This window comes from Pinus tabuliformis, chromosome 1_2 (assembly GCF_031772625.1).
Source record: "Pinus tabuliformis cultivar Carrire ecotype Pingquan chromosome 1_2, CPIR1, whole genome shotgun sequence".
NCBI classification, from domain to species: Eukaryota; Viridiplantae; Streptophyta; class Pinopsida; order Pinales; family Pinaceae; genus Pinus; species Pinus tabuliformis.
The window spans coordinates 11374859-11446947 of NC_142298.1; positions in this window are offsets into that span (position 1 = coordinate 11374859).

Here is a 72089-nt window from a genome sequence, read left to right on the forward strand (position 1 = left end):
TCCAACTTTAAATTCCTTGTGGGTTCTCTTTTGATCAACAAAACTTTTCTTTCTATCTTGTGTAGTTTTTATATTCTGTGTAATTTTTCACACCATTTGTTCTAATTCTTGTAATACATCTAATCCCAATATTAGCCTAATCTCCACTAGTACAGAATGACTAATTAGTTACTAAAAAACAACTAAAATTTACATATAAATGACCATTTTTCAGTCGTTGGCCAATATTAGCTAAGTTACAGTATCTTATACCGCGACCAACTTTTAGTCATTTTTAGCTTAATCATTAATTGGTTTCCTCAATTTTACCATCTAATAGTATATTTAGTCATGAATTTTTCATTGTTTTAGTCATTAATTGTCACAATTAACGACCAAATATACAGCAAAATATATTACTATATGAATCCTCGAGAAAACCAATTAATGACCAAAGAAATATGACCAAAATGTTGGTGGTTTTATAAGATACTATAAATTAGCTACTAATAGTCATATATATGCCAAATTTAAGTCATCATTTGAAACCAATTAATGACCAAAGAAATATGACTAAATTTTAGTCGTGTTATAAGATATTGTAAATTAGCTACTAATAGTCGTATATATGCAAAATTAACTCATCATTTTAATAAAAAAATTATCATTTGCGGTACTCATTTATCTTTTTTCGGTATTTTCGTATTCATTATATAAACGATTGATTTAGTAGTTTCTATTCATTTCATTTAATTACATTCATAATCGTTATAAATGACTAGTCATATATTCATTTTATTTGTGTTCATCATTAATTAATATAAACTACTAATTTAGTAGTTTTAGATTGATTTTATGTGTTCATTATTAATCAACATAAATTAATTAGTATGATTTTGCGACTAAATTTAAAAAAAAATCCATACAATGTGCATGTTTATCTAATATGATAATTCAAAGTTACATATGTTAATTACAAGACTAAATAATATCAAGTGCAAATAAAAATAATTTGAACCATATAAATATTAATATAAAAAGTATCAAGTATTACAATATGAGTTTCCAACTTAATATCGGTTGGACTACAATTTATGCATGATATATTGTTTCATCATTTCAAAACATTATCACCGTGTTGCCAAAGCATTTCAAGTGAATTCACTAAATCTAGAGGCTTAACCATCAGTCTCTATGAGTGTGTCTTATGCAAGATATTGGCTCTAAGGGTATCTCTAGACATATTCTCTTCTCTCTCTCATTTTGCATTTGTCGCTCCAGTGTTATTGTTCTCATCTTTCTTCAATCGCTGCTTCTTACCATCAATATTGAGTTCCTCTCCTAAAAATGAAAGAAGATACAATGCATATTATAAGACATGAAAGACAATGAATACTTGAATATAAAATAAAGTAGACTATAAAAGATTTATACGACATATACCTCAACATTCGATAGTGGCCACTATGTGGCTAGATGACCTATATAAACAAGGAAAATAAAATGTCACCATAGAAAATAACAGCTTAGGAACTTAGTATTCAACCTTCAACAAAACTTTAGGCACAATCATACCAACTAAGTTACATGTTAAAAATACCAGGCAATAGATAACTTGTGAAAACAAAAGGAAAAAAAAGATCAGTGTAAAAAATATCCTTATTGCTTGTTCTAAAAGAGTCATGTTCCTTAAATTTGGATATTATTTTGTCCACGGTAAAAGTTCCTCTCTATTATGATCTATGCTTTTAGGATCATGAGATTGATCCAACATCATATTGGATTGTGGAGACAAAATTATTCAACTTTCCAGGATGAGTACCTCACTTGGTTGAATGAAGATTCTAGCTGTGAGTAGTGTCAAAACCTTAGGGAAGTAGAACACTAAGGCCTAAGAAAATATATCACCACTTTTCCAATTGAAAGAAAAAATTTCAATCCCACAATGGTCTCTGGGAGTACATTTCATTGGATGGATATCACACTCCAAGAGATGATTGTCTAATACAATGAGAAGTGTACGTATATTATCACAATGCCTCTCATAGTTAGAACCTATAGTTCTTTCCTATAATATTAATCATATTATAATATTTAATTAAAAATTATGACTATCAGATAATTATTAGTTTGAATAATTAATCTGAAATTGCGTTTTTAGTATTTCTGTATACATGAAAATATTCGAAAAACAAAAAGGTACCTTTTATGACTAGTTAATTTCGAATGAATCTAAATAAACAAGAAATTATGATGCCTCGGTGTTTCTCTAGCGGTTATCTACTCATTGTACCAATTGCCCCCATTTCCCTACTTCTTGTGGTGAATTCCTCTTTGATGATGTCCAATGCGAATGCATTTGACATTTATCCTTGATGTTTTTCTGAGCCAAAGGGAAGCTCCACTAGTAACAACCAAAAAGTAGTCTCAAATATATTATTGGGGGCCAAAATGTAGTAAGTATATGACAAGCCATGAAACACTGCACGTTAATCATCTTCCCTTTAATATTGATTAATAATTTCTTTGCATGATCATGTAATACTAAAGCATCAAGTAGGGACATTTAAAGTTTGTCATCCATCAATATCAGCTTTGAGAGTGCTTAGTAGTTAATACTTAGTATTATACACACAATAGATCACCAAATTCAAGGATAGCAATATAAGCAAAACAAAAATGAAATTAAAAGAAATGCTAGGAAGTCAAATGTGACTAATTTTGAGTCAAGAAAATACCAAGCCTTTCACATTAGCAAGGCATTCTGCATTCTTAGGCACTAAAATAGAAAATCCTCTCATTGCATCATTTTCACCTTTTCTTTAATTTCTTTAATTGAGAACATAATTTTCAGAAGAAGAAAAAAATTCATTGAAAAAGGTCTCAAAATCCTAACAAATGCTAGAGTGACCATCGTATCAACTAAACAAAAAGGCAATCGTTTGATATGCTTTTAACTTACGGAATATATTGAAGAATATGAATCTTTCTCATCCCTTGCTCCTAATCAAATTGTAATCCGTGGGTTCCAATCAAGTAATACATTTCCCTCCAAGATAGTTAAGAGATTAATTTGGAGAAGGACTTCTAGAAGCATTGGGATAATAGAAATGGAATTAACTAGGAGGAAAATGAAGCACGTTAGTGGGTGCTCCAAAATATTTGAATGCATCTAAAAATGATTTTATACTCCCTCCACACATTTTAAAATAGAAACCATTCAACTGCATCTCATTTATTTTATACATTTCTATAATATGTAATTCTTTGAGCAAGAATAGAGCATTCATAAATATTGTCATGAAAGATAAATCTTCATAATCATAATAAGTTGGGCTCTACAAAATAAACAATTTCATGTACTGAATAAATCTTACATGGTATATTTCAGTGATTAAAATGACAACTTTATTCTTAATCTCATTACAACAAAAATAAATTCAACCCTAACTAGTTGGGATCTAACAAATCAAGAATTTCATGTAGTAAAGTAAACTTACATGGTAGATCCCAATTATTTGCGATGACAACTTTATTCTTGATCTTATTACAACATAGATAAATTCAAGAGTACATACATATTTCCTTATTTGAGACCAACTTTGAACACGTTATGAGATTTCATAGAAATATAATTATATGATTTACCTGTAGGACATGAGAAAGCTAGCTACATCTAACACCCATCACTAGACAATAGTGTTATTGAGACACCGTCTCGTGGCATTAGAATCATGTAGATAAATAGTGTTATAGAGATACCTTACAACACCTACTCAACACTACCTTCAAGCTTCAAATTCATCAATTGATTTACTTTAGTAGCAAATTCTAGTGGGATTTCATTAAATACAATCTGGCAAATGCCATTTATGATAGCAGTCATTGCCTTCTCTAGATCTATCCCCCTCTAGAAATAAAATAACTGATATTCCCCAATTTTCGAGGTACTTGTTTCATGTTCAACATGGGCTATTGGGTTTTTCACATGGAAAAGGTTGCAAATATTAGATGTATAATGGAAACAAGCATGCAATTCAAGGTTTCTCCTAAAGTCTCTTGGGTGAATTATAAAACATCATCTACTTAAAACATGATATATGGCAGTAACAAAAACCTACCCAAGATCCCACGTAAGAATTCAAAATATTGCAAATAGGAGATGTCTTAAATAATATCAAATATTTAATTGCATAATCACACTAAAATAGACAAATATTTAAAATGTTGAAAATTGTCAAAAAAAATGGAGATGGAATATTATAGTTATGTGAGGGTAGATATAGTTATGTAAAATGTAACTTCTATCTAAAACACATAAATGTAACTTCTATTTAAAAAAATGGAGTTGGAATATTATAGTTACGTCAGGGTAGATATAGCTACATGAAATGTAACTTCTATATAACATTCTAAATATCCATTTCCAGTCATTTAAGAGACTAACATTTTTAATCTTTGGTTAATAACTTAATACTCCACCAAAAATAGCATTGAATTGGTTCTTCACCAACCAAGGGGAAATTTTAAACCAGTGTGAAAATGCTTACTCATTCCCCTGCCATATTTGTAATATTTCATTTGTGTGCATATTTAATCTAGTGTAATGTAACTTCTACATATTTGACAATTTAAATGTAAAAAATTACCCAGATTGAAGTTATACAAATAACATATGCACAATAAGATACAATATGCATGCGTTATAAGTAATATGACATTTACATGTTATATCAAGGCACACTTTTTCTCATCTCATTAACTCTTATCTTATAGTTGGTGATGGATATAGCCTTTAAAATCATAAGCCATCCTTGTCATATCTTATATTTAATGATGGATATAGCTTTTAAAAGCATCAACCTTGTTTGTTATTTTATGTATAGTCAATTTAAATGGAAGTGCTCATAATTTTATTCAATATTATCTTGTACAACTGGAAATAAAATGGTATGGGAGTGGCATTTCTAGTGATTTTCAAACTTGTTTTAATTACCTAAATTTTGCCTATTTAAAATAAACAGGGGTGGCATTTCTAGTTATTTTCAAACTTGTTTTAATTACCTAAATTTAGCCTATTTAAAGTAAATAGTTTCATTAACCATCTTATCTTGAAGTCAGTAAATTTGCTTGAGGGCATCTTCATGACATCAACATCTCTGAAAATTATGAAATATTAGTAGTATCTTGCACTAAATAGACAATGTTGGCATAGAATCTTTTATTGTGTTTTTTTACTCCATGTCACAAATTTATTGATATTTTATGATTCTTGGTTTCGATTTCCATGCTAAGACTGGATTCATCATGCCTACTAGGATTTTTAGTTGTGAACACAACATATTTTTCACTTCTAATTGTATAAAAAAGAAAGAATATGCACAATTACATGTAGTGACATGTGGTTCTCTATTTTACTCAATGATATGCTTGATTTTTTAAGCCATTCCAATTCTACCACAATGAAATTAAGAGAGACAAGGACACAAGAAGGACTATCAATAAATGAAATTAGAGACTTTACAATGCAACTCAAATTGTACCTAAATGTAACGATAAGTATTTGCAGCTACCTGATCACCGATGAGCATTGATTCACACTATGAAAAATTCCTTGCATTATAAGAATTTGATTGCAAATCCCCTGTAGTAGTTCCTTGACTTTCCTATAGATATAATTTTAGAAACAATCCTACTCCTGCAATTCTTCCCTATATGTATCATCTTTGTCCCCCCCTATTGATAGTTTATTTTCAAGGAAACATAATAGAACTGTCCAATCACATCATCGACTTTCAAAACAATTCTTGAGTATTTCCAGGTGATTGTCGAACTAGTCTCTACTCAAGTCCATGAAATCCTTGATTTGTATCCAACACACAAACCTTGTTTTGTAATAAAATTATAAATCCCATGTCTGTATTCCTCATCCCCAACATACCAATTCTTTACAGTGGAATAATTTATCTTTTCTCCCTCTATGCAATAGAGATCCACTTCTATGGCATGGAGATGATTGGTGTCATAAAATGGTGCAGTGCATCCTTCAATATATGTCACATAACTCCTCTCACCTCACAAAACTCCTCTCATCTACAACAATAAGAGTCCTCTCAAACTGCCTAGTCTCCATCTCATCCATCCTAAAATAAGTGGATATTTCCATGGGTGATAAAGTGTGCTTGGGGATTTAATAGAAGGAGCTATCACTAAAAAAAATACAATGCAACATAATAGTTATCAGCAGGAGGAACAACCTTGCCAAGCTACTTCCTAACTAGATCAAGATACTCTTGAATTACCTCTTATAACGAAGAAAAGATAACCTCAATTGCCTATAGAGTCTACGTATGCATGGTAGCAATGAAAACACTAGTCAAGGGCACGCCCAGATTTTGAAAAGTATTAAGTAGGTGAGGGTACACCTCATCTAGGCTCCTCTTCTTCTTCTACTCTCTCTGTTTAGGTTCAGAATAATAGAAAAGGTCTTGGAAATTGGTGGATGGGTAAAAGTTAACATACCATTTGGTTTCTTCCATTTTTTATCATTGTCCGTAAGCATTGAGTCTAAATTGCAGAATCCATTTAGGTTCCTTCTTTTTAGCTGAAATTAACCTAATATTTGGAGAGTTATAAGGTTTAATGGATCTAAGTATATTCTAATTAAAATATAGTAACATGGTTTAAAACTGTAGGCATTAAGATCATAATCTAAGGATGAAACAAAAAATATTTTATGTTCATGATTACAAGAAATTTTAATTTCATGTAACAAAGTTTGAGGAGGGTCTAGTATTTGCATCCTACGAGAAAATTTTCTTGCATCACTTGAGCCCTTTGAATTTGAGCATGGTAGAGTCAATTACATAAACAATAAACCACTAAAAAAAGGTGAAAACATGTGAAATGCTTACTTTTCCATTATCTTTTGATGGATTGTTGGCTGCAATCAAGATCTACACTATTATAATCATTAAACCCTTTGTACAATAAGGACATGCAAAATGCTTACTTGTGCATTGTCTTTTGATGAATTGTTGGCCGCAATCAAGATCAGCATTATCCTAATCATTAAACCCTCTACTCTAGATGGAAGAATTTATGCTTTGATCATATAAACCCTCGAAATTTTTTACTCATAAGAACAAAAATCATCTTTAGTAAAAAGGAAGGACTCTCTAGAGTCCAAATTCATACCCATGTAAAAATGGCCAAAATCTCCACACCCAATGACCTTGCCCTTCCTCCATCTAATAATTGATGCTTTCCTACGGTGTTTCCCATGTAAACTCCATCTGGGGTTGGAATCCCATGAAATTCATAGATCAAGTTAATGGTCTTCCTTCTTCTGGCATTTCCATGCAAATATCAACTAGGCATATAAAAATGAAGTGCTACAATGTGATGTTTTTCCCATGCAAACTCCATCTGGGGTTGAAATCCCATGAAATCAATAGATCACATTGATGGTCTTCCTTCTTTTGGAATTTCCACTCAGATATCAACAAGGAAGAGAAAAATGCAGTGCTACAATGTGATGTTGTATTCTGTGAATATTTTATTTGAATGTGATGTTGTAATCAGTGAATATTTTATTTGAATCCAACACTAAACGGGAAATGAAAAAGAAAATAAATAGTTATAATGGAAAAAATGAAAGAAATATTTATAACATAAAATAAAATATATAAATTTCAATTGGGTTAAATGAATTATTTTTATTAAGAATTTGAAAGAAGAAGAAGAATAAGTTAAAAATGATATTGGGATGAGTGCAAACATTTAAATATGGCCTCAATTAATAGTAAAAAGTTAAATTAATAAAAATAATAAAATTCAATTTGTTATATTTTGATTTTGTTATTAACTTGTGAATAGCTTTGTTACAATACCATGGGCCAATACCATGGCTTATCAATACTACAAGTCCAAAAACCATAACTTATTTCACAACCAAAATATTTATAACAATATGACAACATTCTTAACCGTGGATATTCACCCCCACATTACGGTAGATATTATAAAAAATAGCCTTTGTTACAATACCATGGGTCAATACCATGGATTATCAATACCACATGCCCAAAAAACGTAATTTATTTCACAATCAAAATATTTTATAACAATATGACAAGATTTCTAACCATGTATATTCACCCTCACTTTACCATGGATATTAACTTTGTTACAATAACATGGCTTATCAATCCTACATGCCAAAACACCATAATTTATTTCATAGTAAAAATATTTTATTTTAATTTAATTTTACAAGATTGATTTTAATTGAATCTAAAAGGGAAAATGTTACAATTGGAGATATATTTAAACTCTCTATCCTCAGGACTACTAAAAATATTCCTATAGAAATTAAATTAAGGTTTTAATAAAATTAAGCTAAGATGGATCTTAGCTAAGGATCCAAGGGATGAGAGCAAGCAAATTGACTAATTTTAATAGATTAAATATATTGCATGATTTAAAAAAAAAATCATTATTTTATTTTCTTTGACATGATTGATCCTTACAACCAATTAAGTTTTTAAATTTAGATAATTTCTTAAACGCAATACAATGTGATCAAATTTAAGAGAGAGTTGGAGATGGGGCGGAGAGGGAGGGAGATAGTGAAAATGTTGGAGGGCAGAGAGAGAGAGAAGGAGAGAGTGATGGGGGGGGGAGAGAGTGAGGTAGGAGAGAGGGAGCAAGAGGAAGGAAGAGAGAGAGAGAGAGAGAGAGAGAGAGGGAGAGAGAGAGAGAGAGAGAGAGGAAAGAATAAATACATAGATAAATAGAGGTGGAGAGAGAGAGAGGAGTGAAAAGGGAGAGATGGAGAAAAAGTGAGGAAGAGAGGAGAGGAGGAAAGAGAAAGAAGAGGAGAGGATAGAGATAGGGAGAGAAGGGGAAGGGAGAGATATGGAGACATAGAGATGGAGAAGGATAGTGGGGGGGGGGGGGGGGAGATAGTGATATAGTTCGATGGAAGAGAGATAGAGAGAGGGAGAGTGATTTGGGGGCGAGCGATAGAGGGTGGTGGGAGATAAGAGATAGAAAGGAAGGAAGACAGAGATGAGGGGAGAGAGAGATGGAATTGGAGGGGATGGGAGAGGGAGGGAACAAGAAAAACATAGAGGGATAAATGTGGAGAGAGAGAGGGGGGGTGACAAGGGAGTGATGGAGAGAGTGTGAGGGAGAGAGGAGAGCGGAAGGGAATATAGAGAAGGGGAAGAGAGGGAGAGAGAGTGTGTGTATGTTTGGGGGGTGAGATAGAGAGAGGGAATAACAAAGAGACACAAATATAAATACATATATTATATAGTATTATATAACCAACCTAGATCCATATTAACCCTATAACTATCAAGTTTCGAGAGGGATCCAATCTCTCGAGGTGCAAACATTTCCTCAAGTTTTGCACTAGAAAAAAAAGTTTTCACCTTGAGAGATTGGATCCCTCTCGGCGATTGATAGCTCCGGGGTTAAGATGGATCTAGGTCAGTTAATATGAAATTAAAGTAGTTTTCGTTTGATATTATAGTCTTAAAAAATAAAATTTCTCTTCAAATTACTTTCAAATTCAAACTAGATCCAATTAGATTTAATGAATAGATTTTTGGAAATACATAAAATAATTTTTTATATTAAAAAATATATTTTTAAAATTACAAATTATTAGAGATAAATAATGTGAATTCGGCTCACTTATACACCATGTGAGGATGAAGATGTGTTTAAGGAAGGATAACCTTTCAACCAATCTTTAACAACCTTTCAATCCCCTATCACTTGTAAGTTTAGATTGCTTGACACAATTAAGTTGACTAACATAAAAAAATTAATTCATATTATTGTAATACTTGTATTTTTGTTCTTAGACTAAATTAGTCATTCATGTTAGTCATTCTTAGTTCCATTGCTTATTAGCTAGTTACATATTTTAATCCGCGACTAAATTAGTGATTTATGTTAGCCGTTTTTAGTTCGCTTACTTAAGATTGCTCATTTTTGGTAGTATTTCACTTGGAAAAGTTGTGGTGACTAACATTTTTAGTCACCTAGTCACTACTTTATCATTTTCTACTAGTGCTCTGGCTAACTCCAATTGAGAGGTGTATGGCATTTTCTTCCATATAAGGCTTCAAAAGGACTCATCTTTATCTAGGCCTAATAATTGTTGTTGTAGGAAAATTCGACTAAGTGTAGGAAATCTTCCTATTTAGCAGGTTTGTTCATAACATACATTCTTAACATGTCCTCTAGGATCTGAGTGGTCCTCTCTATCTGTCCATCAGTCTGGGGGTGATAACTAGTACAAAAATTAATTTGATTTCCCATCCCTCCAAACAAAGTCTTCCAAAATTTGGAAGGGAATTTAGCATCCCTATCATATATCACCATTTTTTATATCCCATGCAATTGAAAGATCTCCTTCATAAAAATATCTCCAATCTGGGCTGTTCCATATGTTTATTGTATAGGTATAAAGTGTGATGCATTGATTAGTGTGTCCACAACCACCATGATGGAGTCATGTATCCATATGGATTTTGGAAATCATGTAATAAATTCTAACGAGATCACCTCCAATTTCCATTCAGGAATGAGAAGTGGATTTAATAGTCTAGTTGGGTGTTGGTTTTCTACCTTCACGTGCTGACATTCTAAACATTTAGACAAATATTTTGCTACCTCTCTTTTAATGTTAGGTCAGTAAAAATCCTTCCTTAGTGCAATTATCATCTTTTGATACCTAGGATGTCCAGCATATGGTTTCTTATGATTATCATTTAATATCATCTATTTTAAAGCATGTGTGTCAGGAACATATAGTTTGTTTCTATACATTATTAATTTTTCTGATTTTTTAGCATAGCCCAGAAAATCCACCTGTTGCAATTTTTGTTGAATTTTTAGATAATTTCGATCTTCCTATATTGTATTCCTAATATGCTCCAAAAAATATATACTCACACTACTGATAGAAAGTTCCATAAGGGAATGTGCATTTCTACTTAAAGCATATTCTATTTTATTTTCTTTACCCTTAATATGTTTTGTCTCAAAATAAAATTCATTGAGGAAATCCATCCAACTAGCTTGTCTGGCATTAAGATCTGGTTGGCTAAAAAAATATTTTAAGCTAATGTGATTTTTTATCAAAGTGAAATTTTTTCCCAATAGGTAGTGTCTCCACATCTTTAAAGTGTGTATCACAACAACCAACTCTAAGTCGTACACTGCATAGTTCCTTTCACGTGGTTTTATTTTTTCTAGATTCATAGGCCACTACTAAATTTTCCTGCATCAAAAATCCACCTAAACATTTCAAACAAGCATATGTGCATAAAATGAATTCCTTTTTGAGATCCGTAATTTTCAAAACAGGAATTGTTGTTAACAAATGATTTAGTTTTTCAAAACTTTCTAAACACTTGGTTGTCCAGTCAAATTTTCTTTCTTTCTTTTGTAAGGAAGTGATAGGGTAGGCAAATGTAGAGAAACATTCAATAAATCTTATGTAGTATCATGTAATTCCCATAGAGGACCAGACATCTAACAGATCCTTAGGTTTGGGCCAGTTCAAAATGGTCTTAACATTTTCTAGATCAACAAACAGTCCATCCTTGGAAACGACATCGCCTAGATATTATATTTTATCCTTATAAAACTCACATTTACTAAAATTAACATATAATTGAAGTTCTCTTAAAGTTTGCCTCACTAGTTTAAATTGTTCTTTATTCTCCTCCTCATTCTTAGAATACACCAAAATGTCATCTACATACACCAACACAAATTTATCAAGACACTTGCTTAGCAAACACATAAATGTTGCTAGTGCATTAGTAAGACCGAATGGTAACACCACAAATTCATAGTGACCATTTCTAGTTCAATTTTATTTTTTTTGTGAATGTCTTCATCTTTTATTCTTAACTAATGATACCTAGTTCTCAAATAAATTTTTTATAATATGGTTTCCCCTCTTACTTGGTCAAACAGATTATGGATATGAGGCATCAAGTATTTATTTTTAATGGTCAATTTGTTTAATTGTTGGTACTCTATGCACATTCTAAATGTACCATCCTTCTTTTTTACAAATAGTATTGGATCCCCCTATAGTGAAACACTGGGTCTAATTTATCCCTTATTTTGTAATTCTTGTAACTACATTTTCAATTCTAATATTTCGAGAATACTCATTCAGTGGGGTGCTCTAGACACTGGGGTAGTTCCTTGCACTAGATCAATGGAGAAATGTATGTCTTTATGGGGAGGTAGACATGGAATCTCTTCCAGAAATACATCTTTAAATTCTAATTGGTAAATCCTTTATTTTTATTTTTTTCAGGAGTATGTTCCTCAATTTGTAAATCGAATAGTTGAAAACCTTTCCTGACATTCATTTTCAACTGTAACAATAAAATTTGTCTGACTATAATTGGTCTTAGTATGCCTTTTATTAACTGTAATTGTCCTTCTTGATTTACACGATTCGTTGTTGTCTCTAAGAAGTTTATTACAGCTCCATGTTTTTCCAACCAATTCATTCCTATAAACAGATCATAGGACCCTAAAGGGAGTATATTTAAGCTTACCTCCATGGAACAACCATTTAAATCTATATGACACTATTTTACTTGGCTAACTACCTTCCTCTTTGTGTTGGTTGCAAGTTGTACCAACTATGCATTATTAAACTTTTCAATTTTCAATTTACATTTTTGCACAACTTGAGGGCTAATATAACTAAGACTAGCCCCTTGATTGATCAAGACAAATACATAATGGTTTAAAATATAACTTTCAACATCGATCATAGTGGATTGATGCTCTGCCTTTCTATCCTCTTGTGCAACGCTTATCTTCAGGATATTCCTTGCAATATCATTTACTATTGTAGCATGATGTATTGATTTTATATTTTTAATAAACCCTGGGTTATGTGGGAAGTCCCTCAACAAGTGAGGTTCTCTACAACGCCAACATTTCAATGGTTCTCTTTCCTTGACCATGTCTGTATTTTTATTATTAAGTCCATGTTTTTGCACCCAGTTTAGGATTGAGCAGGTTGGTTGATATTTCCTCTACTGAATTTCTTTTGTTACTGGTCCCTTCCAAAATGTTTGAGAAATGCAGGGTTTTTATCTTTTTCTCCCCATTGCAGATATTTTTTGTCCTTATTATGCTAGGATTTTGAGCCTTCTCCTATGTTTTTGAATTGCTGATGACATAGTATTTCTTTCCTCACTGCTTTGTCCATTGTTTTAGGATTATTGAACTCAATCCTTTCTTTATAAGGGACTAGTAGGCATTTTTAAAACCTCTACACCTTGGCTTTCTCCTCCTTAATGCTTAACATACCATAGAAAATATGTGAACTTAGCCACAAACTCATACATAGTTAACTATCCCAGTATTAACTCATGAAACTCTTTTTCCTGATAATCATAGTATTGTTCACTTAAATATCTAGACTTGAAGTGTTTTTGAAACTCTTCCCAAGAAACATTTTTTTCTTCGAGCATGTATATTGTCTTGATCTCCTCCCACCAAAGTGCAACTTTTCCCTGTAGCTGATAAATGTCCAATATTGCCTTCAAATTATTTGTGTATACATAAACTTGGAAGTACTTTTTCATATTGAGAAGCCATGCTTCTACATCCTCTTCCTTTTCACTGTCAAATGTAGGGGGTTTGATTTTCAAATGTAGCGGGTTTAATTTTTTTGAACTCCCCTTGCAACTCCACTTTCTTCTTCTTTTTATATGTCCCCAGATAGATTTTGTCTCATTCCTCCCCAATTCTATATTTTTCTATTTCTGCATCAACATTCTTTCTTTTTAGTCGCTCCATTTTTTCTTCACCTTCCATGGTCCTTTTATTTTTTTAATTAATTAATTTATTAAAGACAATGTCATAAGAACATGAATTATGATTTTTGGATATGTGGTATTAGTAAGCCATGGTATTGGTATTGGTATTGGTACATAGTATTGTAATAAAAGTTATTTGCAAGTTAATAATTTTCATGCTAAAATAGAGGTGAGTCTCCATGGTTAACAATTTTGCTATGTGTTTTTTTAAATATATATGTTTAATACACATATTAATTCTTTTTTTTATAATTAATAATAATAATAATAATAATAAATTTTTAATTTAGTTAATTTTAATGTTTTTTAAAATGTTGGTAATGTGAGATGTATCATGAGCTCTGAGGCTTAGCTCAGTTGGTCATGTTCCTATTGTTAAAGTGCATCATAAGTTCAATTTTTTGGACACTCTGGGGTCAGGGTCCCTGTAAAAAAAATTGAAATGTGTCATGAGATAATGTTTGAATGTTTATCAACTTTTATTGACTATTTATTTTATATAATTATCTTAATTTTATATCATATATAAAATTTCCAAAATAAAATTTGTGATTAATAATGCTTTTTTATGTTATGATTAATGATATTTTTAATCATTTTTAATAATTGACATATTTTATATATGCATAGTATAATTAATTTTATTGATTATTCTTTTTATTCAGTGATCTTTCAATATAATTTAGAAAATTAATTTAATTAATTATTTTTAATCGAGTTATTAAGAATTTGATTTTATTATAATATTTATCAACATTTTTGTTGTGCATTTATTTTATATAATTACCTTAATTTTATATCATATAAAAAATTCCCAAAGAAATATTTGTGATTAATAGTGATGTTTGTTTTAAAATTAATAATATTTTTTTATAATTTTTAATAATTGACATATTTTATATATGTGTATTATAACTAGTTCTAAAGATTCAGTTTTTTAAGCAGACGTTTTTCAATATAGTTTAGAAAAATAATTTAAATAATTATCATTACTATGTATATTCCTAGTAATAAGAATTTGATTCTATTTTTTCAAAGTGTAATTATACATTAAGTTTAAGCCGGAAACTAGTTACCCACGCCACTCACAATTAAATCAAAGAGTTGTATTGTGAAATTTAGATTATAAAATGACAATTTTCTTTTTATAATGAACTAAAGAAAATCATGTGATTTACATGTTTAAAATTATTAAATTAAAATCATTTAAAAAAAGTTATTATGAGATTACACTCATTTATAGAGCGATATAATTAATTGTATGATTTTTTATTTTTATTTTTTTAAATCATAGTATATTGGTAAGATTATAATACTATAATGTTAAGTGTATATCTAAGAATTCGTAAGCTAGATATATTAGTAATTTATAAATTAGTAACATCAAGAGTATATCTAATAGTATATATGCTAGATATGCCAGTAATGCAACTAGTGTGGGGGAGCCTACTCAAGCCTTATCACAATTGGCCAAAGATATCCCTTGTGGGATTTGAAACTAAGTGGAACGTCCCATTGTTCCAACCACCTCATCATCCCACAAGGAGACTACATACAATTTGAATTTAAATATTTTGTATATTATCGGGGATTTATCCATATTACATTGATTAGATTAATATAAATTTATGTTAAACTCGTATTTTATTTTTAATATTACATTAAGTAAATCGATTTAAATTTATCTTAAATTGGGATTTATAAAGATGAAAGTAAAGGACAATTGTGAATAGTAATGCCCTAAAGAATGACTATATACCTTATTAGAATTTCACCATGGATATTGAAGTGTAGAAAACTTGTTGAATCTTATTAATCTTTAATATGCAAATATAAAATGTTTCCTAATAATTTTAAGAAAAATACTCTCTCTCTCTCTCTCTCTCTCTCTCTCTCTATATATATATATATATATATATATATATATATATATATCTGATGATGAATTTTAAACTTAAATAATTCTATTCCACATAATTTAGGAAAAATATTTTTTTAAAATAGATGGAAATTAGTGAATACTTTTTTGGACAAAAGCATGTAAAATTAGCCCATCAGTGAAATTTAGCCCCTAGGACTTATGCTTATCCTCATTAGCCCCTAAACGGGATGTGAAGCTATGATCATAGATTTGAACGGCAATGTGGGAGGGTTCACAATGATCTAGGATCCTAGGGAAATGCTTTGTGATTGCTAGATGACTACCCCAAGCACTCACAAGCTGCTTTCACTGCCTCAAGTCAAGAGAACAAAATTTGGTTTCAGTGGCTTATAGGTCCACCCTGCTAGGTAGAAAGGAGCTTTCTCAAGGAACTCTGATCCCCACACCAAATTGTCTAAGTTCTAGGGTGGATTATTACGGGGTGGAGGGCTTTAATTTGATTAAAATTTTAGATGAAGAAAAGGGCGGGATACAAAGGCTATATGCAGCATCGGCTAAATTCAAAAAACTGATACAAGATCTACACTTAGTGGATGTGGATACCATCAACAAAGTTCTTAGCTGGAACAATCAATGAGGAGGTACCCATCAGATCTCCAACGGGTTGGATAGGTTTCTTATGAATGAAGACATGGTGAGTAGGGAAGCTTACATGGAAGCAATAATCCTCCTAGGCCCAAATCAAACCACTCACCGATTAGGCTTGAAATTGACCCAGGGAAAATTTTAGGGGCTAATATTTGAAGGTGGGCTAATTTTCCATGCTTTTTCCTAAAAACGAGATTCGCCAATTTCCATATTTTTCTAAAATTATTCACCCAAATTTTATAGTACACAATTATTTTCCCTTAAAACTCACTAAAATATTATATCAACTAATATAAAATAATTGAAATCTAGATATTTCTACAAAAATATGACCAAATATTTTACAATTTGCATATTAGGGAGTAGAAAGACTTGCCAAGGTTTCTAAACTTTAAGATAAACTTCCATCCTTAAAATTTTCTTTGAATCAACCTCAAAAGATCTCATAAGAACTAGCCTTTTAGGTTTGAAGGGTTATGGCTCCAACATCAGGACTTCCTCCCCAAAGTCGAGAATTGGTGTAATGAAATCCAAGTCTAGGGGAGAAACTGAATTCACATGATGCAACTCAAACTAAAGGAATTAAAGCTTCACTTCAAAGAATGGAACCATAAGGAATTTGGCGACATTTTTCAAGAAAAACGATGTTTAGAGAAAAGAATGGAGGAGATACAAGTTGTTATCATTGAAAGTGGGAGGACCAAATCTCTCACGGAGGAGGAAGGTCATGTACTAATAGATCTTAAAGTGAGGAGGAAGCAGGAAGAGATATACTAGAGACATAAATTAAGAGTCTAATGGTTATGCAAGAGTGAACAAAACACCCACTTCTTTGACAAGGCCCTAGTCAAACATCAACACTATAATCTCATTTTCTCCCTAACCTCGCAAAAGGGTGCCCAATTGATGGAGCATGAAGAGATAAAATAGTAATTGGTCACCTAACACCAACAAATATTAACCGAGGATCATGTAGACCATTCAGAAGTTATAAACAGAATCATTGAGCAGATCCATAAGTCAGTCTCCCAAGAACAAAACAAGGCCCTCATGAGAGAAATAACCTTCCAAGATGTCGAGGAAGCAATCATGGATATTCCTAGTAACAAAGCTCCACGCCCAGATGGATTCACCACTAGTTTATTTAAGGCCCGCTAGTCCTTTGTTGGGAAAGAGGTGCACCAGGTTGTGGAGGAATCAAGATGTTGGAGACAAGAATGGGCGAGGGTGAATTCCACATTCTTGACCCTGATCCTCAAATCCAATTAGTCTATAGACGTTGAGGGATTTTCACCCATATCTCTATGTAATGTGATCTACAAATCCTCTCCTTGGTAGTATTCCATAGGCTCAAACCACTCATCAAACAACTTATAGGCCTAGAACATCCAAGGTTTGTTGAAGGCTTCCCAATCATGGACATAATTATTATTACGCATGAAGTTATACGTTCGCTTAAGATGGGGAGGAATTTAGGTATGATTCTAGAACTAGACCTTTCAAATGCCCATGACAAAATTAATTAGGACTATTTAGGCGAAGTGTTGGAAGCTTTTGGATTATTCTTCGAATAGGTAAGATGGATGAAATCTCTAATAGCAATGCCACTCTTCTCTATCCTCATCAATGGCTCCCCATCCTAGACCTTTAGGAATTCTAAAGGGTTGCGCCAAGGTGATCCTATTTCCTATTTATCTTGGTGGAAAAAGACCTTAGTCGATACATTAAGGTAGATGTCAATAATGGCACCCTCAAAGGTCTTTGGCTATGGGGACAGGACCTTGCCTCTATCCCATAAAATTTTTTTAGATGATATTAAGATGTTCGACACCCTTGATGTGCAAGAGATCATGACCATTAAAAATATCCTCAATGACTTCAAAGAGGCCTCAGGTATGTTGGTAAATGGTGAAAAAATAAATATTTATTTTTTCAACACTAACATTATGGTTCAAAGGAATTTGGCTAGAATAGTGAGATTTCACATTGGAACCCTCCCATTGAAATACCATCATGTCCCCTTGGTTGATAGTTCAATTAAGGTATCTATTTGTTCAGAGCTCAAGGAAAAAATCATTTGCAAGCTGCCAAATTGGGCTTTTAGAGCCCTAAATATTCCTAGCTGAATTATTCTCCTTAAAGCGGTGTTGCAGGTTCTCCCTGTTTACCAACTAACTGTGCTCTTGACTACAAAAATGTTGTATAAGGATATTATAGAAATATTTCATAAATTTCTCTAGCAAGGTGCTCAACAAGACAGAAAGTGGGTGTTGGTGGCTTGGGAAAAAGTATATCTTCCTAAAGTAGGTGGAGGTCTTGGTCTTTGAGATTCAAAATTTCTTAGTTATGTAATGGGTGCCAAAATCTGGTGGAGGTGGCTTCAGGGGTGGAAGAAATATGGAAACAAATATAGCATCAAAAATACAGTCCTAGAAAGGGGGAAGTTGACATGGATAGGGACCAAGGGCTACTAGAGAGATATTTGATCTGGAACTTGGCGAAAACTCAGAGCCAGTTTATTAAGGACCACATATTCTAAGAAGTTAGAAATGCATGCATAGCGTGGTTCTAAGAAGAATCCTAGAACTAGATACCCAAACTAGGTGAAGGATAGGACCTTTGGAACATCAAATCAATCTCTCAAACAACGAGAGAAAAGGTAGTGTTGGACTACTAGACTCCATTACCAAATCAGGTCCAGTGGAGAGACTCGAAAGATCACATGATGTGGTACCCTACGATAAACCCCTCACACTGGCATCAACTAGGAGACACCCTTAAGGATCAAAAGATTCAATATGCTTGAGGTAACGACTTCCTTCCCTGGGGGCACCAAGCTCAAGTAACGTTTACTATCAAATAAGCCTACCACATTATCGTAAGACATGATGAGGTCCCTAATGAAGTGTATTCAAAGAAGATATGGAGTGGGAAATTGTGGCTATAGGTGGCCAGTTTTTTATGGATGGTAGGTCATCACCCACTTCTGACCTAGGATTTTCTCCATTGCAAAGGAATAGTCTACCCATCTCAGTGTCCCATGTATAAAGAGTAGGAGGAAACAATAAAATACTTGTTAAATACTTTCCCTCAGATGGAAGGCCTCTGGAACATCATACGAAAAATATTTTGGCTTCTGGACAAAGATAGTCATAGCTTATGGGAAACCCTTATAATGTGGTGAGCCCGTCCTTTTAAAAATCCTATAGTAAATGTAATGTGGATGTTATCCCTAGAACTATATCTCTGGAACGTGTGGAAGGAAAGGAACAAACTCATATTCAAAGATAGCATATTCAACTATGGAGAAATCTAGGACAAAACTTGCACCAATATTAAGGAGATGGTCCTATCGAAGATCTAGGCAGAGCAAGATTAGAAGGATGAGGGAGAGGAAGCCCAAATATTGAGGAACCTAGAAATTACTTTGGAAGGGGTGCCATGCTTCTCATTCAAGTTGGTGGAAAACTTAAGTTGTTCATTAGAGGCTTCACTCTTCCTCTACGAGCATTTGTCAACCTAAATTTTTATGATGCATCCAAAGGAAACCCTAGTACATCTCGCTATGGTGGAACCTTTCAGGATGATGTTGGCCGAACTATAAGATATTTTATGATCTAATATGACCAAACTTGTAACAACGTTGCTAAGTTCGTGACTCTTGCCCAAGGTTCAGTGATTGCCTTGGAAAATGGATATGGAATATTACATATGGGTGGAGAATCTTTAGTACTGATAGATGTTGTCATGAAACTGTTAAACGGAGCCCCAATTCAAAAGGTAATAAAATTTTTTCATATGGAGTTGATAGTTCAGAGGATCCAAACTTTGGCCTACTCTATTCCCTACATCACCACTTCTCATTCGTTACGTTCTATCAACAAATGGTAGACTTGTTAGAAAATTGGTGAAGCTAAGACCCTTCTCTCTTAATAGTTCAGCCTTGGCCCTTTCAATATGAATAATATTAGGCTACCCAACTGGCACACTTGATCGTAGCTAATTTTGAGACCACGATGGGGGTCATTGACGTGAAAGGCATGATGGTACCAGTTGTAAGTCGACATGAAGCACATCATTAAGGTAATATGTGGCATGGGCTTGGGTAGTGACCAAGCTAGGTAGAGACAACATCGTAGAAGAATCGAGAAAGTAAGGAAAACCTATAAAACCTGCAATACTGGTGGTTTTCATAATGTTAGGCATTGATGTATGGGAGGGAAGGAGGACGAGGTCACAATGACTGAGTGTGTACAGGCTCCTTCCCTATGCATCATCTTCGGTCTTGGTAGATAGTGTGAGTTTTGGTTTTTGCAAAGGAGAATGGATACACTGAGCCAGTGGTTGTGGTGAAGAGTTGGGCGGTGTGGGATCTAGGTGCTTAGAGTAGGGGTGTAACAGCCCTAGTAAAACTTCATGTAAAAATATATAAGGCCACAGTTGATAAGAAACATATTCCAAGTTGAATGTTGGGAAAAACATCCTAGTGGATGTTCATTTGGTTTATTATGGCTAAGGAAATTGGCGAAGGCAAAGACTTTGGAAAGACATGAGGCATTAATTGGCATTTTATTTATGAAAATAAAGAAAATTAGGAGAATAGGGAGCTGAAAGGTCATAGGTTGCATGTGAGGAGGAAATTGAAGGAAAATAATGGAAAATGAAGAAAATAGATCCCCCATTAATAAAAAGTCTTATTAGGTTCAGTTGGCAATATTTTCCTTAGGTTTTTCATTGGAGTAAGAAAGGAAAAGAGGCAAGAGGAAGGAAGGAGCAAGAAAGGAAGAGCAGGATCAAGCAGATATAACAATATTCGTTGCAGGTATCGAATTGCATGTGTGATTTCCTTGCTAGATTTGGCATGCATGATACTGTGTGTGGTTCTTTTGTTGTTATGGCATGTGTTTTTTGAGGTGTAACAGTGTTTTCAACCTAGCCTTGCCATTTCTGGATAACCATGGTGTGATGTGGTTCTCATGTTTTGGTTGAGCTAGATTGTCAGATGGATTCGAAGCTCAGTGAGGTGGATCTATGAATGATAGAGAACATGGCCCTGTGGTCCTTAAACCTGATTGTGGATCATGGTAAAATCAGTGGCCTAGTAACCCCTGAGCCAGACTGTGGGTTACGGTAAAGTCAGGATTTTGTTGCCTTGGTGGGCCTACAAATCCTTACCAATGAATGGTAGGATATATGCCAAGAGATAATTTTCTCTCTGTTGGGCCTAGTAATATCGAGTTTGGGATATGAGGTAAAGCTTGGAGAGTGGGTTTTGATTTAGGGCATAGTGATCTGGGTTTGGATTCTACTTAAGCCTGACAGATTAGGAGACAAGGAAATTCCCCACGGTGTAGGTGGAGAAATCCGGTGGCATCCATGCTTTTTTTTCCTATTGATCGAGTGGAGATCATGGTAAAGCATGTTATGACATGTTTATTGTGTTGGCCTAGTGATCCAAGATGGATTACGGTAAAGCCATGTTTCTATTGATGAGGGTGATGTGGTTTAGCCTCGGGATGCCCAGGTTCATTCTTTTGGTTTGAGTCCCACATTCATGCTTGGAATATGGCATGGGGGTGAATGGTTGAAGAGAGATTTGGCTCATCCATTCTATGGTCGGGTCGAGTGTGGTAGTCCCATCCCAGGTTTGGATTTTGCATCATTAATGGAAGGTTATTTATCCTTGTATTCTATGAGTATTATACTAGTTTATATGTGGATCATATGGCTGTGATTTCATTGGTATTTTTGCTACTATTATCCTGGTTATGTATGTGTTTAATGATAGAGGCTATGTATGTCTCTCATCATGTTTTTACTTGTAAAGGAATGGATAATGTATCTATGACCTAATATATGATAATGCAACAAATGATATGAGGGAACAATGGTTCTTAGCGGTTCTCAGATAAGTATGAGATCCCTATGCTTAAATATTTTTTTTACACTTGTAGATTATATATTCGTGATATGTTTGACGAAATAATTATCATGACTAGTAGCTTTCTAGTTAAGGTCTTATTCAATTATTTTCTTTTGCATCATTGTTTCCATGTTATTTTACTGCCTTGAAGATATCATTCAATTCTGGGCAGTGACATGGGCTCTGGGCCTAAAAAAGTGGCTTAAATCCTAGGGAAGCTGGCACATAACTGGAAAAAATAGTCCCTAGATGCTGGGGTGCCTATACCATGAGAGTGTCCAAAGCCTCGTGGACATTGGCAGGCCTATAGCATGAGAGAGTCCATAGGTGAAGTGGTTAAAAACTTCAACGGGACCTAGGGGAAAGTTACCTAAGTCGTTAGAATGGTTCCTAGGAGTCCTGTAGCTGATGTGGAAGGTATTTTTTATGTGTTTTCATCGATTCCAATTCCTTAAGGTCACCTAGGAGGTTGAATCATGTCATAGTAGCCTCTCGTCACATGTTTAACCTAGTTGGCCAGTTACTTGGGTAAATATGGGAGGAGTGTGTTACAAGGGGTAACTCCTTTAGGCTTGTGTTTAGGGAGCCTAAAGGGATACCACCCAAATTGAGTGGAGCATGAGATCCAACTATTTTCAGACTCTCCATTGCCAAACATTAGGCTATACAGATAGTCTATTTTAGAATCAAGTGGGGTGAAGAGAAAATAGCAGTAGCTAGGAAAACAAATATAAATAGGTTAATGAATGATGTTCCCCTTCTTCATTTTTCATAAATCTCCCAAAAAATACATGGAAATTATTCCCCAAGGATGAGAGGGTACATGTAAGGCATGATATAGACCTCGTTTCCTGTTACTAGGCTCATTGGTACAATAAAGCATGCATCCTCTTATGAACCTAGCTACATGTTCTTGCATCTTTGGCCAATACACATACCTTTACAAGTTTCTTTTGTAACTCAACTCACTCATCCATCCAAAGTGGTTGTAAAGTCTTTGAAAGTTGAGAAATATTATTGTTTCTTGTGCTCAGACAAGGCACCAAAAGAAATGGAACAAATTGAGAAGGGAGTGGAGGAGAGGAAGATGAGTTTGTGTGCATTCCATATTTTGGAGGAGTTATGTGAGCTAGTTTCTAACCCAATTTATTCTCAAACTAGGGATACTAAATTCTTTAATCTTTCAAAGACATATTCGATGGTGAAGACCACTATTTCCCATTTCCTAGGAGTAGGGCAAATCATGAGTACATTCTACATACCATCTGAATCTCTGAGGGAAAACTTGAAGCCATTTGCAAGGAGTGTCAGGCATTGACATTTTAGTTTCCCAGGTGCTTGAGGGAGCAAACATTTAGAAGGAGAGTGGGTCATCTAGCGCCCAACCCAACTCTAACACTCAAAAACATAAGGGGCTACCCTCAACCTCAACATTGAACTGAGAGAATGAGGATAAGCATAAGTTCTAGGAGCTAAATTTCACTAATGGGCTAATTTTACATGCTTTTGTCCAAAAAAAGATTCACTATTTTCCATTTATTTAAAAAAAAAAAAAAATTTCCTAAATTATGTAGAATAGAATTATTTAACTTTAAAAGTCACCCCATACATACATACATATATATATATATATATATATATAATCCCAATATATTTGAGTATTTTTCTCAAAAATATTAGCAAACATGTTATAGTTTGCATATTAAAGATTAATAAGATTCACCCAGTTTTCTACACTTTAATATCCATGATGAAATTATAATAAGGTATATGGTCATTCTTTAGGGAATTACTATTAGCAATTGTCATTTACTTTCATCTTTGTAAATCTCAATTTAAGATAAATTTAAATCAAATTACTTAATGTAATATGGAGAACTCCCTCATAATATACAAGATATTTAAATTAAAATTGCATGTAGTCTCCTTGTGGGACGATGGAGTGGTTGGCACAATGGGATGTTCCACTTAGTTTCCTTTGGCCACTTGTGATAAGGCTTAAGTAACCACCCCATCCTAGTGGCATTACTCGTATATCTAGCCTATAGGCTGTTAGATATACTTTTTATGTTACTAATTCATAAATTACTAATATGTCTAGCTTATTAATTGTTAAATATACACTTGGCATTATAGTATTATACTATTATCAGTATATCTAACCTATAGGTTGTTAGATATACTTTTGATGTTTTTTTTTTTTCTGAATACGACTAATTCTATTATCATACAAAACAGAGATACATATGGAGTACAGTGGGCAAGGCTATGGAGATTTGCCTGTCAGCCTTCTTCTTGCCCTGATTACAGTTCCAAAATTGAGCAAAATCAAAAATTGGAATTTGATACACTGCCGCTGAAGACACATAGACTTTGAACAGACACCAGGGCCATGGACTGACCCAGACAAAGACAGACATGAACAATTATAGCCGACACATAGACAAAGATGCCGATACCAGTTGGCGGAAGCATAAACAGAAAACCCAAGAAATGCAGCTGAGGTTACCGGGAGCGAGCTCATTCTTCATCGGTGGTGTGAGGCACCTCTTCTATTCGGCACCCGAAACAGAGAGAATCTTCGGAGTCTGAGAGAGGGATGACCGCGCCAGAGGTTCCTCCCTGAGCTGGCTTGCTTGGACCAGCAAGCGCTGAAGGACCGGCGGCAAGGACTGGGCACTCGAGGTCAATTTCGAACTCTCGTCTAGGGGCCTGACGACTGGGAACCGCTTCAACCGGAAGGCACGCGATGGGGGATTCCTCTCTGCTGTAGCGCTGCCTATCCGGTGCTAGCTCTGCCTCTCGCACAGGATGGCTTGCAGCAATAATAGTCTCTGCCTCCTCGCTTTGAGAGACACCCGGCTCAATCATAATGGAAATTACCAGAGTAGAATTGGCTTGAGGGCATGGGAGCCTATACCTGAGCGTTGGATGCTCCGACTGACCCTCCTCTGAACGAATGCTTCTACCAGCACGCTCGCTACCTTCCTCATTGCTTCCTTGGAACCTCTGAGGCACTGACGTGACTTCAATGGAGGAGGAGGGCGAATTGTGGCCTTGCCGCTGCGTGAAGGCCCTGCCTCTGGTTCCCCCTCACCTGCTACACATACGCGGCCTCTCCCTCTGCATATCTGGCTTTTCCAGATGCACCCTCACGCAGGCACCCGGAGCTTCCTTAGCGCTTAGGACAAACCCAATCTCAGCGTAGTTGCAGGGCGTGCTCGTCCCTTGCCCTGCAATCGGCAGAATGCACGTCTCCTCTTGCTTCTCAGAACTCAGCAGGGCATCTCCGCTATGCCATCCCACATTCTTTTGCAGAACAAACACCTCCCCCTTAAAATGCTCCATGGCGCCGATTGCCAAGCAACTCACCCGAGCAAAGAAGACCGGCATTAATGCCTTCGTCCGTCGAATTGCATGCGAGTTGATAACCCGCCTCACCTGGTACCTCCTGTCGTCATGGGCCTGCCACCTGCCCACGTGACTGCCCATACCATCAACACGTTTTACCTGCACCCGCATCCGGGAGATATACTTTTGATGTTACTAATTCATAAATTACTAATATATCTAGCTTATTAATAGTTAAATATACACTTGGCATTATAGTATTATACTATTACCAATTAACTATGATTAAAAATGAAAATATATGAAAATTCATAAACTTAATTATACCACTCTATAAATAAGTGGTAATTAATATCATCTCATAATAATTTTTTGAAATAATTTGAATTTAACATTTTTAAACATGTAAATCACATGAATTAGTTATATATATATATATATATATATATATATATATATATATATAATTGTCATTATTTTTGACAATATAAGTGTTTGATTTAATTGTGGGTAAGGTCGATAACTATTTTTCCGCTTAAACTTAATGGATCATTACACTTTGAAAAAACTTAATTTTATATATCTATATATATATATATAATTGTCATTTTATTTGACAATATAAGTGTTTGATTTAATTGTGGTTAAGGTGGATAACTATTTTTCTGCTTAAACTTAATGGATTATTACTAAGGATTTATACGGAGCGAGTAACAATAATTATTTAAATTAATTTTCTAAATTATATTGAAAAACAATATTAAAAAATATTGAATCATTATAACAAGTTATACTAAGCATGTATAAAATGTGTCAATTATTTAAAATTCTAAAAAAATATTATATATATATATATATATATATATATATATATATATATATATATATAATTGTCATTTTATTTAACAATAGAAGTGTTTGATTTACTTGTCAGTGAGGTAGATAACTATTTTTCCACTTAAACTTAATAGATAAGTACTTAATAGATAATTACACTTGAAAAAATAAAATTGAATTCTTATTACTAAGAATTTATATGGAGTGAGTAACAATAATTATTTAAATTAATTTTCTAAATTATATTGAAAAACAATGCTTAAAAAAATTGAATAATTACAACTAGTTATACTAAACATATATAAAATGTGTCAATTATTTAAAATTCTAAAAAAATATTATATATATATATATATATATATATATATATATATAATTGTCATTTTATTTGACGATATAAGCGTTTGATTTAATTGTGAGTGAGGTGGATAACTATTTTTCCACTTAAACTTAATGGATCATTACACTTTGAAAAAATAGAATTGAATTCTTATTACTAAGAATTTATACAGAGCGAGTAACAATAATTATTTAAATTAATTTTCTAAATTATATCAATAATTATTTAAATTAATTTTCTAAATTATATTGAAAAACCATGTTTACAAAATTTGAATCATTACAACTAGTTGTACTAGTCATATATAAAATGTGTCAATTATTTAAAATTCTAGAAAAATATTATTAATTTTAAAACAAAAATCATCATTAATCACAAATATTACTTTGGAAATTTTATATTTGATATAAATTTAAGGTAATTGTATAAAATAGATGTTGAGTAAAATGGTTGATAAATATTCTAATAAAATAAAATTCTTAGTAACACAATTAATTTAATTAATTTTCTAAATTATATTGAAAAATAACTGGTAAAAATATTTAATAATTAAAATTATTTATACTATGCATTTATAAAGTATGTCAATTATTAAAAATTATTATTAATCCTAAAATAAAAAACATTGTTAATCAAAAAATTTATTATGGACATTTTTTATGTGATATAAAATTAAGATAATTATATAAAATAAATGGTCAATAAAATTTGATAGACATTAAAACATTATCTCTTGATACATTTCAAATTTTTTTATTAGAATTCTCAACCTAAGAATGTTTAGAGAATTGAACTTATGATGCACTTTAACAATAAAAACATGACTCTCCTATTAAAAAGCCCTAAAATTAACTAAGTTAAAACTTTATTATTATTATTATTATTAATTACAAAAAAATAATTAATATATTAGTTAAACATATATATTTAAAAAAACACAGTGAAATTGTTAACCATAGAAATTCACTTTTATTTTAGGATGAAAATTTTTAACTTGCAAATAACTTTTATTACAATAGTATGTACCAATACTATGGCTTACTAATACCACATGTCCAAAATCCATAACTCATATTCTTATGACGTTGTATTTCATAAATTAATTAACTAAAAAAACAAAAATTACATTATTACTTTTAAAATAAATCTTAATAATTAATAATAATTAAACTAAAATTCTAAAAATTTTACCCAAACTAAAAATACCTATAAACACCTATAATTATATCTATAAAATATGTATACTGTTAAAAAAAAATCAAATTATACATATATATATATAGTTAAAAATCTTAAATATTTACCTGTCAAAACATTGTAAATCTTATTGTATAACTAAAACTTGAAACAAATTCCAACCACAAAACATATATAAGAAGGAAAACCTTAAAACTAAGACATCATACCGATATCGAATTTAATGCATCGTTTCGATTCCATAGGAACTCGAGTAACCCGTTCCACGTTGAACCATCACTGCATGTGGTTCATAACAACAACCACAACAACCGGTCTTAACATGCTGAATTTTTTGTCTACATTTCAAATTCACCGCTAAAAAATTGTGAGAGAACAGTGATTCAGAGGACAAAGGCCTCTCTTCCGCTTCTTGGGATTGACAGTCAAAGGAGTCGATGTATATACATGTTTACGACCGACCCACCACAGACCAAGAGTTTGCCAGTTTCCGGGGTATTAATGAAGTGCAATATTTTCCAGCTGCCGTTGCCCTAAGGAACAACGCCTTTGTACTGAGAGGACGGCAGCTTCCCACTTTGCTCTCACAATGTTACATGTCACATCGATCTCCGAAAAGTCGCAATATAGATAACTTCTTTTCCTATTACCTAAATTCGTATTAGTTTTCTCCGAAAAGTCGCAATATAGATAACTCCTTTTCCTATTACCTAAACTCGTATTAGTTTTATTTTAAGGTTATTACCTAAACTCGTATTAGTTTTATTTTAAGGTTTTTGATTTTGCAGGTTTCGATTTGCGGGGTTTTTGGGAGTTTACCGGCGAAACAAAACACGCATAAAAATATCTCTTCCGTGGGGTTCAATGTCGACTTCAACTTAAATGTCATTTTGTCATATTAGGAGAACGGACAAAGCTTTTTTGGCATTATTTCATATAGGTCTATGCTTACCTTTCAACAGGGAATGGATGGAGCGACACTTTTCATATCAAATTTCCGTGAGAAAAAGGGACACGCTTTTTTTTGTGCTTTTCAATTTGCAGAAAATTGATGAAGCTGATAGAACAGCTTCTTGATTTTATTATCCGCCTGCCGAGGTTTTCTATTTTTTCCCTTCGCTGATTTTGACTTTTATTCAAACGCGGGATTCCAGACACGCTTTTTTTTATGCTTTTCAATTTGCAGAAAATTGATGAAGCTGATAGAACAGCTTCTTGATTTTATTATCCGCTCGCTGATTTTGACTTTTATTCAAACGCGGGATTCCTTGTTTCCACGGCACTACAATTAAAGTAATGGAAGGTAGGGTGTCTGGTTTAACATGAATGCCTGCGTATGATGATCGTTTTCGATGGTAATTTGTGTATTCCTTTATCAAAGGTTTCTGTTCTTTTTCTTTGCAGAATTGAGAATTGGGAAGAAGTTAAATCATTACAAAGGTATTTACATGATTTGGACCTGTAACTAGAAGGGAATTAAATCCCATATTTACTTAATGATGTGTAAGCATACTCTACGTTTATGTAACTATGAATACAAGAACACATTAATACAATAACATATTATTAATAATAGGTTAACACATTAACTATATTATATTATTCTATACAATAATATATTATATAAATGTATATATTAATAATAGATCTCTATATATTCACACATTAATATTATATTAAATTTGTATTTATATATTTTAAATATGATTAATATGGTTAACCATATTTAATATGTCATTCCATCCAACTATGTTTAACATGCCCATAGTCACTTATAGGCATCATGCCCAACTATAGTTGTTCGCAGTCAACCATGTTCAACCATTATTAACATGGTTAAACTATGGTCAAGAATGGTCAACATGAACAACATTGACATCCATGGTTTTACCTCTAATCAACCAAGGTCAAACAATGTCAAACTAAGGATTAACTTTTCATAATATCTTGTTAATATAAGAATCCTTTGAGTTTCTTTAAGGTCTTGGGGATCAACCATTACCTCATAGCTTTGATTTTTTTCAGATTTTACATTGACACTTTCATGAGATATATTATGACTCAAATATTCCACCTCTTGAATCGAACACACACACTTGGAAGGATTTTCTTATGGTTGTTTCTCTTATAGTAACGTTAACACCCTATGAACATGTTGTATATTTTCTACCCAAGATTTGTTGTACATTAGTATGTCATCAACAAACACTCACACATATTTTCTAAGGGTTTGAAAAGATACGTCATCAAGCTTTGAAATGTTGAAGGTGCATTAGTATGTCTAAATGGCATAAGAAAAAACTCATAATTTGACCTTCATGTACTCCTCATTCCGATTTCATGATATATTGAATTGAGATCCAACTTAGTAAATACATTTTTTCCATGCAATTTGTCAGATAATTCATCAATGGCATGAATAGAAAACTTATCTTTGATTGTCATTTTGTTAAGTAGTCTATGATTTGGACATATACTTCATGAACCATCCTTTTTCATAACCATCGTCAATAGGGAAGGGAAATAACCTTTTCTAGGTTGAATGATGTTGGCCTCTAACATTTCTTGAACGTACACTCAATCTCACTTTTATATAGATATGAATAATTATAAGGCCCAATTTTATGTGATACCTTTCCATGTTGTGAATCAATGGGATGGTCATGATCTCAAGTAGGTGGAAGTGCCTTAGGCATCTCTCCAAATACCTTGGAATAATTGTTTATTACTTTTTAGAGATCCAATTGAATAGAGGATATAGATGTTTGAACATATATGAAAATAATTGTGGAATTACACCACAATGTGCATTTTTAAGTAATTCATCATGCTATTAGAGGTTGTGACTTTAGAGGGTTTCCCTTGGATACCTCTAAGTTCAATTTCATTTCCTTTTGAGGAAAATCTCATGAAAATTAAGGACCATGATTCCCAATGATTATAACCATTAGACTTGTAAAACAATATCAACACCACCCATTTGAATTCAAATCATGGGACTATACAATTAATACTCCCCCATATTCAGCTTAATATTATAACAGTTCCCTAAACAATTTATGTTACCTTCATCTACAATCATTGCTTGACATTTTGGTGCTAGAAATAGAAAGCAATTCAGAATTTTTTTAAATTTGTAATTGATGAAGCTACGGGTACTACTTGAATCAACCAACACAATTACCTTTTTATTTTTATATACAGTACTACCATGAGAGCTCATGGAGTAATGATTATGGCCAACTAATAACAAGTTATTCTTGGAGTAACTTGTTTTAGCTGTATATCTTGTGATAGTTCCAATTCTTTACTCTTCTTCCTCTTCACAATATATGTAGAACAATTTATCCTCATGGATTTTATGACCCTTATTGTAATTTCTATCATAATTGAAGCATTGTCCCTTTTCTCTTATTTCATCCATTTTTCAAGATGTCAACATTATCTATTGAATGAGGTTATTTCATGTCTCCCAATTCTAAAAAAAAAAGAGATGATCCTTTTTGTTAAGTATGTATAAGTATGTATATATATATTCTTACCCCATAGGATAGTTTCCAAATTTGAAATGATAATGGTTTACTTACTTTTATATATATATATATATATATATATATATATATGATGGTGGTTTACTTTTATATATATATATATATATATATATATATATATATATATATATATATATATATATATATATTCTTTGCTACTTCATCCATGCCTAAGTAACTCCATTGTATCATTTTATTTGATACTTCACCTTAACTAAATTGTATTTCCGAGGCATATCATTAGCTATAGCACATATGTTGTCATATTATTTTCCTTTCCTAAGGGTTTAACTAAATGATGAATTTGAAATAAAACATATTAGTTATACATTATGTTAAGGTATTTTGTGGAATACCGACAGTGGTTATAACTTATCGTGACCCTACGAACTTATCGCACAGATGATGCTAAGGGAGTAATTTTGGTTTATTTTAGGGTTGAATGTGTTATAGTACCTTTTCTCTAAACTATGGGTATATTTGGTGGTTTTTATTTGGTGCTCCCTTTAGCCGTCACATGCTCGTCTCGTGCCTTTCCACACTTGATTCCATGTAACAATGGTAGAAAGTTGGTTGCATCCAATGGTTGGAAATTATTTAGGGTTTTCAAATAAACCTAACTTTTGTTCCTTGACATTTTCTACCATGTTCAGTCTTTGGTCACATTGTAGAGCGCCACTTTAGGGAAGGAGGGCTTCTTACACGGAGGGCTTCTTACACTTGTTGGGTTCAACCCATGGCACCAGTTTCCTCTCCACCTGGTGAGATTTTGCTACAAAACTTGTACTTACAGGATACCCAAGAAGTTTTTTTTCCCTGGTTGAATTTGTCCTTTTTTGTGGAATTTGTTCTTTCTTAGTCTAAATTGGTGAGGTTAATGACACAATGCTCCCCGTTAACAGATTATTAACTACGTTCTGAGTTAAGGATTGACGAGTTATTCTTTTGTCATCTTACAAGGTTTGATGTCACCCCTTCTTGTCATCTTGTAAGGATTGATGTCGCCCCCAGTAATTCGTTATCGGTTCCAGGTGGAGGCGTGCCCCTTTTTATTTCCTGAAATGGTAGGTATTCTTTGAACTTGGCAGCATTTTCCCTTTTTTTCTATGGATACACTCGGTTACATTTTATATTTCCATTTATTTGAAATATGAAACTCATCCCTTTATATTGTTCATTATTGTTCTCCTCTTTTCCATCACAAACAATTTAGTTTTGTTGTGGATGGTTTGGGGTATTTCATGTGGTTTTGTTAGAGGTTGCACATCCTCTGCCACTTCCCTACGGGTAAAAATCCAATCTCATTCCCCATCTATTGTCGAAATTTTGTTGATTAGAATTAGCCACAAAAGGAATATAAAGGCATATTGTATAGGAGTTATTAAATTAAGTCGCATCTTGCATTATCATTCAACCTGTTTTGTCTTAGAGACTCCAAGTATGGGTAAACCCTAGTATGGAATTAGTAAGGTTGTATGTCGCTTCCACTGTTAAATCTATTATTAAAACAATAGAGTTAGTTTTTTTTTTCTTCTTTATTTATTTGTGGCTCAGTGTTACAGTTCATATTTGGACATTTGAATTGATTATTAATTTTTTTCTATTCAAGCACATATGGTTATGCAACCCTAGAAAATGTTTAATGGTGATGACCCCTTTTGGGTTTGTTTGTATGTACTTGGTGGAGTAATAATGGCGAAGAAATCGTAGGTATTGAAGCTTTCCTTATAGTTTCCACAATTGCACCAATTCTTTTGAATAGGTTTATTTTCGCTTGTACTTCTTCAAAACACTTGTTTACCTCTTCACCCTTTTTAGGCACGCAACTTTTTTGTTTCCGCATCTACTGGTTAAATGAAATCTAAGTGTTTTCCTTTCCTAGTTCATGTTGGAATAATTTTCCCTCTTCTGTATGCATTCTCCAGGTCAGAAAGTTATATTACAGCTTCTTGTCATTTTAATGGTTTCTACGAAAGTTTTCGATTCTAGGTTATGAGTAGTTGTAAGAACTAGAATTGAGGAATTTTCTTTCTATATAATATTTTTCTTTACACTATTTACTCAAAATCTTTGGATTCCAACTAGGGTTCTTAGGTGTTTAATACCAATGTATAGACAAAGGGTTTTCGTGGCTTATTGATCGACTTGATAGAATATAATGTTTATTTGTTTTTTCCTTTATTAGTCCCTGCCCTACCTGGGACTATAGCGATCGATAGATCATTGACCGCCTATTAATCCATTCGTTGACCATGTTTTTTTTGCGTTATCATCGTTTAACCAATGTTTTAGAATGACAATTTTCGTCTATCAAAATTTTAACCAAGGTTTTTGGCTGGGCAAAAAAGGACCTCTTATTGCAGGCTTTGCATATACCAATGCAAAAATGTGGTGACAAGTTATATTTTAACCAAAGTCTGGAAAATTGTGGTGACAAACATGAAACTTAGGCGCATGCAAAGTTTATTATATAGCTGCCACCTCTCACCTCTCAGGCAGCTGGCTACCACCGTCTGCCACCTCTCAGGTAAGCTGGCTACCGCTGCCTCTCAATTTCTTGCCCCCAAACACAATATGAAATTAGTCTTTACCATCTGCGGAGGAAGGTTTCCGGTTACGGTGGTCGCTGTTGGTTATCTAAACACTCGGCTTCTCCTGACATATGTTGGGGTTTCGTGGTGCTCATGGCACGGATTTCGTCCGCGATCAGGTTCTTCAACGGAGTTAAACCAGGTATATCTTGCAGAATGTCATCATTAAGGTTTCTCTTTTGTTCTTATTTGTTGTGTTATGGTTTTTAACCTCTGTTTCTCCTCCCAGTTGGGGTGGAGGCATCATTAAGGTTTCTCTTTTGTTCTTATTTGTTGTGTTATGGTTTTTAACCTCTGTTTCTCCTCCCAGTTGGGGTGGAGGGTTTTTTCAAAGGCAAAGCATCGGGCGAGGAACTGGATGAGACCGTTGTTCGGCTCCCTGAACGCGAATAAAACAGGCCCATATGCTTTCTGGGTATTTACATTGTGCATGGTTCCTTGCTTGGTTTATGAGGTGAGCGCTTCAGCTCCATAGGGAGCTCGCTGTATGATTTATTTTGTCGAGTCTGTAATATCACAAGCTTTTGCTTAAGCTTTTTCGAAAACTGTAAACACTTGTGATAGTTAAGGTTTTCTATGCGGTCCTCCGGTCTTTATAAACTTTCTGTTTTTATACCGGCATGTCAACCGGGGTTTCATGTTTGTATATGTCGCCGAGGGTGGTGAATTTCAAATCCTGGCTGGTAATGGTTACATTCGTTTTTTGAAGACAGTTAAGAAAATAATATTTCTATTATGACTATAATTACAATGTTTGAATGTATTATTTTCCATCCTTATTTCAGAGCCGAAGTCTGCAATGGCAGGAGTGGCAGCAATGGAGGAGTGGCAGAAATGGAGACTCCTTTCATCTGCGCCTGCACCACAGAAGACAAGGCAAGCACTGAGAGCAGAAAAGACATGCGTGAGAATCGCTGCAAAAAACACATGATTGACTGTGAGAATCGCTCCAAGTGAGGTAAGTTTAATGGTTAATGCTCATAGTCCAATATGTTACCATGTTCTTCATCTGATTCGCAAGCATACATCAACAATGTTGTTCAAACAACTGCTTTAGACATTCGCTGTGCAGAGATTTCAAATAACTTGGCCATGGATTTTGATAGGTCTTTGTACAACGAAGGATTTTTACAGTTTACTCTCAATACAATGATGCAGCCAGTGGACGAAGTAATCGAGACGCTGAACAAACAGGAGGACAATCAAATTTCCCGCATCATTGCAGATTCGTTTCTGCCATGGATGGTGCTCATTGCCAAGAAATTCAATGTTCCTCTCATCTCGTTGTGGACTCAGTCCGCTGCATCGTATATAATATATTATCACTCAGATATGCTCATTTCCAAAGGCCATTTCCCCTGTAAAACCCACGGTAAGACTCAATCCTAAATACTTTCAGTAGACTGCCATTAAACCCCGTTTCTTTGGTTTATATTTAATTTGCTACTAAGGACTGAAATGTAATGCGTATTCCCAAAATAAAAAGAAAATAAAGAGATTGAGATTAGAGTTAAGGGAGTGGTAAAAAACAGACACTTATGCTAGGAATAGATTTTTTGTTTTGCTTTTGATGCTGAGAATAGATATATCGCTTCTCTTGAATTAATTATACATCTCCACGTAGAACACCTTGTATGAATGTATTCGCATTGCATCAGAGTTGGTGTATGAATGTGTTGTACTGAAATCATTATTCAATTGCGTAGGAGTGAAGCAAAAGCCGTGGTTTTTTAATTTAATATATTGTAAATCAGAATTCTAAAATGGTTTTACATAATATTGAATTTATTAATTATGAAAATGAGGTGTTGTCTATGAGGATTATTTAAATTTAAATCTTTAGATTTATACATGAGTTTAGAAAAATATATATTAAATATTTGAAAATTAGAGTGGTAAGGAACCTGTATTAGATAAATATACTAGCCAAATTATATCACAAAAATACAAAATTAATTATTAAAAACCATATTAAAAATAAACTATTGAACTGTTGCCAAACAAAATTACTTTGTTCACTTGTTAAGCTTGTTAAGTGATAATTCTTTAAATCTATAAGATATTCTCTAAATATTAGGCAATCACATAGATAAGATATTCACCAAATATTAGGCAATCAAACGGATAAAATATTCCCCAAATATTAGATAATCAAACGATAAGATATTCCCCAAATATTCGATTATCAAACCGATAAAATATAGAAGCATGAGGACGTTTCTCTTGGGGTAGTTAGGGTAGCTAGTGAATTTGTTTTCCTTACTGCACAACGTTTTGGCCAAGCAGATTGCTCTACTATGAGTAAGTTGGTTGTGTGCCGAGGCCAGCGGTCAGCTCGCAATCCAACCAAACATAAACACGAACCATGCTGAAAAAGGAAGCAATGACAGGATTAGTTTCATCCTGTGGTCTTCTGACATACTAACTATGTGTTTGGTTTTTCTTGATGCCCTTCTAACACAGGTAAGATATTACTCCTCCAGTTGCAGACATTCCAATCCTATCGGGTCACCATGACACGGGCCGCAGACACACATGCTTAGCTAAGCTCACATGTCGATATCGTGCTTTTGTTAGACATTCCCTCATTCATAGGGTTCCTGCTACACATGTTATCACCAATTTTCTTACTATTAACTCAATAAAATGTGATTTCAACCCAGCAACAATATTGGACAACGACAACAATCACAATTACACGTAGTTGGTGGAACTTGATTTTGTAACTTGATTTTGTATTGTAAATTTTGAAAGGTTTCGAAAATACGATGAGCATAAGCTAAGTGAAATCCTTGATTTTACTCATATTTATTTAACTTTGTTAATTACAGTTTAAAAATGCTATAAGTTTTATAATTAATTTAAAATTAATATAAATAATAAAACATAAATCATAATGGATTTCAGAGATCTGTGGTTTGTGTTATTTGAATTTCTGGTCGGAGAACCCACAGTAATGGAGTTTTTACACCAACGTTTCGAATCCCAAATGGGATCCATCATCAGGGAAAAAAGAAAGATGAAGAGAAAGATGATAAAAAGAAGAGCCAGAGGGAGGAAATAAATACTCATGAGGGCAGAATAATAGAGGCAAAGCACAGGTCGGCTGGAAATAAATGATGAAAACTAATTTTAATTTTAATTTTATTTATTGATTTTGCTTTTAATAAATTAATCTTATTTATTTAATAACTTTTTAAGATAATCTTGAAAAAATATATATAATTACCTAGATACTAATATATATAATGATAATAATATCAAAAAAAATTTAAAGAAAAAACTTGAAACCCTAAAGTAATAACATCTAAAAACCAGAATATAAATTTTAATATTTTAATATTTAAATCATAAACCTAATACTATAATATTTATATAACCTAAAGACAAAACTAAAAACTTTTCATCTAAATATTTATTTAACTAACCTAAGGACTCTACACACATTCATATAAATATATTTATATTTTTATATTATATAAATATATTTATATATTTATATATTAGAATTAATAATAATTAAGCCTACAACTTCCTAAAAATATATTTAGAGCTAATAGTAATCAAGCCTAAAGCCTATATCAATTTCTAAAGACCAAAGTAAATATTTTAATCTCTTAAAACTATATATACAATTATTATCTAAAACTAATGTAAATATATTAATATTAATAAACAGATTCTATAAGTTAATGACTCTATCTAACAAAATAATATAATTTAATGACACTATGTGACAAAATAATATTAATATATAAGACAAATAACTTAATAATAATAATATGGTTAAAAGACTTTAATATTAATATAGATATGACTATATAACCTAAGAAATTTTTTAACCTGATCACTATATGACTTAAAATATTTTTATTAAATGTCCTAAAGTCTAAATAGCTTAATATATGAAAAATTAATAAAAACCTAGCCACAATCTAAATAAATTCAAATTAATACAAATTAATAAAACCTAAATTCTATATTAATTCAATATTAAAGACTAGACTATACTTAGAACATGCATTAATGCCTAAATATTAAAATCAACAATTGAGGATATATTAATAATTAGGGTTATAATATAAATAACCTAAAGACAATATTCCTATGAAAGTCAAAACACTTGTTAATGTCTATAATATTATTTGTATCTACTATGAAAACTTATGTTAATATCTAACTTGATAACTATCTTACCTCCTAGACACCATTACCTGTTGGACAACTTACCTGGGGCCGGGCTGACGATTCTTGATTTCACTGATCAGGGGAAGCCAGCTTCCGCTAATCTCCAATCCGCTGTCTCTGTTCAAATTACAAGGATGCTTCAAGATTTCGAGGGCTTCTCTGATTTTCCGTTTCTGATGCTGCTCTTCTCTTGCGATGATTGAGGCGTTTTCTAGGCAGATGTGGTGTTTCGTCTTCGAGGAGTGTTCTGCCAAGGCTGAGGTACGAGATCTTCCATTCCTGATATCAGCACCATGTTCTTTCAGTCTTGTCTGGAGGGAGCGACCAGTTTCACCTATGTAGCTTTTCCCACACGAACAGTCTATTTTGTAGACTCCTTTGAGCTGCAGTTTATCAATATCATCCTTAACTGATTTTAAACTTTGTCTGATGGTACCGGGAGCTGAGAATTGCGTTAGGATGTTTCTCTTTCTTAGGATCTTTGCCATTTTATCTGTGACCCCATGGATATAGGGTTTTTCATGATGGTAGGGTTTTTCTGCCCTATATCCATGGGGTCACAGATAAAATGGCAAAGATCCTAAGAAAGAGAAACATCCTAACGCAATTCTCAGCTCCCGGTACCATCAGACAAAGTTTAAAATCAGTTAAGGATGATATTGATAAACTGCAGCTCAAAGGAGTCTACAAAATAGACTGTTCGTGTGGGAAAAGCTACATAGGTGAAACTGGTCGCTCCCTCTAGACAAGACTGAAAGAACATGGTGCTGATATCAGGAATGGAAGATCTCGTACCTCAGCCTTGGCAGAACACTCCTCGAAGACGAAACACCACATCTGCCTAGAAAACGCCTCAATCATCGCAAGAGAAGAGCAGCATCAGAAACGGAAAATCAGAGAAGCCCTCGAAATCTTGAAGCATCCTTGTAATTTGAACAGAGAGCGGATTGGAGATTAGCGGAAGCTGGCTTCCCCTGATCAGTGAAATCAAGAATCGTCAGCCCGGCCCCAGGTAAGTTGTCCAACAGGTAATGGTGTCTAGGAGGTAAGATAGTTATCAAGTTAGATATTAACATAAGTTTTCATAGTAGATACAAATAATATTATAGACATTAACAAGTGTTTTGACTTTCATAGGAATATTGTCTTTAGGTTATTTATATTATAACCCTAATTATTAATATATCCTCAATTGTTGATTTTAATATTTAGGCATTAATGCATGTTCTAAGTTTAATATTGAATTAATATAGAATTTAGGTTTTATTAATTTGTATTAATTTGAATTTATTTAGATTGTGGCTAGGTTTTTATTAATTTTTCATATATTAAGCTATTTAGACTTTAGGACATTTAATAAAAATATTTTAAGTCATATAGTGATCAGGTTAAAAAATTTCTTAGGTTATATAGTCATATCTATATTAATATTAAAGTCTTTTAACCATATTATTATTATTAAGTTATTTGTCTTATATATTAATATTATTTTGTCACATAGTGTCATTAAATTATATTATTTTGTTAGATAGAGTCATTAACTTATAGAATCTGTTTATTAATATTAATATATTTACATTAGTTTTAGATAATAATTGTATATATAGTTTTAAGAGATTAAAATATTTACTTTGGTCTTTAGAAATTGATATAGGCTTTAGGCTTGATTACTATTAGCTCTAAATATATTTTTAGGAAGTTGTAGGCTTAATTATTATTAATTCTAATATATAAATATATAAATATATTTATATAATATAAAAATATAAATATATTTATATGAATGTGTGTAGAGTCCTTAGGTTAGTTAAATAAATATTTAGATGAAAAGTTTTTAGTTTTGTCTTTAGGTTATATAAATATTATAGTATTAGGTTTATGATTTAAATATTAAAATATTAAAATTTATATTCTGGTTTTTAGATGTTATTACTTTAGGGTTTCAAGTTTTTTCTTTAAAATTTTTTTGATATTATTATCATTATATATATTAGTATCTAGGTAATTATATATATTTTTTCAAGATTATCTTAAAAAGTTATTAAATAAATAAGATTAATTTATTAAAAGCAAAATCAATAAATAAAATTAAAATTAAAATTAGTTTTCATCATTTATTTCCAGCCGACCTGTGCTTTGCCTCTATTATTCTGCCCTCATGAGTATTTATTTCCTCCCTCTGGCTCTTCTTTTTATCATCTTTCTCTTCATCTTTCTTTTTTCCCTGATGATGGATCCCATTTGGGATTCGAAACGTTGGTGTAAAAACTCCATTACTGTGGGTTCTCCGACCAGAAATTCAAATAAATCATAATAATATTTTGATTTTTGAAATTATTATAAAGTATGTCAACATATCTATTTAATAATGTGTATAAGAAAATAATGTAAACAAGAACCCCAAATAGCTTTTTTGAAAATTGTCGTTGATATGAGACTTTCATAATATTAGGGAGATGTAAAATTTTATGTGTTCAATTTCTAATTGAAATACTTATTTTTTTAAATAAAATAAAACAAAAATATTTTATATTATAATAAAAAATTAAAATGAATATATATATTGGCTAATTTTAATTATAAATATTATATAATATTAATAATATTATTTTTAAAGTGTTTTTAATGTTATAACTAAATATGAGTGGCAACAATTGTCACACACTTGCAACAGCTGTAATACACAATGGGTCAACCCCAACCCTAGGAGAATTTCTTTTCAGATAACTTGCTAATTTTTCGGTTTTTTGGTTATATAGGTAGGGACTACTGGCTGCATGCAGCACTTGTTAAAATTTACATTCCTCAGTTGATAGAGCATATTTAGCTATGTACGAATTGTTGTGGGGTTGCAAAAGAACTCTGTGCTATAATGAAATCACAAAAATCACTTTATAGATCTATTGTACCTCGATTTTTGTAAATGGTTTGGACCTTTCATTGTATATACTTGTATATAATCATATGTAATTGACATATTGATTATTTCTTGTTATGTAGAGTTTTAACCCCTATGACCATCATTACTAATACAACCGAGTACTCTTTTATGTTAAGGTTATTTTCACCTTCTGATTTTATTGGTTTCAAAAATATTAATTAGATTATATATTCATGTAGGACTATATGTCATATACTTACGCGAATAGTGTTTCAATTCTAAGTTCTAATCCTATGAATTCACTAATAATTTCTGGGCTATGTAAATTAACATGATTTTGTAGCTACTTGAAATTTATTTTTCATCGAAACATATCGAATATACCTTGTTTTGTTATTGTTTTTTTTGGCTTCTTGTATGTGTTTCCTAGGATTATCTATATTGCACTTTGCATTGCATGCGCTAAATCTGTGATAACCTTCTTTACGAGTAGGGTTTGTGTAACAGCCCTGGTGAAAATTCCATGTAATAAAGTAAATAAAGGAAAAATAAGACCATGGGTAAGGGACACGCATTCGAAGCTGAATGTTGGGAAAAGATATCCTAGTGGGTATCATTGGATGTGTGTTTTGGCTAAGGCAAAGGCAAAGGCATTAAAAGGAAAAAAGGCATTTTTGGCACAATTATTTATGAAAATAATGGAAATTAGGAGAAAAAGGAGGCGAAAGGTCACAGGTTTCATGTGAGGAGGAAATTGAAGGAAAATAATGGAAAATGAAGAAAATAGAGGCCTCATTAATAAAAATGCTTCTGAGGCAATCTCTTGGTCAAGAAAGTTTGGAGCTCTCTCATTATTCTCTCTCTCTCTCCCACTATTGGTCACTTAGAGTTTTCTTGGAGCACTCTAGCTTTGGATCAAGGAAGGAAAAGCAAGAAAATGGAAAGGAATGAAAGCAAGGATCAAGGAAGGAAGAGAAGGATCAGGTAGCTTCAGTAGGAATACTTGAAGGTAACCTTTCGCATGTGTGATTTCCTAGCTAGTTTCGACATGCATGGCTTTGTATGTTTGTGTATGGTTCTCTTAATGTCAGTTGGATGGTTTTGTTAGATTATGACAATGGATTTCAGCCTAGCCTAGCCTTTTTCTGAATGACATGGTATGTTGGGATGTTATTTCAGTTTTTGAGCTTTGGAATTGCGGGATGGATTTCAGAATCCGGGGCAGAGGTGGTCTCAAGGTTCATTCCCAAAGGCTTAGGAATCCCTTGACTGATTTTGGTAGGATACATGGTAAAGCCTAAGGGAGCAATCTCAGTTTAGGGCCTAGTGATCCAGGTTAAGATTGCGTAAATCCTAAGAGACCAAGAGATGGAAAAATCCTCAAGGATAGTGATGGATTTTGGATGGCATTCCAAGCTCGGTTCGGTTGTGATCGGAGCACTAATTTTGGTGTGATCACAGTTTGATGAGGATGGAGGTGGTTTAACCTCTCTATTCCCTTGGTTGTTAGTGGATTGGTTTTTCTATGAGATCCCATATTCATGCTTGGAATATGGCACAGGGGTGGCTAGCTGAAAGAGAGATTTGATTCAGCCAAATCTATGGTGGGGTGGTACATGGAAGTCCCCAACCTAGTCAAATTTGCTTATGATTAATAAAAGCTAAGTTCTCTTACTTTTGCACTAATTTATATATGTGGATTTAATGGTCGTCATATCTTTGATATTGATATGGTTTTATGTTGGTTATAAACATGTTTGAATGACTGGTTTATGTCATGGCTATTTCACATATTTACTTGTAACTATTAAATGGATGGATGCAATACCTAATTGATGATGTAGTAGTTCAATGGAGAAGGAGGTGATCCTTCTGGTTATGTTTCATAAGTTGTTTTAGTCATTTATGCTCTGTCTTGTATCCTAGACCTATAGGTTGCATTGATGCCAAGTGTTTGACAGAATGTCAGTCCCAGTTGGGGATGCTCAAGCCTAGTCCTAAGGGTGATTCTTGATAGATCAACATTGTTATGATTTTTGTAATGTATTCTAGAAGTTACAACAAGTTCTGGGTAGAGGCCAGGATTATGGGCTAGAAAGTGGCTAAATTCTAGGGTCGCTCGCACAAAACTAGTAATTTTTTCTCAAAGTGACTGGCAGGCAGACCTGTGAGAGCGAATTTGGGTTTCTGGTCACTCCCTTGCCCATAACATGAGAGTGACTATGGCCTAAGAACTACAGAATAATAGTGGGACCCAAGGACATGCTGTGTGAGTGGATGACATGTCTCCTGAGGGTTATGTTGATGATATTGGATGACTGTATGTGATGTTATGTTGATTCCACTTCCTTAAGGTGACATAGGAGGTCGAATCTAATCATACTAGCATCTCTCCTCATGTTTACCCTAGTTGGCATGGTTACTTTCGGTAGAACTGGGAGGGGGTGTTACAGATTGGTATCAGAGCGTGGTTGCGCTGCCCTTAGGTGAAAGTGTTGGTCATGCATGCATGTCAGCTGCTTGTATGTCTCTTACAGTTGAATTCCATGTGCTTGTTGCATTGCATAATGGTTGATCATGGTTGTAGTAAGGTTGTCATGAGGAACTTGATGTTGATTTTATGGAATGCATCATCAAGAGTATATGACTCATTACATGAGTATATGCAACTTGATTGCATCCTTGTATGTTGGGTTTATTCTTGCTTATTTGATTACACGCATCAGTCTTATAGGTTGATTACAAGAATTGATCGCTTATCCTAGACTATATGCAATTATGTGTTTGTGTAGTTGATTACGCATTACTTATGAAGGTTGATAGTTGCATGAAGCAATGTGTACAATGGAGTAATGGTTGTGGTCATGCATGTATGGTCTTGGTTATAGTTATGCATGAATAGTAGGTCAAGCATGCCTTGTGAAGTCATGGCATGCAATTTAGGTCATGAGGGTGATATTGGTTTTTTATGATGCTAATGTGTTGGTTGAGAGAGAGAAGGAGACGTAGAGCATCATAATGAGGTTGCAGCATTGGACTTTGAAGTAAGAGTAGATTGTCATACAAGTATTGTATGTTTGGCATGAAGGAACGTAGTTCAATGATTGTTATATGCATTGGGTTTATATGCATTAGGGTTATGTACATGTATTTTGATGTTATGGTTAGATTCATGATAGACGTTAGTTGATTAGCGTAGTTATATGCACATGTGTCAGATAGTCAAGAATGAGAGTAACCTCTAGTTGTATGCATTGTTATTGTTGTTTTATATTCGATAACCTCATGACTATGTTATGATGATTTGAATTTAAATAGGAACGCAAAAAAATACAGATATAACCATAAATACAGAGATGCAGCAGAAATAACACTTCATTTCATTTATATTGAATACTGAAATATGCTTACTAACAAAATTGAAGTAAGAGTAGCTCGGGTGATGGTACCTTATCTCTTAGAAGAGATGTGGAATCTACATGCCTTTGAATTGTGTTACAATGAGGTTCAAAGGCCTATTTATTATTGATAAATAATGGGAAACCATAAATATCCAAAACCCTAACCCTAGGAGATGAAGTGCCAAACTACGTGCCCAATTTGGGTAAATTTATACATCAACTTCCCGGGTTCGTAACTTTGGCATCCGATCTCTGTTTGATGCACATAATACATCGTTAGAAATATCTATGAGAGGACTACAACTTTCAAGTGGCCAACATTGGTCCACAACTCATGTTGGCCTTGGTTTTCCCAAAAAACGTCATTTAGGGCCTCAAAACAACTTTGAAATTTTAGGACCTAAAAAATTTCCAAAAATAGTAATTTGTGCTACAATTAAGGAAACTGAAATAGATAGTGGTGGGGTCTAAGTGGAATAGGCAGGTGGCCACCAACATCCACCTAGATCAGTCCTCCCCCTTTAGAAAGCAATGGTCCCCACTACGTGGAGTGCCTCCATGAGATGGGGATATTTCTCTTGAACTTGGTCCCTACTGAGCCACTTGCCTTGGTGCAGGAGTTGCCCAACTTTTACAACCCAATATAGTTGGATCTTCTACTAACAAGTGTTCATGAGCTATGTTTCCATAATCTGATTAGATGTGTCTTGTTCCATGTGGTTTGGGTTTAACTCTGTTGGTGTGAGTTGTTCTGCAATGTTTGATGTCTTAAGTAATGGTGGGAAGTATGGATGAAGGTGGTCCACATTGAACACTAGGTGTAGTCCAAGGAATAGGGGAATACTGATCTCAAAATAATTGTCTCCCACAACCTTGGTAATGGTGTAAGGACCATATCAGAGTTGTTTGAGCTTCTGATGGGCTCCAGTAAGGTGTTCTTTCTACAAATGCAACAAAACTTTGTCGCCCACCTAAAACTTATGTGGCACCCAATTTTGATCATGCCGTTGCTTGTACTTCACATTTTCCACAATGGAGTGATGATATATTGGCCCATTGGGTAGAGGTTCTTCGAGATTCAGATCAAATGAATGCTTGACCTGACAGTGCAATGGTACCCTTGTGGTGAGGAGAACATGTCTCTGTATTCTTTCATGACTGTATCCACCTTCTTCTGCTACATGGAAGAACCCTTCCTGGGGGCCATGGATATGGCTACGCTCTTCCCCTTACATTGCGAGTGAAATAGAAAGAAAATAAATTTCCTAGTCTAGGAGATGATCTTACTGGATTACTTAGTAGAGATCAAAGAGGTGGTGGTAGGTGGGGCTACCTTTAGTATCCTTTATAATGTATTACCCAAAGAAATAATAATAGAACGAGGTCTAGACTCATATACAACATGTTGCTTCCGCAAGTATGGTTGTCCTAATAATACATCAAAAACATCAAGAGGAGAAACATCACACAATACCTCATTTGTGAAGGGCTTGATGTTGTAGGGAAGGCGATATTGTTGGCTGACTTGGAGAACTCGTCCTTGGTGAAGTCACCTGATATTGTATGGCTATGGGTGTGGTGTGGTCAGTAGGCCCAATTGATTCACGACCTCTACTAAAATGAGGTTATTTTGGTTTCCACTATCAAAATTTAATTATAGCGATGAACCCTTCACCCACATCTGTGAGTGGAAGAGACACTCTCCCTCCTTTGGATATTTGGGCTCATTATTCTAGATCTTGGTGGTAGCAACAATGGTGTTGGGATCCACATCCATAATCTGATTCCCTTTTTCATTCCTCTTGTTGAGTTATGACTCAGAGTCAGAACATGCATCTAATTCTGAAGCCTTCAACTCGATCACTAGTGATTGCTTCGCCCAACGCTCACTTGTGTTATGAGTGGGGATCTTATGGAATTGACACCACTTTCTTGTGTCCTTCTTTGACTTCGTGGTGTTGTTCCTTTCTTGTAGCTTCGAAGGGTTGTATTAGGTCACCTTGCCTTGCCTTTTTCCTTTGTTCTTTGGTTTGGGGGCACCTTTCCCTTGCTTTACATTCACAGATCCAAATTGTCACTTATTCTGTCTAAACTTTTGCTTGATCTTGATAGCATATCGGCATGTCATGATGAGTGAAGATATGTATAGGAAATCCATCTCATACTGGATGTACCTGTGTAGGAAGACGTGATATTTGAATACCGAATTCCACTCAAAATCCTTGATACCCAACTTTGTGTGAAGGGTACAAAAAATATTGGTAAACTTCGGCATGTCTTGGTCCCTTCCCTGCCATAACGTGGTCCACTTTATGTATTTATCATCATAGCTCTCGAGAGGCTAGTACTGCTCCTTGTTGGCATCCCAAAACAAATTCCAAGTGGGAGCGGCTAAAACCAGTGAGGGATCCCTCTCATCCTTCTTCTCACAGTAGGTTTCCCACTAGTCCTTGACGTGGGGGGCAGCTTTTAGAAGTGCAAAAGAAAAATTTTCTCGGTTAGAAAATTCATGAACAGAAAAATATTCTTCGAGCAGATTTAACCATTTATCTATGGCATCCACATCTATTTGACCTTCAAATATGGGGATGTCAAAATTAACTTGTACCTTAAAGGGTCTGGTGCTTCCAAAGTAGTTTTCGGAAGTAGATGTGTAGCCTCTCGGTACCCACTGAAGTATCTAGGAAAAGTTGTCCATCATTGCATTCCTTTGTCACTCGAGGTCTTCTTCAAGAAATATTTTGAAAGGATCTCCTGCCTCCTCATCGTTCTTCTCTTATTCCATGGGAGGTCATTGGGATTTGTGAGGCTAGTATTGCAAAGGTTCGACCAATTCAAGCCCAAACTCCTTATATTCGGACCTCGTTGCAAACATGCAAAGTAAAATAGAGAAAGAGAAGACCGCTCTGAAAACAATGATCTAAGTTTAAACAGGAACACAACAAATTATAGATATAACCATAAATATAGACATGTAGCAGAAATAACACTTCATTTCACTAATATCAAACACTGAAATATGGTTACAAACATAATGGAAGTAAGACTAGCTCGGGTGATGGTAGCTTATCTCTAAGAAGAGATGTCGTAGCTACATGCCTTTGAACTATGTTACAATGAGGCTCAAATGCCTATTTATTATTGAGAAACAATGGGAAACCCTAAACATCCAAAAATCTAACCCTAGGAGATGAAGCACCAAACTATGGGCCTTGTTTGGGTAAATTGGTACATCAACTTCTTGGGGTCATAACTTTGGCATACAATCTTCGTTTGATGTGCATAATACCTCATTAGTAAGATCTATCTAAGGACTATGGCCCATATTGGACCTAGTTTTCCCAAAAGAACGTTGTTTCAGGTCTTAAAATGGCTCTAGAACTTCAGGTCCCAAAAAATGCCAAAAATAATAAACTGTGCTACAGTTAAGGAAACTGAAAGACTGAAAGAGACATTGGTGGGGTGCAAGAGGAATAGAAGGGTCGCCACCAACATCCACCTAGATCAAATGAGTATATTATAGGTTAACTTGTTTTTTTTATATCACAACTAACTTGACGATTAGGTTATATGTTGTTGATGAGAATGATAGTTAGCTTGATGATTAGGGATTTAACATTTACACCTTGATGTTATATATATCATGTATTAGGGTAGTACTTCTCCTTGATGGCATCCTGAAACGAATTCCAACTAGGTGCAGTTGAAAACAATGAGGGTTCCCTCTCGTCCTTCTACTCATAGTAGGTTTCCCACCAATCCTTGACATGGGGGGCGGCTTTGAGAAGTGCAAAAGTAATATTTTCCCGGCTAGAAAAATCATGAACAGAAAAAGATCCTTCTAACAGATTCAACTATTTATCTATGACGTCTACAACTATTTCACCTTCAAATGCAGGGATGTTAAAGTTAACTTGTACCTTAAAGGGTGTGGTGCCTCCAAAGTAGTTTTTGGAAGTAGATGCATCGCCTTTGGGTAGTCGTTGAAGGATCTGGGCAAAGTTGTCCATCATTGCATTCCTTTGTCACTTGAGGGCTTCTTTGAGCAAGATTTTGAAAGGATCTCCTGCCCCCTCATCTTTCTTCTCTTTCACTATGAGAGTTTGTTAGTATTTGCAAGGCTCGTGTTGCAAAAGTTCGACTAATTAGAGCCCTAACTCCTTATATCCCAACCTAATTGGGGACATGCAAAGAAAAACAAAGAAAGAGCAGACCACTCTGATACCACTGATCCAGATCTTGGGGGGGGGGCCCAAGATCTGCAAATTGAAATGCCAAAAGAAAATAGGAGAACACACAATAACAAAACCATAAAGAAACTTTTTTTTATTAAAACAGATAATAACTATAAAGACTACATTGTGGTAGACTATCTGTCCTTTTACAAAATGTGACTTGTTACTTATAATTTTACTTTTTTACAATACCACAGGTAAATTCCATGGCTGGATAAATACCATGGGTTGATTTCACTTACAATACTATGGGTGGATGCCACTTATAATACCATGGGTAAATTCCATGGGTGGATAATTACCATGGGTGGATGTGACTTACAATGCCATGGGTAAATTCCATGGGTGGATGTGACTTACAATGCCATGGGTAAATTCCATGGGTGGATGCCACTTACAATACCATTGGTAAATTCCATGGGTGGATGCCATTTTCCATTCAGATCATTCCTCCCTCCTTAAAAAGCAATGGTTCCCATTCTATGAAGTTCCCTCCTGAGAAGCCTTTGTTGAATATGAAGAGCCACTAAATATAAGGTTTTTGTGTGGTTAACCCATAACCGTGATGAACGAAGATCTGATGATAGAGATATCATGTAATGCTTGTGACCCACTGTGATACCGAAAATATGTGGCATAGAAAATGGACTTTGATGAAGTATGGATTTGTGGATAACCGATAACCATGACAAACAAATATCTGAGGATAGAGAAACCATATAATTCTTGTGACCATCTATGATATTAATAGTGTGCAGCCTAGCAAATGGACTTCAATGACAAGGATTTTGTGTGGTTGACCATTGATTAAGTAGCATGTGCTTATATAGCCTGGGGTGGAAGGGCACGTCTCCAAAGAACCTAAGCCGGATGTTGCTCTGCTGAAACTTATGAATGTGAAGCAAATTCCTACTAAAGCGGGGTGGGAGGGCATGTCTCCAAAGGGAACCCACTCTGAACACTACCCCAGATTTAAAATGGACATAACTTGGTCAATGTAATTGATAATATTTATTATAACCTTTTTTTAGAAACCAAATGACCATTCTGCATCTACCTATGTGTTTGAAATCCTTATTTGGACACTTTGGAAACTCAGATTTGCGCTGCAATTGTTTCATCGTCACAAAGTTCTGAAAAAATAACTGATTTTCAATCAGCGATATCTCTCTCATCCGAACTCTCATTCAACCAATTGTTTTTTGAAATTGGGTGATTTTTCAAGAGGAGCTCATATCTGCAATTTAATTTTATTTTTATTTTTATTTATTTATTTATTTATTATTATTATTATTATTTTCCTGAAATTCTGCACAAAAATTGCAAAAAATGATAGGAGAACCTTTGTCCATGAATTTTCGCCAAAAAATATTTCTGCAACACAGCTGATTTTAAATCAGCGATATCTCCCTCATTCGAACTCTGATTGGCCAATTTTTTTTATTTGGTATTTTTTCACAAGGAATGCAGATATGCTATTTGTTCTTGTAAAGTTTGCACTAAAAGTTTTAAATCTGATCTTTAAATTCGCCGCCCAAAAAACTCCTGCAAAAATGCTTTGCCTAAGAAAGTGCTCTGTGGATGTCGTAGAATATGCATGAAGTATGTTGAAAATTGCCACAAAAATTTGAAACTCAAATATGTGTCAAACACTCATTCCTATGGAGCCGTAACCGAAATCCGATACCACTAATCCGAATTTAAACAGGAATGCAACAAATTATAGATATAACCATCAATACAAAGATGCAACAGAAATAACACTTCATTTCATTAATATCAAATACTAAAATTTTCTTACAAATAGAATGGAAGTAAAACTAGCTCGGGATATGGTAGCTTATCTCTGAGAAGAGATGTGGCAGCTACATGCCTTTGAACTCTGTTACATTGAGGCTCAAAGGCCTATTTATTATTGAGAAATAATGGGAAACCCTAAACATCAAAAAACCTAACCCTAGGAGATGAAGCTCCAAATTATGGGCCCTGTTTGGGTAGATTGGTACATCAACTTCCCAGGGTTGTAACTTTGGCATACGATCTCTGTTTGACACACACAATATCTCGTTAGAAATATATATCCTAGGAATACAACTTTTGAGTGCCCAACATCAGTCTATAACTCATGATGGCCCTGGTTGTCAAAAAAATTATTGTTTGCGACCTCAAAATGGCTCTGAAAGTGCAGGACCCGAAAAACCGCCAAAATTAGTAAATTGTGCTACATTTAAGGAAACTAAGAAAATGAAAGAGACAGTGGTGGAGGTCCAAGTGGAATAGGTGGGTGACCACCAACATCCATCTGGATCATATGAGTATGTTATAGGTTAACTTGTTGTTTTTATATGACAATTAGCTTAACGATTAGGTTATATGTTGTTGATGAGAATGATAGTTAGCTTGATTATTAGGGTTACAACATTTATACCTTGATGTTATATGTATCATGCTAAATTGGATTGGCCTATGAAAATGGTTATGGTTATGATATTTAAGTACGAGCCGACATATTTGTGATATGGTGTTGTACTAATCTAGATTGACTTTTCATATGTGTGAACGATAATTGTGTATGAGTTATGATGTAAACATGTTAGCTAGTGACTATTATGGACATTATGATCTTATTTATCTTTGAGTGGATATATTGTGAAGTTATATCAAGCTAACTACATTGATTTTGTAGATAAGACATGGGGGATTCACTCAATGAACCTCTGACATATCACGTGCGTTCGTGGCATATTAAATAATACCCTTAATTTGACTAAATATTGGAAACCCCCTTAAAAAGTCACATTATTTATCCCCCTACCAATATGAACCCAATACAGTTTCCCAATTAAAAAACCCCTACTTTCAATAGATATTGTAGGTATCCATTTTTTCATTAACATTTTTCATACCGCTTTATATTTTTTCATTAACTTTTAGCTCCATTTTTTATATTTGTCAATATAAAAACCCTCTACCCCCTATATATCCCCCAATATATTATGTCATTTTTTCCTCAATATATATCCCCCAATATGAACCCACGTGATATGATATTGCTCCCCCAATGAAGCCCCCATGAGATAATATAACCTCCCTTGAGATAGACTAAGGTACAAGTTTGCTTATGTTGTCTATTTGGTGTTTGACTGTTTGATTATGTCATCTAGTTGATTTATTTAACATGGTATGTAGCAAGTTGCTTGAATGTTTGATGAATTGCATAATATGAGTATGTGTTCAAATGATCTTTTCTTAAGATGATTGTGTGAATGCTAATATATGAGTTGAGATCACTAACATGTACTTGAGTATGACAAGTGATAGTTGTAGCATTATGTATTATGACTGATGAATATGAGTTGACTATGGATTATGACATGATTGTTAGTCTCGGTAAAGGTTGATTTCGAATTGATACATATGATTGTCTTGATATGTTGAACATGTGGTTGACATGTGTGAGAAGTTGTAGGAAACATACTTGGTATTAGCATGACAAGGTAATAGTTTATGTGTTTATATAACTAACAGTTGGGTGATGAGACAGCGCATAGTAAGCCTCAATTGCAACAAGGAAAAAGGTAAAAGAAAGGAATTCCGCAAGAATTATTTGGCTAGGTTTGGAAACCCTAATTCCAAACAAATGAGTTCTTTGCATATTGGGAGTTTCCTTAACCTTGATTTTTTTGACATTATGTGGAAATGTGCTAGATTCATGAACATGTACTTGACAAGTATATTAGCTAGTCTCTAGTTACAGGTGGATCTGTCAAGAAAATTGGAGTCCCTTGAGAGATGGCGTGGATGTTTTCAGTTGCAAGGTAGCAAGCTTGGCACAATAAGTTAAGGTAACTGATGTATTGCTATGTTTATTTATGCACTGACATTATGTGTTTATGGTAGTATAATGCAGGGAGTTACATGGCAAGAGAGATTTCCATGAATCTTGAAGAAGTATCAGTTTGAGCTTTCCTTTGGAAGCGTTGGGAACCATGGGGTTTGAGTCATGGTGTCTGTTTTTAGTCTTGTGCTTTTACTCTTTTGTGATTGTTGCGCTTGATTTTTTATTTTGCATGTGTTTAGTGCATAGCTATGCCACTTTATTGCAATTTTGTGTTGTTATTGGTTTTCATGATTTTCTTCTTGGTTTTTTCTTGGTATTGCCTTTTATTTTTGAGTGTTGGGAATTGGTTGGGAAAGAGGAAAGTTAGTAGAGCTAGGGAAGATTCATGTGGTACCCAATAGGTAAGGTAAGACTCAGATGAAGCTCTGTGTATAAGTAAGTGCAATGGAAGGTAAGATTATGAAAGTTGATTGGATTGGCTGGGTCCATTGTGGTAAATGGATGGTGGCAGTACAAACATGAAAAGGGTAACAAGAAAAGGTAAAGTAAATGGATCTAAGGTTTCAGATGCATTGGCTATGTGAGGAATGATTGTTCTCAATGTTGTACATGTTGTACACAGTTAAATGAAGTTCTCTTAACCTAGACCTTATGTTATCTAATAATTATGTTATGATCATGATTATGCTCATGATTATATATGTATACATGTATATATGTATGTACATCGTTGTATGACATTATCATGATTTTTATGCTAACGTTTATATATGTATGTATGTATCCATGTATCTATGTTACTGTCTAATAGGGTTGTCAAGGTTCATTTTTGTGAAGGAATGATTTCTTATGTAGGTGCATGACATGAAGAGGTTCCTGGTTTAAGAGGAATCAAGTGGGAAGAATCACCCTGAAAAATATGAGAGTTTAGTATCATGTGGATATGAATTGATAATGTATAATTATATTATGTCTATGTTATGGACAGGTAATGTGGAAGGATACATCAGAAAAATGAAAGTAGTGTGGTATACGACATGCTGGGACAAGCATAGATAAGACACTGGGAGCAAGGTTTCTTGGTAGAGACAACGTACTTTTGGATGTGAGGTACTATTGTTGTGCATATGTTGTATATGTTGCACATGTTTCATCTATGATGTTGTGGGCATACAATGTTGTGTATACATAGTGTGTGTACATGTTGTTTATGCAATTTTATGTACAAGATGGTACAAATAGTGTTATACAAATATTGCATATGTAGCATTCGGTATGTGTGATGCTATGTACATGTTGGATATGTAGTGCTATGTACATATGGCGTTACGTACATATGGTGTTGTGTACATGTCGTGCCTGTGGCATTGTGTACATATGGTGTCGCATACATGTCGTGTGTGTGGTACTATGTACATGTGGTATTGTCTATATGTTGTATAATGGTGCAGGGTACATGTGGCATTGTGTACATGTTGTGCAGGTGCTGCCAGGTACATGTGATGTTGTTCACACATTGTGCAAGTGGTTGAAATGTATAGGTGGTACTATACATATGGTACATATGGCACCGATGTAGATGCACGTATTGCATGGTGTTGTATGACATGTGTACCTATATGTGTGTGACACACACTACATGTATGTGCATATGGCTGAGGAGAAGGCACTGCGTGTTTGTCTAGTGTGGCAATCGATCCAAATTATGTACGGAATAAAGATAATGGTGGAAGCCAAGGATTGATGCAAGGATAAGTATCAGCATTTTATTTCAGTTGTAGTATGCCTGTGACTTATGACTATGGTATATGATGATTATGTGATCTATGAATCTTGTTTATGATGGTTACATGTGATTTATTATGTTGACCTATGATGGTTTTGTTTTGAGCTAACAAAATGTGATATGTTTATGCATGATGTTTTGATGAAATAGTTAGTTTGAATTATTGTGGCAGGAAGCAAACATGATTACAAATGTACCTTATAGATGAGGTATGTTTGAGGTTATTTCAATTTATTTGAATATAATGGAAATTATGTGATTGGAATACGAATGCATGAACATGCCTGGTTGGGCGATTGAAATCGACTGCAAGAATTGGCAGCAACATCAAAATAAATTGGAACATTCAGCAGTATGTTGGTAGAGTACTTCAGGAGTAGGGACATTATGGGACACTAGTACCCAATAGTGTCCATTTGATTGCCATGACGATTCTATGGCTGCTATGATGGTTTTGAGGCAAGTATATGCCTTGGTTTTTGTATATTCCAATGTGAGGAAACCATGCCAAGGGATGGATCACCCGGGTTAGGAAATTCCAAGGAACTTGGAAGGTGAGTGACTACACAGAAGGGGGTGAACGAATTTCCTGAGGGACTATGTAGCATAGAATGGAAGGTTGCATATATGCTGACTTTGGTCATTAGCATTGCCAGATGGAATCAAATGCACATTGGGAGTGTGCCCCGGAACAATGAGTCGGTAATTGTTCGCTGAGGGGACAAGTGGCGTAGGATTATAGCGTAGGACATTCGATGTAACTTTGACTATGGCAATGGATTTTGGACTTCCCGGGAGGAGATGAATCATGGTATTACTTTGAGGGAGGAGGTTTGATACTATGGACTCCATTATTGATTGATACAGGCATCATATCCTTTTATTTGCTGGCTTAGCAAAGTTGCATTATGTATATGTGGTTATTGTAAATATTGTAATGAGTTGTGTTATAAAGCTCTAGTATGTGGTATGATTATTACCTTGTCATGTTGTCATGATGTTTTTCTTTGAAGAGGTCTTTTATTGTAAATATTGCAACAAGCTAAGTTATAAATATCCATGGGAAGTATGTTTGTTTTTCAGCAATTTTGTTGAGTTCTTGATGTGGTTTAACAACAAGGATGGTGTTCCCAAGGGGGAGGGTTTTGTAACAACCTTGGTGAAAAATTCCATGTAATAAAGTAAATAAAGGAAAACTAAGACCATGGGTAAGGGACACATATTTCAAGATGAATGTTGGGAAAATATATCCTAGTGGGCATCATTGGATGTGCATTTTGGCTAAGGAAAATTGGCTAAGGTAAAGGAAAAGGAATTAAAAGGAAAAAAAAAAAACATTTTTGGCACAATTATTTATGAAAATAAGTGTAACTAGGAGAAAAAGGAGGTGAAAGGTCATAGGTTGCAAGTGAGAAGGAAAATGAAGGAAAATGAAGAAAATAGAGGCCTCATTAGTAAAAAGGCTTCTCAGGATCAGTTGGCAAGCTCTTGGTAAGGGAAAGTTTCAAGCTCTCATTTTATTCTCTCTCTCACTCTTGGTCACTTAGAGTTTTCTTGGAGCACTCTAGATTTGGATCAAGGAAGGAAAAGAAAGCAAAGAGAAAGCAAGGAAAGCAAGGATCAAGGAAGGAAGAGCATGATTAAGCAACTTCAGTAGGAATACTTTCAAGTACCCTTTTGCATATGTGGTTTCCTAACTGGTTTGGACATGCATGGATTTGCATGTTGGTGTATGGTTCTCTTGTTGTCAGTGGCATGTTTTTGCCAGGTGATGGAAGTGGATTTTAGCCTGCCCTAGCCTTTTTTTGGATGTCATGATATGTTGGGATGTTATTTCAGTTTTTGAGCTTTGGAATTGCTAGATGGATTTCAGAATCCATGGCAGAGGTGGTCTCAAGGTTCATTCTGAAAGACCTAGGAATCTTGTGGTCTTTTTTGGCGGGATAAACAGTAAATCTTGAGGGAGAAGTCTCGGTTTAGGGCCTAGTGATCTTGGTTTGGATTGTGGTAAAGCCTGAGAGACAAGTAGATGAAAAATTCCTCAAGGATAGTGATCAATTCCAAATGACCTTCCAAGTTTGGTTCGGTTTTAGCATGATCACGGTTTGGTGAGGCTAGAGGTGGTTTAACCTCTAGATTCCCTTTGTTATTCTTGGACTGGTTTTTCTATGAAATTGGACATTCATGCTTAGGATATGGCACAAGGTGACTAGCTGAAAGAGAGATTTGGTTCAGCCATGTCTATGGTTAGGTGGTATGTGGAAGTCCCAAACCTCGTCAAATTTTCCAATGATTTATATGTGGATTTAATGGTTTTCATATCTCTGATATTTGTATGGTTTTATGTTGTTGATAAGTATTGTTGAATGATTGGTTTATGTCATGGTTATTTCATATATTTACTTGTAATTGTTAAATGGATCAATGCAAGACCTAATTGATGATGTAATAGTTAAATAGAGAATGAGGTGAGCCTTCTGGTTATGTTTCATAAGTTGTTTCAGTCATTTATGCTATGTCTTGTATCCTAGACCTGTAGGTTGCATTGATATCAAGTGTTTGACAGAATGTTAGTCCCAGTTGGAGATGCTCAGGCATAGTCCTAACCGTGATTCTTGATTTATCAACATTTTTATCATGTTCTTAATCAATTCTCGAAGTTACAACAAGTTCTATGTAGAGGCTAGGATTTTGGGATAGAAAAGTGGCTTAAATCCTGAGGTCACTGGCACATAACTAGTAATTTTGGTCCATAGTCGCTAGCAGGAAAGCCTGGGGTTTTCTGGTCACTCTCTTTCCCATAGCATGAGAGTGAATATGGCCTAAGAGTTATAGAATAACAGTGGTACCCAGGGACATGTTATCTGAGTGGATGACTTGTCTCTTGAGGGTTCTGTTGATGTTGTTGGATGATTGTATGTGATGTTCCACCGATTCCACTTCCTTAAGGTGACATAGGATGTTGAATCTGATCATAGTAGCATCTCTCCTCATCTTTACCCCAGTTGGCATGGTTACTTTGGGTAGACCTAGGAGGGGGCGTTATAGTTTGGGTCTTTTCCTATTTCTAAATTGGGGTAATTTCTTTAATATTTTCTTCGTAATAAATACTCTTCGAACTTGTAGTTTATGACACGATCAATTTTTTTTACAATTATCTTGGTGATAATAATAACTCGTATTTTCTCGCTTTCCTCTCCTTATCTACTTATACCTTTCATTATTGATTGTGACTATTGAACTTGTCTCATTAATTGAGAATTCATCACCCATCTACTAAACATTAGTTCGACTTAAACAAAGTCCAGAAGCTTCATATAACTAATTCATACAAAAAATTATATTTCCATTGTATACCAGAATCATATCCTGACATGCCACCATGGAGATTTTAATCTCATTACAGTGCAATGTAAAATCCTCTCTTTATTTCGAATTGAACAAATATAACCAAATAAAGAATTAAATAAAACCATCCTAACAATTAACTTTCACCATGTAGTAAGTAAACAAACCAGACTTATGTTGAAACTCATGACAAAAAAATTACTCAAGGCCAGAGCATGTTCCTCCTGACCTTGTACTGATTCCACTAGTTCCCCTCGAGCTAAGGTCTACTTGCCATTGGAATCAACAAACCCATTGATTCCTGAATGGTGTAATTTGTAATTTTTTTCCTTTCCCCTAACATATTTTAGCAGTGTCTCTCTTTTGGGTTTGCCAATCCATTTTCCTAGTCCATTTTATTTTGTCTTTTATCCTTTTTCGAAAAAAGGTTCTTTCCTTTTTCCTTAAAGCCTGCCTTTTTCTCCTGCAACATTTTGTTTTCATCCAAAATTAGTATATTTCTCCAACTAAGAAATTTAATATGATATTTCTCTCCCATCATATTAAATTCTTCATATTTCCTCCTAGGGATTTTTAGGAGATATTTAGGGAAATATTTATCTCGAATTTAACCATCAAACAACTGCTTCCACTTGGCAATAATCTTCTAACTCCATTTCTCCTTCCTTGACTAATTTCCAACATTATTAGTTATTAATAATTAACTAATTAATTACATCACACTAGTTTTATTGATCGCATCATTTCTCAAGTCTAAAAATAGTCCATGTCTACAAATAGTAAATCATCAACATAGCAAATTGAGCAGTATTACATATTCCCCCCCCCCCTTTTTATTTAACAATGTCCTCGATGTTCAACATTAAATTTCCTTCCTTCTGGAACAGTGTTAAAAAATCCTCCTGCATTTTTCTCTCTATCTCCCAAGTGGTCTCCTCAGGTGTAAAGTGCTTCCATTTAACTTTATCCTAAGGGATGGCTCGATTCCAGAGTAAGATCTGTCTCTGATCTAATATGAAAAATTGGGAAAAAACTTCTGGTTCTACCTATATGAAGTTCCAATCAATTATATGAGAATTATCATGGACATATTTTTTTAACAAATATACATGAAAACCATTGTTTACTTTTATATGGTTTGGCAATGTTAGCTGATACGGTACTAGTCCAAGCCGGTCCAAAATTTCAAAAGGCCCACAAAACTGTGGTGCTAATTTGGCACAGGTTCCCATCCTTAAGGTTGTTTTCCTTGGTTTAACTTTTATGTATACATGTTCTCCAACCTTAAATTCCTTGTGGGTTCTTTTTTGATCAACAAAACGTTTTTGTCTATCCTATGAAGTTTTTATATTTTGCCTATTTTTCACACCACTTATTCCATTTCTTGTAATACATATGGTCCCAATATTAGCCTTTCTTTCGCCTAACTCCAATTCAGAAGTGTATAGAATTTTTTTCCATATAAGGCTTTAAAAGGACTCATATTTATCGAGGCCTAATAACTGTTGTTGTAGGAAAATTATGCTAATTGTAGGAAATATTCCTATTTAGTATGTATGTGCATAACATACATTCTTAACATGTCCTCTAGGATATGATTGGTCCTCTCTGTCTGTCAATCAATTTGGGGGTGATAAGCAGTACTAAAATTAAGCTGTGTCCTCATCCCTCCAAACAAAGCCTTCCAAAATTTGGAAGTGAATTTAGCATCCATATCGAGTACCACCATTTTTGGTATCTCATGCAGTCAAAATATCTCCTTCATAAAATATTTTTAATCTAGGTTGTTCCATTTGTAGGTTGTACAGGTATAAAGTGTGTTGCCTTCCTTAGTGTGTCCAAAAACACCATGATGGAGTCATGTTGAAATCTAGTTTTTGGGAATCCTGTAATAAATTCTAACGAGATCACCTCCCATTTACATTCATGGATGGGTAGTGGATTCAATAGTCTAGTTGGGTGTTTGTGTTCTACCTTCACCTACTAACATTCTAAACATTTAGACAAACATTATGTTACCTCTCTTTTTATGCAAGGCCACTACTTCCTTAGTGCAATTATCATCTTTTGATATCTAGGATTTATAGCATGTGGTTTCTTATGGCATTCATCTAATATCATTTGTTTTGAAGAACTGGTGTTAGGAACGCACAATTTGTTTTTGTACATTACTAATTATTCTAAATTTTTAGCATAGCCCAAAATATCCACCTATTGCAATTTTTGTTGAATTTTTAGATAATTTTGATCTTCCTATATTTGCATTCCTAATCTGCTCCACAAAATCTATACTAACACTACTAATAGAAATTTCCATAAGGGAATCTGCAAGTCTACTTAAAGAATCTATTATTTTATTTTCTTTACCCTTAATATGTTTCATCTTGAAATCAATTTCACTTAGGAAATCCATCCAACTTGCTTGTTTGGTGTTAAGATGTAGTTGGCTGAAAAAATATTTTAAGCTAATGTGATCTGTTATCAAAGTGAACTTTTTTCCCAATAGGTAGTGTCTCCACATCTTTAAAGCGTGTATCACAACATCCAACTATAAATCATACATTGAATACTTCCTTTCATGTGGTTTTAGTTTTCTAGTTTCATAAGCCACTACTGAATTTTCCTACATCAAAATTCCACCTAAACCTTCCAAACAAGCATATGTGCATACAATGAATTGCTTTTCCAGATTTGCAATCTTCAAAATAGTTGTTATTGTTAACAAATTTTTTAGTTTGTCAAAACCTTCCTAACACTTTGTTGTCCAGTCAATTTTTGTTCCTTTCTTTTGTAAGGAAGTGATAGGGTAAGCAGTTTAGAGAAACCTTCAATAAATCTTTCGTAGTATCCTGTAATTCCCATGAAGGACCAGACATATGACACATCCTTGGGTATGGGCCAATTAAAAATGGCCTTAACCTTTTATGGATCAACAAACAATCCCTCCGTGGAAATGACATGGTATAGATATTGTACTTTGTCCTTGTAAAACTCACATTTACTAAAATTAGCATATAATTGAAATTATATTAAAGTTTGTAGCACTAGTTTAAAATGTTCTTTATGCTCCTCCTAATTCGTAGAATACAGCAAAATTTCATCTACAAACACTAGCACAAATTTATTAAGATACTTACTAAGCATGATATTCATTAAACACATAAATGTTGTTGGTGCATTAGTAAGATTGAATGGTAACACCACATATTCATAGTGACCATATCTAGATTGAAAAGTTGTTATGTGAATGTCTTCATCCTTTATTCTTAACTGATGATACCCGACTCTCAAATTATTTTTTGAGAATATGGTTTCCCTTCTTACTTGATCAAAAAAATCATCAATGAGGGGCATCATGTATTTACTTTTAATGGTCAATTTGTTTAATTATCAGTAGTCTATGCACATTATAAATGTACCATCCTTCTTTTTCACAAATAGTACTTGAGCCCCCCATAGTGAAACACTGGGTCTAATATATTCTCTAATGAGTAATTATTGTTACTGCATTTTCAATTCTAATATATTGGGAATACTCATTCAGTAGGGTGCTCTAGACACTTAGGTAGCTCCTGGCACTGGATAAATGGAGAAATTTATGTCTCTTCGGGGAGGTGGACCTGGAATCTCTTCCAAAAATACATCTTTAAATTCTCTAATAATTGGTAACTCCTCTAATTATCGAATTTTTGTTTCCTGAGTATGTTCTTCAATTTATACAGTGAACAATTGACAATCTTTCCTGGCACTCCTTTTCAACTGTAATGTTGAAATTTGTCTAACTATAATTGGTCTTGGTGTGCCTTTTATTAAGTGTAATTGTCCTTCTTGATTTACACAATTCACTATTGTCTCTAATCGATTTATTACGTCACCATGTTTTTCCAACTAGTCCATGCCTATTAACACATCATAAGACCCTAAAGGGAGTATATTTATGTTTACCTCAATGAAAAAACCATTTAAATCTATAGGACACTGTTTTATTGGGATAATTACCTTCCTCTTTGTGTAAGTTGCTAGTTGTACCAACCATGCATTCTTACAAATTTCAAATTTTAATTTACATTTTTGCACAACTTGAGGACTAATATAATTAAGACTAGCCTGTGGGTTAATTAAGACAGAGACAGAATGGTTTAAAATAGTATCTTCAACCTCGATCATAATGGATTGATGCCCCACTTGTCTATCCTCTAGTGCAATGCTTATCTTCGGGATATTCCTTGCAATGTCATATACTGTTGTAGCCTCATGTATTGCTTTTATATTATGAATAAACTTGGGGTTACGCAAGTAGTCCCTCAAAAAGTGAGGTTCTCCACAACCCCAACATTTCAATGAGACTCTTTTCTTGACCAAGCCTAGATTTTTATTATTTAAATACATGGGTTTGGACCCAGTTTGGATTGAGCAAGTTGGTTTAGATTTCCTATATTGAATTTGTTCCGCTAGTTGTCCCTTCCAAAATGATTAAGATATGCAGGTTTTTGTCTTTTTTCCCCATTTTAGATTTGTTTATGTCCTTACTTTGCCAAGATTTTGAGCCTTCTGTTATGTTTTTGAATTTTTGATAACATAGTCTTTCTTTCCTCACTTCCTCGTCCATTATTTTAGGATTTTTGAACTCAATCCTTTCTTTATAAGGTACTGGTGGGCAGTTTAAAAACGTCTACACCTTGGCTTTCTCTGCCTTAATGTAAAGGACATACCGTAGCAAATTGGTGAACTTAGCTGCACACTTGTCCATAGTTAACTATCCCAATCTTAACACATGAAACTCGTTTTCCTGACCATCATAGTATCATTCACTTAAATATCTAGCCTTGAAGTGTTGTTAGAACTCTTGCCAAGAAACATTTTTTTCTTCCATCTTGTATATTGTCTTGATCTCCTCCCACCAAAGTGGAGCTTTTCCTTGTAGCTGATAAATGGTCAATCTGGCCTTTAAATTACTCTTGTATTCATAAACTTGGAAGTGCTTTATCATATTGATAAGCTAAGCTTTTGCATCCTCTTCCTTTTCACCAACAAATGTAGGGGATTTTATTATTTTGAACTCCCCTTGCAACTCCAGTTTCTTCTTCCTTTTCTCTGTCCGCAGACAAGTTTTTTTTATTCCTCCCCACTTCCATAATTTTTTGTTTCTATCTCACCATTCCTTCTTTTCAGTGGATCCATTTTGTCTTCACCTTCCATAGTCCTTATTGGTCTGTGACTATATTTTTCAGTTAAATCTTTTATCATATTTTCTTGTTCTTCACTAGCCCTCTATAGTCTTTCATGACTAGTTCTGAGATGAACAAGCTCCTGTTGTAAAATTCTTATGATATCCATAAATTGAGTTTCAGGTGGGGTATTTCCTACTCCTAATTCAACATAAATTCCTTCTTCTTCTACCGTAGGTAAATTTGAATCATCTACCATTCTATTTGGTAACCTTGCTTCACTTGACTACCTTATAGTTAGCACAAACTCATTATTAGTCTAGACACTTAAATTATACACAATATTATTCAAATAATTTTAAAATATGGTGGTTCTTTGTAGGCCCAATTTTGAAACTTGGAGCTCTGATAAGATATGTCATGTCCACGAACTCTACAAAAAAAAAATCTTGTTAAGTATGTATATATAGATTCTTACCCCATACGGAAGTTTCCAAATTTCAAGTGACGATGGGTTATATATATATATATATATATATAGATATATATATATATATATATATATATATATGAGAGAGAGAGAGAGAGAGAGAGAGAGAGAGAGAGAGAGAGAGAGAGAGAGAGAGAGAGAGATGGTACTTAATCCATAATTAACTAATTCCATTGTATCCTTTTATTTGATACTTCACTTTATATAGTTTGTATTTCCAAGGCATATCATTACCTACAACGTATACGTGGTCATATTTGTTTCTTTCCTAATGGTTTAACTACATTATCAATTTAAAATACAATAGAATAACTATACATTATGATAATTTTTTCTATGGAATACCTACATTGGTCATAACTTATTGTGACCCTATGAACTTATCGCATAGATGATTCTAAGGATGTAATTTTGGTTTATTTAAGAGTTGAATGTGTTATATTACCTTTTCTTTAAACTATGGATACGATTGGTGATTTTTCATTGGCACTCCCTCTAGCCGTCACGTGCTCATATCATGACTTGCCACACTTGGTTCCATCTAACGTGGTATAACGTGGTAGAAAGTTGGTTGCATCCAACAATTGGAAATGATTTAGAGTACAAGAGAGAGAGAGAGAGAGAGAGAGAGAGAGAGAGAGAGAGAGATGCTCTCCATATAAATCATTGAAGGAATTACAAATCTCTCTCATGCCTTGAATTAGAAAGAACCTATTATTGCTCTCTTTGTACATTTATTGTTAAAATCCTAATATTGAAATATTTCAATTATGGCCCACATCAAATTTTTTTTCCTAATATTTTATAAATATTGTATATCAACTCCATATTAAGAACATAATAGATTAGATATCTCCCTAAAGTATAATTTTTTTTAATTTAAAATAATTATTTTTTATATAAAGTTATTATGAAATTATATTCTTTGATATCAATAATGAAATATTTTATTTGTGAGTGCCACTAAATTTTTCTTATAAATATTATTTTGCCTTAAGTATTACATGTCAAAGTAGTGAATTACCCATCATTTAATATTTATAATATTAGTTTTATATATCATTCATCAACTCCGTCTTAAATATTTATAATATTATTTGTATATCTCATTTATCAACTCCATCTCAAATAGTGGAGAAATTGCTTTATCTCTCTCTTCTTTATCTCTTAAATAGTGGAGACATTAATTATATCTCTCATCTTTATCTCTCTACATGAAGTCTATGTAAAATTATGATGAAAATTGAAATATTTATTTATTTAAGACATTGATTTGTTTTCAAGTATTATTTTATTGTTTTTAAGTGTAGAGCATTTATTGGAGTAAATAAAATATATGATTTTATTATCTTCACATAGATAAAAAGATAAATTAAAAATAAAAATAAAAATCATTGTTTTGACTTTTCATTTGAAAATAAAAATAAAAGTCACTCATTTGGGACACTATTCTTACATCTTAGTTTAAATTAATTAAAAATAAAAATAAAATTCATTGTTTTGCCCTTTAATTTGAAAATAAAAGTCACTCATTTGGGACACTATTCTTACATCTTAGGTTAAATTATTTCAATTGGCATTGTCTAATTATTAGACATCTCGGATTAGAAGGGCAAAACTTTTTTGGTCTTTTTATGTTTGTTTTTTAAATGGGTTTTTCTACTATATAAATGCAGCACTCTAAAAAAACCCTTCAGAGACTAAAATTTTAGACAATGCAAACTCAAATTTGTTCCATAAAATCACTTCTAAGCAATTTTAATAAAAAACAATGGAAAAAAAAAAAAAAAAAGGAAGGAAAAAAACCTCCGAAACATCTGACAAATAAACAAAGGCGTGAATTAGTATCATATTTACCCAAATTTCGACTTCGATTTGATATGCTACCTATAGGGTTTTGCCCATGGTTCGATTTTGATTTCACAGTCAACCATGGTGCCACGTACGTTCGATTACTCAAATTCGCCAATTCGTTTTGTTTTCAAATTTGCCCATCTTCTTATTATGTTTATTTTGCAGGTTTTCATTTGTAAGTTGCTGCAGGTTCATGCGTAGGTTCGCCCACGTTCGATTGCCAAAGTCGTTTGGTTTTCATATTACTTAACCTCGTATTACGTTTCTTTTTAAAGTTTTTGATTGTGCAGGTTTCGATTTGTGGGTTTTTAGCGGTTTACAAGCAAAACAAAAATATCTTCTCCGTGGCGTTAAATATCAACTTCAACTTAAATGTTATTTGTCATATTAGGAGAACGGAGACAGTTTTTTTGCGTTATTCCATGTATGCGTCAAGGTCTACGCTTACTTTTCAACAGGGAATGGATGGAACGACACTTTTCCAGAGCTATGCTTATCGATTTGCAGGAAATTGATGACGCTGATGTAACAGCTCGTGGCTTTTGTTATCCGGCTGCGAAGGTTTTCAAATTTTCCCCATTGCTGATCTAGACTTTTATTCAAACACTAGCCTTCCATCAAAGTAACAACTTAACAACGTGGAGAAACTCGGGGTTATTTGTTTTCACTAAGTCTAAAGTTCAAAAAGTCCAAAAACACCGGCACTAAATACAATTCTATTGTAATTAAATAAATGCTTTAATTAATAATATTTTGGTTTATTTAGTGACACATTAATTATATATTACTATATTTCAATTATACTAGTCAACCATATTTAACATCACCATTATGTTCAATCATAATCAAACATGTTCATAGCCAACGATACACATCTTACCCAACATCTCTATAGCCAAATCAATTGGCGTTTATACAATCATTAAACTTAAGAACTTTGACTTCGATAATTCTATATAATAAATCTAATACTTAATATTATTTCAATATTATTTAAACTATGTTGTATAGTCAATATGGGCATTACACTCAACCATAGTTGTCATATGTTTCATTGTAAATCATAATCACCTTGTGCGTCATGGTATACCGATAAACAAAAGTTACCATTAGTCAATTTGGTTGTCTATGGTTTGATATATGGTCAATCATAGTAAACTATAGTGCACATGGATATTATGTTCAACCATAGCCAATAATAGACATCATGTTCAACATGCACATAGACAACCATAGGCATCGTGTCCAACATGCCCATAGGCAAAACATTTATACAATCATTAAAGTTAATAACTTTATATAGTAAATTTAGTATTTAATGTAATTTTATATTATATACTCTTTAAGTATTTCAATATTTATTTTTTAATATAAATTTTATAATTGTTTTATAACATTAATAATTGTATTATAGTTTAGTAATAAAAGTTTTATGTTATTTAACTTTATATTGTTCGTAATATAACTTTAATGGTGTTTGCAATGTGATGAACAATAAATAACATCATAATGTGAAGAACGACAAGCCTCATCACATTGTGAACAGTAAAAAACAATGTCACAATTGGACAAAAAAATATTGCATTGTCAACATGGTGATCTTCTTCAACCATAGTCCACATGGGTTGCATGGTGAACCATAGTCAGTGATTTGTAAACTATTATGGATATTCTACTAGATAGTTCGTTACAACAAAACTAATAAAATTATACTTAAAAATAAAAAAATTTCACTATTTAAGTTATATATATATATATATATATATATTAACTATTTTTAATAGCATATGCATGCAAGTTAAAATTATGTAGAAACTATAGAATGGCAAAATAAAATATCACAAACAAATTTGACACATGATATGTCCTAGGAAACCCTTTCGGGAGAAAAACCTAGCTAGAAGGTGAGGTTGCTTTGCTATCTTTCTCTAAATGGAAATATGGTTGTGAATACAAATAAGTATGGTTTGTGGTCCACGAGCTACTATAGTGCACAAATCTTCTTTGTGTTCTCTATCTCTTGTCCCTCTTGGCTATTTTTGCTCGACTGTGTAACAAATGAACTTGAAAGAGCAGAACCCCTTTTCTTCATAGTGGCTCGGTTATAACACAACCTAATAGCCTACTAGTGGTTAGGTTTAACTACCTTAACTCTTAACTAGAGTTGCAATATATACTCTTCTAGAGTCTTCTTCATCATAATCACCTAGCTAGCCCAATTTTCATAAATAATGGGGGTTTTCATGGCATCCTCTCGAATTATGGTGGTGAAAACAAGAAGCCAACTTCTAAGTGGGATAACTTTCGCATGTGGACTCTGATTGAAGTGATTCTTGTGTTATTCAAAAGGTCACTTTGTGTAAAGTTTTACCCCCTAAAAGCTTCAATTGATTCTTTAAAAAAACACTGAAAGGTTTCATATCCCATTTTTCCAAACTGGGTCTTGCCGAGATAAAATGGTCTTGTGAGATTATTCCTCCACCGTTTCCACTCTAAAAGCATCAAGATGGATGAAAAATAATATAATGATCCAAGCTAGATTAGTTGCCATGGGCACCATGGTCAACCATTGTTGGTCACAATTATCTAAAACTAAACATTGACAAAGAAAATCAATGTCACTATTCGATGAATAAAATTAACGTCATAATGTGATAAGTAACAAGCATTGTCACATTGTGTCATCATAACATGATGCACAAGAAATGGTGTCGTAATATAATGAATGTTAAAAAACATCCCAATTTGACAAAAAAATGACATGGAAATGTGATAAAATTAAACAATGTTGCAATTTGGGAAAAAAAATAACATGGCAATGTGATGAACAAGAAACAATGTCACAATGTGATAAATAACAAATAACATAGAAATGTAATGAATAAGAAGAAACACCACAATTTGTTGAACAATATATATCATCATAATGTGATGAGCAAAAAACAACATTACAAAGTGAAAAAGAACAAATGAGATCATAATTTGATGAACAATAAGCAATATTGAAATTTGATGAACAATAAATGTTGTTGGAATGTGACAAACAAAAAATGATGCCATGATGTGCCAAACAATAAATGTTGTCTCAATGTGACAAGCAACGTGTATCACCACAATTTCACAAATATCAAACATCGTCACATTGGCCAAAAAACAACATTAGAATGTGACAAACAAAACCATTTTAAACCATAGGCAACCAAGTTTAACTAAGTCAACCGTGACTATCCATTTTATCACTATGGTCAAACATGGCCAACCACAGGCATATGTGGCCAAGCATATTCAACCATAAACAACAAGGTCAACCATAGTCAACATTGTCAAGACGAACCAGGAAATTGATGATGCGGATGGAACAACTTCTGGATTTTGTTATCCGTCTGCCAAGGTATTCAAATTTCATCCATTTTTGATTTAAAATTCTATTCAAACACTAACCTTCAATGGCCGGAGGAACGTGGAGGAACATATCAATAGTTATACAATCATTAAAGTTAATAACTTTAACTTCTATAATTTTATATAATAAATCTAATACTTAATATTTAATATAATATTAATATTATTTAAACTATGTTGCATAGTTAATATGGGCATTACAATCAACCATAGGTTCCATTGTAAATCATAATCACCTTGTGCATCATGGTCTATCAATAAACAAAAGTTACCATTAGTCAATTTGGTTGTCTATGGTTTGATACATGGTCAATCATAGTCAACTATAGTGTGCATGGATATCATGTTCAACCATGGTGAATAATAGACACCATGTTCAACATGCATATAGACAACCATAGACATCATGTCCAACATGCCCATAGGAAAAACATTTATACAATCATTAAAGTTAATAACTTTATATAATAAATTTAGTACTTGATATATTTTTTATATTATATACTCTTTAAGTATTTCAATATTTAATTTTTAGTTTAAATTTTATAATTGTTTTATAATATTAATAATTGTATTATAGTTTATTCATAAAATTTTATATTACTTTAACTTTATATTGTTCGTAACATAGCTTTAATGGTGTTTGCAATGTGATGAACAATAAATAACATCATAATGTGAAGAACAACAAGCCTCGTCACATTGTGAACAACAAAAAACAATGTCACAATTGGACAAAAAAACAATGTCGCATTGTCAACATAGTGATCTTCTTCAACCATAGTCCACATGGGTTCCATGGTGAACCATAGTCACTGATCCGCAAACTGTTGTGGATATTCCACTAGATAGTTCGTTACAACAGATCTATTAAAATTATACTTAAAAATCCAAAATCAACACTATTTTAGTTTTATATATATATATATATATATATATACATATTATTGCTAATAGCTTATGCATGCAAGTTAAAATTATGAAAAAAATATAGAATGGTGAAATACAATATCACAAACACATTTGATACATGATATGTACCAGGAAACCATTTCGGGAGAAAAACCCAGCTAGAAGGTGAGGTTGCTTCGCTCTCTTTATCTGAATGAAAATATGCCCATGAGTACAAATAAGTATGGCTTTTGGCTCGTGGGCTACTACAGTGCACAAATCCTCTTTGTGTTCTCTATCTCTTGCCAAATGCACTTGAAAGAATAGAACCCCTTTTCCTCATAGTGGCTAGGTTATAACACAACCTAATAGCCTACAAGTTAAGGAAAATTTTAGGGGCTAATATTCGCAAGTGAGTTAATATTCCATATTTTTTCCAAAAACAAGATTCGCCAATTTACATTTTCTAAAAATGAATTTGCCAAAATTTTATGGTATAAAATTATTTTACCTTAAAAATCGCCAATATTATATATTTTCTAATATAAAATAATTATAAATATAAACATTTTTACAAAATTAGCATCAAACATTTTAAACTTTGGATATTAGGGACTGGTAAGATTCACCAAGGTTGCTAAACTTTAAGATAAAATTCCATCCTTAAAATTTTCCCAGCTACTAGTGATTAGGTTTAACTACCTTAAGTCTTAACTAGAGTTGCAATATATACTCTTCTAGAGTCTTCTTCATCATAATGACCTAGCTAGCCCAATTTTGATAAATAATGGAGGTTTCCATGACATCCTCTTGAATTATGGTGGTGAAAACAAGAAAGTCAAATTCTAAGTGGCATAACTTTCGCATATGGACACTGATTGAAGTGATTCTTGCGTTATTAAAAAGGTCACTTTTTGTAAAGTTTTAGCCCCCAAAAACTTCAATTGATTCCTTAAAAAACTATTGGAAGGTTTCAGATCCCATTTTTCCAAACCGAGTCTTGCCGAGATTAAAAGGTCTTGTGATCATATTCCTCCACCTTTTCCAGTCTAAAAGCATCAAGATGGATGAAAAATAATATAATTATCTAATCCAAATTAGTCACCATGGGCATCATGGTCAACCTTTCTTGGTCACAATTATCAAAAAAGTAAACATTGGCAAAGAAAATAAATTTCCCTATTTGATCAATGAAATTAGTGTCATAATGTGATAAGCAACAAGCATTCTCACATTGTGACATCATAATGTGATGCACAACGAATGGTGTCGCAATGTAATGAATTTTAAAACACATCGCAATTTGACAAAAAAATGACATGGCAATGTGACGAACATTAAACAATGTTGCAATTTGAGAAAAAAATAACATGGAAATCTGATGAACAAGAAACAACATCACAATGTGATGAGCAAGAAACAATGTCATAACATGATAAATAACAAACAACATAGCAATGTAATGAATAAGAAGAAACACCACAATGTGATGAACAATCTACAACATCGTAATGTGATGAGCAAAAAACAACATTACAAAGTGACAAAGAACAAATGAGATCGTAATTTGATGAACAATAAACAATATTGAAAGTTGAAGAACAATAAGTGTTGTTGGAATGTGACAAACAACAAATTATGCCATGATGTGCCAAACAATAAATGTTGTTGTAGTGTGACAAGCAACATGCATCACCACAATGTGACAAATATCAAACATCATTGCATTGGCCAAAAAACAACATTTCAATGTAACAAGCAAAACCATTTTAAACCATGGCCAACCATGTTTAACTAACTCAACCATGACTATCCCTTTGATCACTATGGTCAAACATGGCCAACCATGGGCATATGTGGTCAAGCATATTCAACAATAAACAACAAGGTGAACCATGGTCAACATGGTTAAGATGGCCAACCATGTTTAATAATGGTCTACATTGTCAACAAGGTTAAGTATGGTTAATCGTGGTCAACCATGGTCAGCATGACCAAGATGGCCAACCATGCTTATCATGCACATCATCGTTAATCGTGGTCAACCACAACCATCTCAAAGAAAATGTTGACAACCCTGGTATACCATGTTCAACCATAGTTAACCATAATTAATCATGATTGAATAATGTCAACTATGGTTGCACATGGTGAAACAAGATCATTAAGTTTACCATGATCAACCTTGCTCCAACATGTCTAAAGAAGCTCAACCATGGTCATCCATGGTCAACCACAGTTAACTATATTCAATTATGGACAACATGGCCAACCATGTTCAACCATGGTTAACATGGTTAAACCATGGACAACAATGGCTAAAATGGAGAACATGGACTTCCATGGTCACATATGCTCAACCAAGGTCAAACATGCTCAACCCAATAAAAAACATTGTTTTCATAGCCAAACACACTCAAGT